The sequence below is a fragment of the Cololabis saira genome, chromosome 9 (genome assembly GCF_033807715.1).
Source record: "Cololabis saira isolate AMF1-May2022 chromosome 9, fColSai1.1, whole genome shotgun sequence".
NCBI classification, from domain to species: Eukaryota; Metazoa; Chordata; class Actinopteri; order Beloniformes; family Belonidae; genus Cololabis; species Cololabis saira.
Window position 1 is genome coordinate 654,457 of NC_084595.1, and position 72,089 is coordinate 726,545.

Here is a 72,089-nt window from a genome sequence, read left to right on the forward strand (position 1 = left end):
TGGGTGGTCTGTAAATTGTGATACATAAAATAGGAGGGGCACTAAAAACAAAGGCGTGGTACTCAAATGCAGTGTAGCTGAGTAGTATGATTTCTTTCATTATTAATACGTTTACAGTAATAGAGGCAGTACCAGCACCTTTTTTGCCCCTCCTAAAAGAAAATAAAAAGTTGAAATTAAGGGTAGAGGCCTCAGTGAGAAGGATGGGTGCGTCAGTTCCCAGCCAGGTTTCTGATAAAAAGAGACAATGTGTGGCCGGTGTGCAGTCATGCATTTGTTGCTGCCTGGATCAAGAGATAAAGATAAAGAGCACGATCTTACTTTCAGTTCAATCAGTCCAGCAGTTCCAGCCGTCCTGAATCCTCCACTTCATCATGCCTTGTAAGTCTAACAAATATTTGTTCTTAATTTCATTCCTGTATCTTTCTGTTTTATTTGAAGGGTTTTGTTGATCCTTTGTTAAAAGGGACTGTGTTCTGTTTTTATTTGGGGAATAAATGTTCCCTGAGTGATCCAGACCAGCGGTCCCAACCTGGTCCTGCATGTTTTACACTCAAACACCTGATTCTAATTCATTCATCATTAGCCAGTAATCAAGGTCTGAACAAGTCTGTTAACGACACAGTCGCTTGTATCAGGCTGTTCTGAAGCAGGAAACATCTAGAACATGCAGGACGGTGGAACCAGGACCTGGTTGGAGACCGCTGGTCTAGACTAAACTAAACTCTCACTGAACTAAAGTCATTAACTCTGAAGAGTTCAGAGACTAAACTAAAGTCATTAACTCTGAAGAGTTCAGAGACTAAACTAAACTCTCACTGAACTAAAGTCATTAACTCTGAAGAGTTCAGAGACCAAACTAAACTCTCACTGAACTAAAGTCATTAACTCTGAAGAGTTCAGAGACTAAACTAAACTCTCACTGAACTAAAGTCATTAACTCTGAAGAGTTCAGAGACTAAACTAAACTCTCACTGAACTAAAGTCATTAACTCTGAAGAGTTCAGAGACTAAACTAAACTCTCACTGAACTAAAGTCATTAACTCTGAAGAGTTCAGAGACTAAACTAAACTCTCACTGAACTAAAGTCATTAACTCTGAAGAGTTCAGAGGTGATTACTGTCAGAGATCACAAACCTGCATAAACTACAAATCTATTGGAAGTTCTGAACTCACTTCTGCTGTCTGGGGGTTTGTTTTCCTCTAGATAGATAGATAGATAGATGGATGGATGGATGGATGGATGGATGGATGGATGGATGGATGGATAGATGGATAGATGGATAGATGGATAGATAGATAGATAGATAGAAGACAAAAAAGGTTTCAATTCAATTCAATTTTATTTATATAGCGTCTAATACGACAGATGTTATCTCTAGACGCTTTCCAGAGAACCAGAACATGAACATAAACATAAAGCATAGAGCTCCCGAGGCTCCAGCCTACAAACATGCACAAAAGAGAATAAAGGGGGGCCGGCACAAGAAACTACAGGAACGATGGACAAAAACGATAGCTATGAGATACTTATAATAAATAAAAATGGTAATGGAGAAGATAGGAAGGGAAAAGGAGAGGAGAAGAAGGGTGAGAGGCACCGCCCAGCGGATCATGTCGGTCCCCCCTGCAGCATAAGCCTATAGCAGCATATCTACCACCAAGCTATATTTGAGACTAACTATTATAGTCTTGTTCTATAGCTGCAACTATGACTACTGACTCTAACACACTAGAGTTTACACTACCTAGAGATTTACCAACACCAGCTAGAGGTTTACTAAACACTAACTATAGGCTTTACTAAACAGAAAGGTTTTAAGTTTAGTTTTAAAGGTGGAGGTGGTGTCAGCCTCCTTAACCCAGATTGGAAGTTGGTTCCATAGTAATGGTGCCTGATAGCAGAACGCCCGCCCTCCAAATCTACATTTAGATACTCTAGGAACTACGAGTAAACCTGCACCCTGGGAGCGGAGAGCTCTGCCAGGAACATAAGGCACTATCAAATCTTGTAAATACTGCGGAGCTAAGCCGTTTTGGGCTTTATATGCAAGTAATAAAATTTTAAATTGGATTCTGAATTTTACGGGTAGCCAATGGAGCGACGCTAACACTGGAGAGACGTGGTCTCTCCTGCTAATTCCTGTCAGTACTCGTGCTGCTGCATTTTGGATCAGCTGGAGCCTATTCAGCAAATTACTTGGACATCCTGCTAACAACACATTACAGTAATCCAGTCTAGAAGATACAAACGCATGAACTAGTTTTTCTGCATCACTCTGCGAGAGGATTTTCCTAATTTTAGCAAAATTACGGAGATGGAAAAACGCTATTTTACAAACCTGATTGACATATGGTTTAAACGACAAATCCTGATCGAAAACAACACCAAGGTTTCTCACAGTTGCACTGGAAGCCATCGCAACACAATCTAATCCCTTCCTAAGATGCTCTGGACCAAGAATGATAACCTCTGTTTTATCTGAATTTAGAAGCAAGACATTTCTGGACATCCAGTCCTTGATGTCCCTAAGACATGCCTGAAGTTTAACTAACGGTTCTGTTTCATCCGGCTTCATAAACAAATAGAGCTGCGTATCATCAGCATAACAATGAAAGTGTATGCCGTGATTCTGGATTATACTTCCCAACGGCTGCATGTATAAACTGAACAAGATTGGCCCTAGCACTGAACCCTGCGGAACACCATAACAGACCCTTGATTGTTCTGAAGAAACCTCATGTACATGAACAAACTGGAACCTGTCAGATAGATATGATTTAAACCAACATAGAGCTGTCCCTTTAATCCCAACAACATGCTCTAACCTGTGCAGTAAAATGCCATGATCAACAGTGTCAAAAGCAGCACTGAGGTCCAGTAGAACCAATATGGACACTAATCCCTTATCTGAGGCCATAAGAAGGTCATTCGTGACTCGAACCAGTGCTGTCTCTGTGCTATGATGCATTCTGAACCCTGACTGAAAGACTTCAAACAGATCATTTCTATACAAATAGTCACATAACTGGCTTGAAACTGCCTTTTCCAGAATTTTAGATACAAATGGAAGGTTGGAAATTGGTCTATAATTAGCTAAGGTGTCTGGGTCAAGAGAAGGTTTTTTTAAGTAAAGGTTTAATTACTGCGACTTTGAAAACCTGTGGTACATATCCTAAGTTTAGGGATAGGTTGATTTGGTCCAGTATTGTGGTACCAATAAGAGAAAAAACATTTTTGAATAGTGGAGTCGGGATGGGGTCTAACATACATGTGGTAGACTTAGCTCTATTAACGAGTGAAGTCAGCTCAGGGAGGTCTATAGGATCAAAACAGTCTAGAGACAAGTCAGAGCGTAGGGAAGTCGCTAAAGCTGAAGAAACACCTACAATCGGCTGGTTGATTTCTTCTCTAATTCTCGTGATTTTACTGTTAAAGAAGCTCAAAAAGTCTTCACTACTGAGAGCTGCAGGAATGCACGGCTCAACAGAGTTGTGACTCTTTGTCAGCCTGGTTACAGTGCTGAACAGAAAACGTGGGTTACTTTTGTTATCCTCTATCAACGTTGAATAATAAGCTGTTCTGGCTTTGCGAATGGCTTTTTTATATACTATTAGAATATCTTTCCATTCACGATAAGAGTCTACAGACTTACAAGAGTACCACTTCCTTTCCATTTTACGCACGTTTTGTTTCAACATGCGAATATCTGAATTATACCAGGGAGTTAAGCTCCTGTGGCTAGAAACCCTCCTTTTCAAAGGAGCAACTTCATCTAAAGCTGAATGCAACAAATCAGCAGTGTTACTAGCAAGGAAATCAAGATCTGCAGAGGTAGAACCCAGGTCACTGGCCTCGACTACTTCACTATTTTCCACTGTCGTAAGATGAGCAATGGCCTCCCTAAATTTAGCAATAGCTTCATCAGACAAACATCTGCTAAAGTAATACCTCCTATTTTTAAGTTTATTATTTATTATTATGTTTATGTTTATGTTCATATTCTGGATCTCTGGAAAGCGTCTAGAGGCAACATCTGTTGTATTAGATGCTATATAAATAAAATTGAATTGAAATGAATTGAATTATTTTGCACTTCAACATCGACAATATTAAATTCAAACGTTATTAAGTAATGGTCGGATAAAAGGGAGTTTACAGACGACACCAACAGACCATCAGTTTCAACACCATAGGTGAGAACGAGATCGAGAGTATGATTAAAACAGTGCGTCGATTTATCCACTTTTTGTGAGATACCCATTGATTCTAGAAGAGAATTGAAAGCTAATTTAAGATTATCGCTTTCAACATCCATATGAATATTAAAGTCACCCACTATGATGAATTTATCTGTACTGATCAATAATCCAGATAGGAAATCTGAAAATTCAGACAAAAACTCTAGATAAGCACCAGCAGGGAGCCGGTACACTACCACTAACACAACTGGCTTCTCTGATTTCCAGCTCGGAAATTTCAGACTAAGCATGAGGCTTTCAAATGTATTATAATTGCACTTAGGTTCAGTTTTTGTTTGGAGACCGGAGTTATAAATTGCTGTGTCTCCTCCGCCTCGGCCCGTATTTCTAGGAATGTGATGAGTAAAGTAGCCGGGCGGAGTCAATTCATTCAAACTAACATACTCTTCCTCCCGTAACCATGTTTCTGTTAAGCAGAAAACATCACTCCTACTCTCTGTAATTATATCATTTACTAACAGAGACTTGGAGCTTAACGATCGTATATTTAGTAATCCGCATCTAATTTTTCGGTCTCTTATTGGTACCAAATGTGCATTGGTTTTAATTTTGACAAGATTATTTTGGTTAACGCCTCTATAACGCCGCACCTGGTGAACTTTTGGAGGGCGGGGAACTGCAACCACTTCTAATTTGCTAGGCACCTGGTTAGAGTTACCAATATCATGTAATCCTACAGTTTTAGAGTCGCTAATTAGTGCCACGGCCCCCGGCCAGAGGCACGACTCCTCCAAAGCTATGCAATAGCAAGGAGGAGTAGGCCTCTGGCCGGAGGCCAGAGGCACTATTGTTATTCTGCGGGTTTATTATTATTATTCATCTTCCGGACAACTTTCGGTTCGCTACTCCTCCTAGAGCTTTGAGAAAACGCGAAAAGTAAAAACGTAGAAACATGCGCCTTAATCGGGAATCGTGTGCTATGACTTTTATAAGCAATTGGCGTGCACGTTTTTGCGCAACGTGCACAAACGTGCGCGCTAAAACCCATCCGGAATGCATTGGGAGAACTTTGGGGCCTCACCACTCGCACACGGTTACTCGAAAAATTCTGAACCGAATTAGAAAGTTGTAGGCCCTGAATTTAACTACAGTCCTGTGGATTTTCAGAGCGATGGCACAAATAGTTTTTGCACGAAGTGCAAAAACATTTCCAAATTTCCCAAACTAATGGGGAGATCACGTCCCATGCATTCCTATGGCGCCATTCAAAGCGGATGGGAGAAAAAAGACGAAATTCACCTTTTTTCTCAGTCACGTATCTTTCTCATACTTGCAAGTAAAAATGTCATTCAAACTTCAAAACGGAGGAAAACTTCTCTTCTCTCTCTGAACCTGGAACTGTTTTTTCCTAAAATGTACACTTTTCAAGATATGAGCGCTCAAGCGAGGACTGGAAATCACTTTTTTGTCAAATCTTCAGTGCGGTTCGAATTCATTAGAGTGGAGAGACTTTCGAAAAATGATCATAATTTTTATTTGTAACTCGAGCTCACGGGCAAACCGTAAAAGCTAGAAAGATAATTTTTGGTCAGAATGTAGACATAGATGTTGAGTTTCAAATAATGTGACTTTGACAGGCGTTGTGTGCACAAAATTGGAACGGCAGGGCCAACAGACACGCCAAATCCTGTCTCTCTCTCCATTGACTCCCATTTTAAATGAAGTTTTCTTAAAAAAAATCTCACTTTTGTTTTCGAATTGCCGTTACTAACACGTTTTAAGGAATATCTGTATGAAAATAACATTTAGATAATCTGGTAGGTTCTCTGTTTCTCAAAATGTTTTCGTTTTTCTGCTAAGAGCTACGGTTTGATTACAAGGTGAAGTTATTTCAGGCTTGTCAAAACCAAAAATCTCTGTATATTCTCTGTATACAGTAGTAAGCTTTTTTTTAAGGTTTTGTTGCCCGGCAACCGGAGCTCAGCTGTTGACTGATTAGGCTGACCCAGAACTGGTCACATGACCCATTCAGTACATACTTCATAGTATAACCTGGAAAATGGAGAAATCTGAACCCTGACCTTCATCATCCTCTTACTCCTCCTCCTCCTCTTCCTCTTCTTCCTCCTCTTCCTCCTCTTCTTCCTCCTCCTCCTCCTCCTCCTCCTCCTCTTCCTCCTCCTCCTCCTCTTCCTTCCATCCCTCCATCATCCCTCCATCCATCCATCCATCCATCAATCATCCATCCATCATCCATCCCTCCATCCATCCATCCCTCCATCCATCCATCCCTCCATCCATCCATCATCCATCCATCATCCATCCATCCATCATCCATCCAGCCATCCATCCATCCATCCATCCATCCATCAATCATCCATCATCCATCCATCCATCATCCATCCATCCATCCATCCATCCATCCATCCATCCATCAATCATCCATCCATCCATCATCCATCCATCATCCATCCTTCCATCATCCATCCATCATCCATCCATCCATCATCCATCCATCATCCCTCCATCCTTCCATCATCCATCCATCCATCCATCATCCATCCATCCATCCATCCATCCATCCATCATCCATCATCCCTCCATCCATCCATCATCCATCCATCCATCCATCCATCCATCCATTATCAGTCCATCCATCCATCCATCCATCATCCATCCATCCATCATCCATCCATCCATCCATCCATCATCCATCATCCATCATCCATCATCCATCCATCCATCCAACCATCATCCCTCCATCCATCCATCATCCATCCATCCATCCATCATCCCTCCATCCATCCATCATACATCCATCCAACCATCATCCCTCCATCCATCCATCCATCATCCATCCATCCATCATACATCCATCCAACCAGCATCCCTCCATCCATCCATCATCCATCCATCCATCCATCATCCATCCATCCCTCCATCCATCCATCATCCATCATCCCTCCATCCATCATCCATCCATCATCCATCATCCATCCACCATCCATCCATCCATCCATCCATCATCCCTCCATCCATCCATCCATCCATCCATCCATCATCCATCCATCATCCATCCATCCATCCATCATCAGTCCATCCATCCATCCATCCATCCATCCATCATCCATCCATCCATCCATCCATCATCAGTCCATCCATCCATCCATCCATCCATCATCCATCCATCCATCCATCATCCATCCATCCATCCATCATCAGTCCATCCATCCCTCCATCCATCCATCATCCATCCATCATCCATCCATCCATCATCCATCCATCATCCATCCATCATCCATCCATCCATCCATCCATCATCCATCCATCCATCATCCATCCATCCATCCATCATCCATCCATCCATCATCCATCCATCATCCATCATCCATCCATCATCCATCCATCCATCATCCATCCATCCATCCATCCATCATCCATCCATCCATCATCCATCTATCATCCATCCATCCATCATCCATCCATCATCCATCCATCCATCCATCATCCATCCATCCATCCATCATCCATCAATCATCCATCCATCATCCATCCATCATCCATCCATCATCCATCCATCCCTCCATCCATCCATCATCCATCCATCATCCATCCATCCATCATCCCTCCATCATCCATCCATCCATCCATCCATCCATCATCCATCCATCATCCATCCATCATCCATCCATCCATCATCCATCCATCATCCATCCATCCATCCATCCATCATCCATCCATCCATCATCCATCCATCCATCATCCATCCATCATCCATCCATCCATCATCCATCCATCATCCATCCATCATCCATCCATCCATCATCCATCCATCATCCATCCATCCATCCACAGTATATACAGCATAATACAGTATACACTTCCGGGTCATGTGACCCAGAACTGGTCACATGACCCAGGGAATGCACATTAGCCCCACCCCTTCTTCTGATTGGCTGATACGTTAAAGTCCAATATCTTTTGAATGGTTTGACATACAGAGACATGGGTGGTGTCAAATGACTAAGTATGGAGTCCCTGACCCTCATTGGTGCTAATTAGCCCCGCCCCTTCTTCTGATTGGCTGATACGTTAAAGTCCAATATCTTTTGAATGGTTTGACATACAGAGACATGGGTGGTGTCAAATGACTAAGTATCGAGTCCCTGACCCTCATTGGTGCAAATTAGCCACGCCCCTTCTTCTGATTGGCTGATACGTTAAAGTCCAATATCTTTTGAACGGTTTGACATACAGAGACATGGGTGGTGTCAAATGACTAAGTATGGAGTCCCTGACCCTCATTGGTGCAAATTAGCCCCGCCCCTTCTTCTGATTGGCTGATACGTTAAAGTCCAATATCTTTTGAATGGTTTGACATACAGAGACATGGGTGGTGTCAAATGACTAAGTATCGAGTCCCTGACCCTCATTGGTGCAAATTAGCCCCGCCCCTTCTTCTGATTGGCTGATACGTTAAAGTCCAATATCTTTTGAATGGTTTGACATAGAGAGTCATGGGTGGTGTCATTGGACTCGGTATTGAGTCCTTCACCTTTATTGCTTGTAAAATGTACACAAATTTGCAGCAGCCCGCCGTGGCACTCTCAAAATTTCTGCAAGAAATTGTCTAGTTACATAATGCAATCCTACAGTTTTGTTGGCAGGCGTTGGTCCTCGGGAAGCAGCAGAGAAGTGTGTAAGACTGCAGCTCTGCATCCTGGCCTGGACCCTGCGTTGTCAGGGGGAGTGTCTAATAAAACTGGCCAAATTTCTAGAAATAAGAGCAGCACCATCCCAGGTGGGATGAATGCCGTCTCTTCTAATCAGACCGGGCTTTCCCCAGAACGTTTCCCAATTGTCAATAAAGGTTACATTGTTTTCTGAACACCACCGATACAACCAGCGACGGAGCGAGAGCATATGGCTAAACATGTCATCGCTGGTCAGATTGGGGAGGGGACCAGAGAAACCTGCGGAGTCCGACATGGTTTAGTGGGGGGGGCATTGATGGTCTCGCCTGCCCTTGCAAACTGGATGGTGCATCCCTCTGGGGCAGCTTGCAGGTTGTTTGCCTTTTGTCTGCAAGACTCTGCCACCTGGGCCAGCTTCTTAAAGACAGCATCGTGCAGCCATCTGTATCGCCCTGTATCGCGTTGACGGTGTCTCAGGGGGGGCAGAACCACAGGTGGAGGTTTTGGGGACAAGGTAGGGTGTTATACATAGCTCGGATTAGGAAGCTGATCCTGGCTAGGGGGATCTTCCACAGGTCAGGCCATGTCATCCGCCTGACCATTACGCCTTCCCATGATGACCGTTCCCCTTGCCCAACATGCATGTTCATTTATTATCAATTTGATCTCTTCTGTTCATACTGTAATATCTATGGATATATTTTATTGTGTTTTAATCATTTTCCTGCTGTACAACTCATTAACTTGTGTGAGTTGTGACTGGAAAGTCATGGAAGGAAAATAGGGATGATTTTCAGTTGCAGCTCGGTCGTATATTTTACAATAATAAATAAATGTGTCCGACTGTTAAATATAAGAGGGTTGGGTTCACATACAGACACAAAATTGTTGGTGAATTTACAAGGAAGAAAAATCCCAGAACAGTGACTGAAATTATTTGAAACTGAAAATAAAAAGAATTAATGATAATCATCATCATTTTAATAATTAGGGCCTTCGCACTTACATTGCGAAGGCCCTATTGTATCTGTAGGAATTTTTCTTTCTTTCTTTTTATTTTTCCGACGGAAGGAGGGCCTTTTTTCCCCCTAAACGTGCCCCGAAAGTCACCACATTTTTAACCAAGTTATATAGTGATATTTCATGGTTTGCATTAATGGGCGTGGCCTAACGGCTCAACAGCGCCCCCTAGAAAACTTTGACCTCAAGCCCCACAATACGGTTTGACGTACATGAACGAAAATCGGTACACACCTGTATGTCGCAACTTAAAGAAAAGTCTCTTGGCGCCGTGGCCGAAACCCAACAGGAAGTCAGCCATTTTGAACATTCTGAATTAATCGCGTAATTTTGGAGCAATTTATGCCATTCCTTCAGCCACTTCAGAGCCCGAACCGTAACGTGCACCCAGGTGTGTTATACATTATACATTTGTCTTTCAAAAGTGTTACCGTGGTGACGCTAGACGCCAAAAAGCACGCCCCCCTTCATCTGATTTGTCCATATTTGATAGTTCCCCAAAAGTCACCAAATTTTGCATGCAAGCCAGGCCTGGCGATAAATTTGATATTTCATGGTTTGCATTAATGGGCGTGGCCTAACGGCTCAACAGCGCCCCCTAGAAAACTTTTCTCTGCCATAACTTTTGAATGGTTTGACATAGAGAGTCGTGGGTGGTGTCATGGGACTCGGTATTGAGTCCTTGACCTTCATTGGCCTGAATTAGCCCCGCCCCTTCTTCTGATTGGTCGATATCTGATAGTTCCTACTTTCTGCCATAACTTTTGAATGGTTTGATATAGAGAGTCGTGGGTGTTTCATCCACTAAATGTCCAGGGGCCTCATCTATAAAGCTTGCTTGCACAGAAAAAGCGCCTGAAAGTTGCGGAAGCCGCCATCTACGCAAAGCCTCGGATCTAAAAAGAAAAAACTAACCGAAAACTATATAACAATTGCGTTCATAAGGATAAAGTTTAAAAAAAAATACAAATTAAAGAAATAGTCTCTTCTCCCCGTGTGTGTGTCTGCCTGTCATGCACGGGTACTTTCGCGCATGTTGTAAAGCCGGAATTATGGTTCTGTGTCACAGCAATGCAGAGCCTGCGCCGTAGGGTCCGGCGTAGGGTGTGAGTCGCCGCGAACCCTACGCCGTAGGCTCTGCGTTGGTTTGACGCGGAACCATAAATCAGCCCTGAGCAGCTCTGAGGAGAGACGGGAGAGGAGGAGGGGGAGCGTCCCGTCCCGTCTTCACATCGCCCGCCTTAGCACAGAGGGTCTGGATGGTTTGCAATCACAGGCTGAGCCTACCGTTAGTTTTTAAACTATAAAAACTATAAAAAGTGGGGGGGACAAATACATGATTTTGAAAAGTGGGGGGGGACATGTCCTCCCTGTCCCCAGTGGCACTCACGGGCAGCAACGGCGTGCTGCCACTCACTCGCTTTATTTTATTGTATACAAGTTATATACTTATTCTAACTTTTACTGTGACCACCAAATAATGTGGTTTTCCTGCCTCCATATCATCCACAACATCTTGATCTGAGTCTCCGTGAAAGTCAGTGTCACGGTGGCTGGACACCCTCTCATTCATCCTGACGCCCAAACAGGCTGCAGGAAGCCACTGCACATGCTCAGTAGGCTCATCCATATGCATTTATGGGCGTGTAGAGGGCGGGATATGAGGCGGATTAAGCTGCGCAACCTTCCAGCTGGACTGCTGGTCTGCGTGCACATGGTTTTATTGATCCGGATTTTTTTTTTGCGCACAGCATTTTCGGCTTTTGAGTGTACGTGCACTTTTAGTATGAATCCTACGCAGTCCATTTTAAATGAGGCCCCAGGTTTGAAGAATCTACATCAAGTCATACAAGCTTCCACTGCAGCCTGAACGTGCACAAGGGTGCGAGGGCCCGTTCATCGCTGCTTGCAGCTTTAATTCTTATGTTATTTGTACTTTTTTTTTTTATCAATAAATCTCAGAAAGAAAGGAAAAAAAATGTTTGTTGATCCCTTCCTTCCTTCCTGTTGATCCTTCCGACTGCATACAGCACATTGTCCAGTTTATGTCTTTATGGCTATGTGCAGTGAGGTATTTATCCATCTCAGAACAAAAGCAAGGACCTCTCTTTTGAGAGCAAGTTTCATGAACATGTGATAAATTGTCAATCAAACAGTGCTTTGTGGGTCCACGATCCTGAAACCCGTTAGTCGCATGGGTCATTAGCATGTTCACATTTTTATTTCAATTTTAATGTATTTTTATTCAAGGTGAAGCTGGATCATGGAGGTGTTGGTTATGAATGTATTAACAGGTTCTGTTGTCCAGCTTCACCCTTTTGTCATTGGGATGAACCAATTCCTGACAGCCAGGTTTGAAGTCGGGATCTCAGGATTTTAGACGGACACAAGCAGCTGTAAGGTTTGCCCCCACACACACTGCCCCCCACCCATGACCCTCTGCCAAAAAACACAAGTTTGTTTGTGGCTCAGAACAACTTCACGTAATGTGGACCAAAAAGGAAAATGGCGGACAACGTCACTTCACGTAAGACACCAAAGAGACATAGTGGATGTGCGCTTTTTAAAACTGTGGGGGGAGGTTTCCTCCACTCAGTGGTCACTGAAAGTATTGGAGGCCTGATGGTCGGGATGCTAACGTTCCTGAGAACCAGAGAGAGGTAGGGGGAGAGGAGACTCCAACGCAAACACAGGTGCAGATGCAAACACAGGTGCAGACGCAAACACAGGTGGAGACGCAGGTGCAGACGCAGGTGCAGACGCAAACACAGGTGGAGACGCAGGTGCAGACGCAGGTGCAGACGCAAACACAGGTGGAGACGCAGGTGCAGACGCAAACACAGGTGGAGACGCAGGTGCAGACGCAGGTGCAGACGCAAACACAGGTGGAGACGCAGGTGCAGATGCAGGTGCAGATGCAAACACAGGTCCAGATGCAGACGCAGATGCAGGAGTCAAAGTGTTTTAAACCGTTATTGACTAGATCCATCGTCACAATCTAAATGAACCGACAGGTTTAGGAGACGTTTGAAGGAGAAATGGGCGGTTCATGAAATCAGCTGGTTAGACTTTCATGGGGGGGTCGTTGAAGAAACCAGACGGAAACACAAATCTAAACGTTGTAATGTGAAACAAGTCAAGAAAACAGTTTTTGACACTATAATTTTATCAAGATCGAGCTCATGAGAATAAAATCTTGATTTTTCATGTTAATAAAGTTTTTTTTATATAAACTACTTTATATCTTGTGTTAATTTTCATGAAATACATTTTAGTATGTTTTTGAACCCTCCACACAGAGTTCACATATTTATTATTCTGTCTCCTAAAATGTCTCTTTCTGTGTCATATTAAGGTTTTTCAGAACAAAGTTATTTATTTTCCAGTTTTATTCATTCACTGGTTCTTAATTCAAACAAATTATATTGATCAATGACAAATACATCAACAGTAAAACATGTTGGGTTTATTGTATTGTTACGTAGATCTTATTCTTAATTGTTCGTAAACCACAAGTAATATAAACCCACAAACGTGAAACTTTGATGCAGGTTGAAGCTTCACTCGTGGATTCTGCAGGACATTTACACAAATGTGACAGAAACAAAGTTTTGGTCGGAACCGACTGAACTCCATGTTATAAAAACTGGTTTGGACTGAACTTTGCCCTCTGGCAGTAAAAATGTTAATCTTTAACTTTTCTAAATTGCTCCTGATTTCAGCAGATGAATCTGTGGTTCAGTTGGAGCAGCTGGTGAGTAAAACCTCCCTGATTAATTGCACAAACAAGTATTTTGTTAGAAGTTGTTTAAGAACCACTTAATGAAACGTTTTAAAGTTTGTTCTGTCATCAAAACGTCTTGGTTTAGTTTTTTGGAAAGTGTTTCCTCTTTCCTGGAAACACCAAAGTAACGAGAGAAACATTAGATGACAGAATAAGAAGGTTTGAGTGAATAATGTCATGATGATGAGTCTGGGTGTGCAGACGTCTGCAGCAGCGGAGTGGACTGGTACCGGTACCAGTACCAGTACCAGTGCTGGTACCTGTACCAGTGCTGGTACCTGTACCTGTACCAGTACCAGTACCTGTACCAGTACCAGTACCAGTACCAGTACCAGTACCAGTACCAGTGCTGGTACCTGTACCAGTACCAGTACCAGTACCAGTACCAGTACCAGTGCTGGTACCTGTACCAGTACCAGTACCAGTACCAGTACCAGTACCAGTACCAGTACCAGTGCTGGTACCTGTACCAGTACCAGTACCAGTACCAGTACCAGTACCAGTACCAGTGCTGGTACCTGTACCAGTACCAGTACCTGTACCAGTACCAGTACCAGTACGCGGTACCGACACCGTTTAATCCCCCTCATCAGGTACCGGGACCCGGCTCTCCCTGATAGTCTGAATCCTCCCCGACCTCTCCACACTCCACATCTCCTTTTGTTCAAATATAGTTCAGTAGTTCCGGTTTGATTGAGCTGTTTTTATTTCATATCTTTATTTTTCCTGTGATATTTTCCATCTTAACACCATGAAGGTTCAAGTTAATAAACGTGGCTCCGTGACGCGTTCAAGGAACCCTGGTTAAAGATGAATCCATTTATGAGCAAAACCATAAACTTCTGCAGGGACTTTATTCAACTTTGAACTTTTCCTCTGATTAATTTAGAAAATGTTTAACTTGAAATAAATCCTGCAGCAGGGAGTAGCTGCAGAAGTCGTTTACAGAAATGTTCAGGCTGATTTTAAGGTTTATGTATTCCAGTTACATCACATGTCCATCCGTCTGGAAAACACAGATTTATCATAAACAGACCAATGAACTTATTGTGGAGCCTTTTTGTCAGTCAAAGATGTAAATGAAAGAATTAAGAATGAGATTTAAGAAATAATATCAAACATATTTTAAATGTATAAACACAGATTTATGTTTATTCTGACTGAACTGAATTTGTTTAAGATAGTTTTGACTCGTCGTTACCTCAGAGTTGACGTTAACTCTGACTCGGGCAGTTTTTGAGTTGGATTTAAGTAAAACAACTTTGTGGTGCTTCATGAATCTGATTTGGGGGAGAGTCACGTGACCCCTGGTGGCGATGGAAGCGTAGTTACCCGGCTCCGCGCAAGCTGCCGTCTTTTTTCTTTCAAACTTAAGTTTTTGCATCACAAACTACTGTTAATGTCGGCTGGGAGTGAGTCCTCCACCTTGGCGAGCAACAAACGGCTGCACACGGATTCGCCACTGAAGGAGGAGAAAGACCTAAAAGTTCAGAGAGTGGGCGCAGGTGGCGTTAACATGGCGGACCTGGCTGCGCTGACAGCGGAGCTGCAACGCATGAGCAATAAGATGGATCTGCAAACCGAGCGGCTGGAAGATGCACTCTGCCGGGTCAAGACCGAAATATCTGGGGAAATTGGTCAGCTCAGTGAGTCTGTCGGTAAACTAAATGCCCAAGTAGATCTGCAAGCTAAAGAGATTAAATCGGTTAAGACTCAGGTCGGGCTGCTTCAGAAGGCTGCGAGTGATGACCACGGGAGGATCTCCGCTCTGGAGATAAAAGTTGAAACGCTCGCTCGTAAAGCTGTCGATATGGAAGATAGATCCCGACGCAATAATGTGAGACTAGTTGGTCTTGCTGAGGGCGCAGAGGGCTCGGATGCTGTCGGGTTCCTCAGAACCAACCTGCCGGTGTGGTTCCCATCATTGAAGGACAGGCTGATTGAAGTGGACCGAGCCCACCGTGTTTATGGTGCTGGGACCCAAAGCTCTGGACGCTCTCGTACTCTTATATTCAGACTGCTCAGGTGGCAGGACAGAGATGCTATTTTGACAGCGGCTAAGAAGAGGGGCCCCCCCATCAGACAAGACAACTCCAATCTTCTGTTTTTTGCGGACTACAGCGCGGCGACTACGGTGAGGAGGAAGACTTTCAGCTCGGTGATGAAGATAGCACACGACAAGGATCTTCGCCCCTTCCTCATTTACCCGGCGACCCTGAAGCTGAGACTCGGGACGGGACCGAAGCTTTTTGATGATGCGGCTTCAGCTATGGATTTCATTCAGCGACAGCCCTCGGCGGGTAGCGGCGCCGACACGGAGCGGAGGGAGAGAGCCCGTCGGAACCTGTTCACTACTGGGTCAGGATACGCAGCTTCCGAGCGCGGGCAGATTCAGGAGGCAGACGTTCAGGTGGAGGACATCACCGTGGATTAATGATCCTGCTCCTTCATCACTCCCACCCCTATATTATTTCATGGATGTCAGGTTGGTCTGGAAAAGTCCTGAGGTACCCCATTTAATGACTTGTTTAATGACTCACTTAGCCTACGTTTTGGCTCTCTTGGTGTGGATTTTTTATTTCTTGTAACGTTGAGCTGTGGTGATGCTGGGGTGACTTAGGCTTATATGTCACTGTGTGTTTGTGTGTGCATGTGGATATGTGTGGATGTATGTTTGTGTCTATGTGTGGGTATGTGTGTATATGTGTATATGTATACATGTATACATATGCTCTATGTGGTTAGTAATTCTTGCTCTGCACATTGCACTACTGTGTAGATGTATGTGCGGTGTTTAGGTGTATATGTAAACACACAGTGGACAACATTCTATTATTGGTTCAGACCACTTGTCATTTTACAGCCGTTATAGCCATTTTTTGTTCTTATTTCTATGGTATTAGACGGAAAACATATCTTTTTTTTTTCTCACTACTGACGGGCTCTTGCGCCGGCCCGGGAGCTGATAGCTTTCGTTGCGTTCATAGAGTCACGTACTTGGCGACTTTTATGTTCTTGCAGGCCTGCGGGATGCTCGCGCGGCCTGCCCGTGTTTGTACTTTTAGATTAAGGTTTCAGAGTTTTTTCTATGTTTTTTTAGTTGTTTATGCTTTCCTCCCCTTCCCCTCACGGACTGCACATCTCCAGGACTGGCGTCTCTGCCCCTCTCTGATATTTGGTTCTGCTTATTATGTAGAAGGCTTATATCTAGTTTACATGTCTGGTACTTTTTGCTCTGCATACTGTACGTGTGTCTTGACCTCCCTAAATTGCTCTCTCTCTGGCATGTGTGATGGCTGGTGATGCTGTTGGTATAATATGCTGGAATGTGAACGGCCTGAATGCCCCTCTTAAGAGAACACGTATATTAGACTTCCTCTGCCGTAAAAGAGTATCTATTGCGCTTATTCAAGAATCTCATCTTAAGATCGGTGACGTGCAGCGTTTTCAGAATGGGCGCTTTAAACTTATAGCACACTCCTGTGCTCAGACCAAGACAAAGGGGGTACTTATTTTAGTGGACAGGATACTATCTCTAACAATAGATCAGGTAGGAGATGATGGCCTCGGCCGCTTTGTCTATTGTAAAGTAAGAATAAATCACGCTAAGGTGGCTCTAGCTTCTATTTATGCCCCTAACACAGATGATGCAGTTTTCTTACAGGGCGTGAGTAGTACTCTGTTGGAATTGTGTGAAGGTTACCACCTGGTGGTGGGTGGTGACTACAACGCTGTCCTGGACCCCGCTCTAGACAGATCCTCGGCTGTCAGGGATGGCTCCCAGTCCACTTCACTTTTGAACACTTTTATGAAGGACCTGAATGTTGTTGATCTGTGGCGAATCCAGAATCCCAGCGCACGAGATTACACCTTTTACTCAAATAGGCACAAATCTTACTCCAGGATAGATTTTATATTTATGAGCCCCTCTTTAGTTCCTTCTGCGTCCTCTATTGACTTTCTACCTATTCTTTTGTCTGATCATGCCCCAGTGTTGGTGGGGATTAATCCTACTTCTCTTCCAGAGAAGGCCACTAGATGGCGACTTAATACCACATTGCTGACCAACCCTGCGTTTCTAACGTATATCAAGGCTGAGCTTGGCGCATTTCTTGAGACTAATAAGGATGGGTGTGATGACCCGCAGATCCTTTGGGAGGCGACTAAGTGCTCTCTCAGGGGCTCTTGCATCTCATTCTCCTCTCATCTGGCAAAAGAGCGGTCTAGGCGTTTTGAGCACCTGGAGAGGGAGATAACTTTATTGGAACATGCACAGAAGCAGCAGATCACAGATAGCCGGTCTGCCCAACTCGCCTCCCTCAGGGGTGAATTCCACGCTCTGTCTCTCTCGAGGGCTGAATTTATATTTCATTTCATTTCATTTTTATTTATTCCATATCATGGGAATAGTTCACATATGTTCCATTCCATGATGGAAAAGGGGCAAGAAGAAGAAAGCCTTATATGCCAAGCCCCTTTCTCAAAAAAAAATAAAACAATTCATATAAAGATGGTCTGTCCGTCTGTTCAACAATCAATACTTATATAATACCAAAAAAAAAGGAATAATGAAAAAACAAAAAAATAAGAAAACATACACACTAACTCACCAACAATATAAAAACAGAAACAACAAAATATATTTTACCCGTTACATTCATATTGTCTAATTGTATGGTCTTTGTAGAATTTTTTGAACTGGTGAATATTTCTACAATCTTTCAAATCAGCTGCCAAGGAGTTCCATAATTTTACACCACATACTGAAATACACATTTGTTTTAAAGTGGTGCGTGCAAACGGATGTTTAAAATCAAATTTCCTCCTATGGTTCTTATCTTCTGAACTAAAAACAAAAAAACGTTGTATATTTTCAGGCAATATTCTGCTTTTTGCCTTGAACATAACTAATAAAGTCTGTAACTCAATAATGTCTTTAAGTTTAATTAATCCTGCATTGATAAAGAGTCCATTGGTGTGTTCTCTTGCCTGCTTTTTATGTATGATCCGTACTGCTCTCTTCTGTAAAATAAACAAAGGCTTGATATTTGTTGTGTATGTATTCCCCCAAACTTCCACACAATAACTAAAATAAGGCAAAATAAGGGAGCAATACAAAATTCGCATTGTCTTGTAATCTAAAACATATTTCACTTTGTTCAAAACAAAAATATTCTTTGATACCTTAGTTTTAACATACTTTAACTGAGATTTCCATGTGAGGTTTTCATCAATAATTACACCCAAAAATCTAAACTGATACACTCTTTCAATATCAGATACATCGATACACAAAGACACCTTTTCATCCCCTTTCTGTTTAGAAAATACCATGAACTTAGTTTTTTTTAAATTAAGTGATAACTTATTCTTGTCAAACCATTTTTTCAAATTAACCATTTCTTTTTCAATGCTGTCCATCAACGTTTTCAAATTTTCTCCTGAACTAAAAAGATTTGTGTCATCCGCAAACAAAACAAATTGTAATAATTTTGATACCTCACATATGTCATTAACATATAAAATAAAGAGCTTAGGTCCAAGGACCGAACCTTGGGGAACACCACACTCAATTTTCCTGCACACAGAATCATTACCAGCAAACTGTACATACTGTTGTCTGTTCTCCAAATAACTGCACAGCCATTTCAAAACAACACCTCTCATCCCATACATTTGCAATTTAGAAACTAAAATATTGTGATCTATTGTGTCAAATGCTTTTTTTAAATCAAGAAATATTCCTACTGTGTATTTTTTACACTCAATTGCTGTTGTTATCTCTTCTACTATTTTCATTAATGCTAAGGATGTTGATCTGTTTGTTCGAAAACCAATACTGACTCTCACTCAGCAGTTTGTTCTTTTCCAGAAAACTATCAAGTTTTTTTACAAACACTTTTTCAAGCACTTTTGAAAATTGTGAAAGCAGAGACACTGGCCTATAGTTAGTTAAACTGTGTTTGTCTCCTGTTTTAAAAAGTGGAATATCCTTTGCAGTTTTCATTCTGTCAGGAAAAATACCTGTACGAAAAGAAAGATTGAAAATATAACTTAGAGGTTTGAGTATACAATCAATTGTTTTCTTCACTATAATCATGTCTAATCCATCACTATCGATTGATGTTTTATTCTTGAGTTTTTCTACTGTTGATCTTATTTCATTTTCACTCACTTCTCCCAGAAACATGGACTGTATCACTTTACTGTCCCCATTCCAACAACCTTTCAGTTGTGCTTCATTACTTTTATTAATTGTCTTTGCTAGGTTAGGGCCGACATTGACAAAGAAAGAATTGAATTCATTTGCCACCTCTTTTGTGTTTTTTATTATCTTATTTTTATCATTGATAAAATGATTAGGCAAGGGTCTTGGCGCAGAATTATTTCCAATGACATTATTTAATATTTTCCAAGTACCTTCGATATTGTTTTGATTTTCTTTTAACATTTTATTATAATATTCTTTCTTGGCTTGTCTCATTATCATTGTCAGCTTATTTTTATACACCTTATATCGCTTCTCAGATGTTTTTGTTTTATATTTAATGAAGTCTTTGTAAAGTTTATTTTTCTTTTTACATGCATTTTGTAATCCCTTTGTTATCCAGGGCTTTTCATTGTACTTACGTTTATGTTTGCATTGTATTATTGGACAATATGAATCATAAAGTGACAAATATATCTTTAAAAAGGCTTCATAAGCATCATTTACCTCTTCCACATAAACCCCTTTCCATTCTTCTCTCAACAGGTCAGTCCTTAATTTATGCATTACTTCATCAGTCCTAACTCTAACATGTCTACAGATATTTTCCTTCTTCTTCCTCTTTATTTGATGGTTATATGTTAGAAATACAGGTAAATGATCACTTATATCATTTATTATCAGTCCACTTTTAACATTATTCTCCATGATATTTACAAATATATTATCAATTAATGTTGCACAAGTCGAGGTTACTCTACTGGGCTTTGTTATCAATTGGTACAGTCCTTTACTATAAAATGAATCCAGAAAATCAGATGTAGTTTTGTGTTTAGATGCATTAAGTAAATCAATATTGAAGTCCCCACAAATCATATATGTTTTACATTCATTTAACCCAAACATTAATTCCTCCATACGGTCGTTAAACCGTTCTATATTTGATCCTGGTGATCTATATACACACGTGACAACAGTATTCCTGTTTTTTTCCATTTCAATCTCCACTGTTATGCATTCCATTAAATCATCCAATACTGTAGTCATTTGTTCAATTCGTCTGCACTTCAGGTCACTATCCACATATATGGCCACACCCCCTCCTCTCTTATTGACTCTATTAATATAATGTAACTCATAACCTTCCATAAAAAAATCAGTACCCTTCTCTTCATTCAACCATGTTTCAGATAAGGCTATCAACTTAAATTTACTTTTGCATGTCAGCAAAAAATCATTAATCTTGGTGAAATTAGTATAAAGACTTCGACAATTAAAATGAATCAATGAAAATATGTCGTTCATTGCAACCTCTTCATTAAATTGGTCATCAGAATAATATTTGCAATTGTCAGTAATGGTGTTGAAGACATGACTTTCGGGGTCAATCTCATATTCAAAATCATACATTTTAATCTCATTAAAATCGGAAAAAGATATTTTTTCTACATGTTCATCCGTCATGAGAATATTTAAATAACTGTATGTCTCTGAGGGGATGAGAATAATCCCTCCCAGAATATTAGTCTCAGTTTCAGACAGCTATCCATACCTCCTCAGACCTTCGGAGCTTCATGTCTATCCAGGTTCTCCAGTAGTGACTTTACGCCTGACATCAGCTCTCTTGCTGCTGCGTTGGTTCCGCTGCTTCTGTAGCGAGGTGTCTGCCAGCCCGCCGCGCGCAAAGTTGACTCCAAATCCATCTCCCCCATTGGAAGCTCCATGACAATGCCATAGTCACGCAGTCCTTCTGCCGCGGCCTGTGGGCTCTCAAACACCCTGCTTTTTCCATCACTCTCAAATATTTTTAATCTTGCAGGAAAAAGTATGCGTGACTTGATCTTTCTTTCTTGGAGCTGTTTTCTGACTCCTCTGTATTTTGCGCGTTCCATAAACACTTCAGATGTGAAGTCCTCGTCGAAGTAAATCCTGTTATCGTTGATCTTAATGATTTTCTTTGTCCAGGCAGCCTGAAGCACCTTCTGCCTTATGGTGTAGCTCTGGAAACAAACTATTATTGATCTGGGTCGGTCGCTGCGCCCAGCTTTTGGACCCGGTGCTCAGTGCGCTCTATCAATGTGGACTTCCCCGTCAACTTCAAGTTTTTCCCGTATTAGAGTTTTCACAAACTCGATCATGTTGACTCCCTCACATTTTTCAGGAACTGAATAAATCCTTAGATTATTCCTTCGGGCCTGGCTTTCAAGATCCTCACACTTTGCTTCCAATTGTTGCTGTTTGCGCAGATTGTGAATGAGCACTTTGGTCAGATTAATTTCATGATCCTCGTTTTGCGCAATTCTTGACTCTGCTTCATCCATTCTTTTCTTAAGATCTCCAACACAATCTTTTAGCTCATTGATGTCCTTGGTCAATGTTGCAAAATTTCCAGCAGTTTCTGTGCGGAATCCTTTGATTTCTTTAAGTATTTCTGTTAATCCCACCGCGCCTTCCTCCACTTCCTCGTCAGAGTGATTTTCCACAGGTGAATTGTTTGTGGCCAGTCTTGATTGTTGTCTCGTATCTCTGTTCTTTCCCATATTTCTCTCTTTTTTGCTGTAATAAAGTTCACTGTCCAAATGCTTTGAAGCAGTTTAAGTTTTCCTTTTGATGTGGTCTAGATTTTCCGAGTTTTTCCAAGAATTAAAGTTGGTTGTTTGTGCGTGCTCTGTCTCTCACTGCTTACCGGCAGCCATCTTTGCGCCCATCCCGCAATATATTTCACAGGACCAGACAAAAATACTATTTTGACGCTGAGGCGTAGTAGGTTGCTGGCACTTAGGCTAAGGGAGAGCGAGGGCAAGGCCTCCATCCCCGCCGTTAGGGATCCCGCTGGCACTATTCTCACTTCACCCCAGTCAGTGAACAACACATTTAGGTCATTTTATGCTGACTTGTACAAATCAGAAGTGACACATGATGCATCGCGCTGTGAGGCGTTCCTTAGTGTCTTACACTTGCCCAAGATCTCGCAGGCCGACAGAGGGCTCTTAGATTTGCCCCTAGACCTCGAAGAGCTTCATGGGGCCCTCAAGTCTCTACAGCGAGGGAAGTCACCTGGTCTCGACGGCCTCCCACCAGAGTTATACCTAGAGCTGTGGGAGGTGATAGGCCCCCTGATCCTAGACTCGTTTAACTATCTCCAGGGGGGAGTTCCATAGGGACCAGAAGGCTGCTCTCATCTCGCTTCTGTTAAAAAAAGGCAAGGATCCCCTGGAATGTGCGAGCTACAGACCAATCTCTCTGATCACCTGCGACCAGAAGCTCTTTGCGAAAGCTCTTGCCGTACGATTGGAGGCAGTCACAGATGCTCTCATTGGTCCAGACCAGACAGGTTTTATGAGGGGACGCCTCGCAGCTGACAACGTGCGCAGACTGCTCCACATTTTAGACTCAACTAACGACTCTCATGATTCCCGCGCCATTTTCTCGCTCGACGCGGAGAAAGCTTTTGACCATCTCGAATGGGGGTATATGTGGACAGTGCTAGAGCGCCTGGGTTTTGGGACCAATTTCGTAAATATGGTGAAGACTTTATATGGTGCACCGACGGCAGCGGTCCTTACAGGGAAAACCATCTCTCCCACATTCCAATTAGAGCGCTCGACCAGACAGGGGTGTCCTCTCTCACCCATCTTATTCTGTCTCGCTCTTGAGCCGTTAGCTCAGGCTGTCAGACAGAGTACTTCCATTTCCCCTATAATACTACAGGATCAACCCCACCACATTTCGTTATATGCCGACGACATTCTTCTCTATTTAGAAAATCTGAATGTCTCTATTCCTCAAGTATTGGACCTGTTTAGTGATTTTGGCAGCATGTCAGGGTATAGGATCAATTGGGGCAAATCGGCTCTAATGCCCCTTAACTCTGCTGCCAGGTCTACCCAATTGCCAGCACACATTTCAAGTAGCGATAATTTTGTATACCTTGGTATCAATATCTGGCCCACCCTGCCTCTAATTATTAAGAATAACTTTGAGCCCACCCTCTGTAAGATCAAGGCAGACATCCAGAGGTGGGGTGACCTTAAAATGTCACTGCAAGGTAGAACCAATATAATTAAAATGATTGTACTCCCAAGGATCAATTTTCTTTTCTCGATGCTCCCACTGTCCCCACCCCCCAAGTATTTTAATAACATCCACTCGATGGTCACTAAATTTTTATGGGCAGGTAAACGCTCTAGAATTCGGCTAACTACTCTACAACAGCCCAAGAAGTCGGGAGGGTTGGCGGTTCCGGACTTTAGGATGTATTACCTAGCCTTTCAGTTACAGGCCCTACGCAACTGGATCGACACTGACTCTAAGGTGCCCTGGAGGTTGATTGAGGCAGGGTTGGTCAGCCCTATCAGATTGCAAGACTTACTTTTCTCTGGTGTAGGACGTAGAAACTCTGTCTATAGATTTGGTTGTATTATCAATAATGCCTTAAAGGTGTGGAAAACTGCCGAGAAGCTCCTGGGGGATCCTATCCGATTCTGCTCCTCCACCCCCTTGTGGAACAATGTTAACTTAATGTCTGGCAACAAGCCATTTTCTAACAGCTCATGGAGCTCACAGGGCATACATGTTATAGGTGACCTGTATGACTGTGGTGGCCTGTTCACATTCCAGCAGCTGAAAGGTAAATTTGTATTACCAGCATCATCCTTTTTTGTTTACCTGCAGTTGCGGTCTGCCCTAAAAGCATATGGAGTACCCTGGCGATCCCCCCCCAAATCCCATCCCATGTTGCGCTGGATTGAACCTACTCAAAATTCACGTGGATGTGTTTCTAGAATATATCAACATCTACTAAATGCGGTTAAAAAAACACTCCCTGTGGAGTCTCTGTGGAGCCGGGAGCTCAAACAACTAGGTTATCAACCGAACTGGGATGTGATCTGGTCTAATCGGGATATGACCTCGCAAAATGTGGCTCATCAGCTCATTCAGTTCAAAGTTATTCATAGGGCCTATGCCACACCCTATAGGAGATACCAAATGAAATTGCAACCACATTATCACTGCCAATTCTGTGCCACTCCCACCCCGGGGTCATTTCTCCATATGTTTTGGGAATGTCCGGTAGTAGCTAACCTCTGGTCCCATGCTAATACCACTTTGTCTAACTTGCTGGATATTCAATATGTTCCTGACCCATGTCTGTGCCTTCTTAATGACGACTCAGCCTGCCCTCTCAGCCGGGTACAGAAAAGGATGCTCTTTGCAGGCTTCACAGCGGCTAAGAAAGCTATAGTGAAACACTGGTTTGAACATGATCTGCATTTAGCCGCTTTCTGGCTGGGAGCGCTACGGAACATTGTAAACTTGGAGCTCACAACAGCACGTTTGAACTCAAGAATACATTCATTCCAGATACAGAAGACTCTCATTTGAGTTTAACATATTTATTTTTCCGCATTTCTCCTCCTCTTTTTATTTTTTAACGACACATTGGGTTTTCTTTTCCACGTCTCTGTAGGAAAGTGGATCCAAAGATCTAAAGACTAAACTGGTTTAAAGACTAAACCAGAGGAAACTACTGACAACATGGACTTTAAGGATCTTTGTTAGAACATTACGTCTGGTTTTGGTCAATGAAAATGAAGACACTTTTTAGCAGAGTTTTCATATTGTAATCTACATTTTAGTCTAGTTTTATTCCTCTACGATATTGCGTTATATATTTAATTATCGTTATCGTCACATGACCAGCATTGTCGTTGCGTCTCGTTTTCCTCAGGTGATAAAGGTTCGTTGACGACGATATTTAGTCATTTTCGCTGACTAAAGTAACTTTATTCCCACGGTGCTTCCTCCACTTTCACATCTAAGGGTTCGTGTAGGTGTTTATGACGGATTCCCTCCTGACACGTTCTCCCCGTTTATCCGGGCTCGTTCAGTGTGGGATTTTAGCTGTTTTGACTCCGACATGCTCAAACATTTATTCCATGACGGTCTCTGACATGGGACTGTTTCCATAAACCAACAGTATGGAGCTAGAACAGTCTCATAATTGACAAATGCACAGGACAAGTTTTACAAATGCACAGACCGATTTGCAAATGCACACACCGTTTCACACGTGCACAGAACAATTCACACGTGCGTAGGACAAGATATACAAATGTATTTTTGATGCACACACAAATATAACCTGATTTACAAACGTTTTTTTGTCTGTGAGCTGCGCTGGATTTGTGTGTGACTTTATTTTTAACACAGAAGGATCTTAATCACTTTTCTAAGCGAACGGCGCTAACGCAGTTCAAACAGCAGGTGTATCCGCCCCTTTAATCTGATTGGTTTAGAGTAAGTCGTGTTTTATCCACTGCTCTGCGTCCCCCACGTGGGGTGCGCTCTTATGATTGGCTGAAACAAAGGAAGACATCTGATTGGTTGCAGATCCTTCCGTGTAAAAAAAAACATATTTGTGGATCGAGTCACGTCAGGGGAGTCTCAAAACTCACACACAAATCCAGCGCAGCTCACAGACAAAAAAAACGTTTGTAAATCAGGTTATATTTGTGTGTGCATCAAAAATACATTTGTGTATCTTGTCCTACGCACGTGTGAATTGTTCTGTGCACGTGTGAAACGGTGTGTGTATTTGCAAATCGGTCTGTGCATTTGTAAAACTTGTCCTGTGCATTTGTGAATTATGAGACTCTTCTAGCTCCATACAACAGTTTCATCAGCTCGATTTCCACCAGGGACACGTCCCCCCAACTTTACAGTTTGTTTCCACATTCGTAACTTAAGTCGTGGTTGCCAGAGATAGAGAGCCGACTGTTCCAAACGCAGGTCATCACTCCTGGTTTCCTTCAACCTTGATGCTTTTGTGTTTTGTTTAACGTAAAAAAGACGGATGAGCAGCAACTGGGGCAAAACACAGTTTGAGACAAGAAGAATCACAAAGTTACATGAACCCTTTCTAGACAACGTTATAAAAATAAATAAATTAGTGGAGCTGATTAAAGTAACTCCCATTACTGCAACTCTGATCACACACAACATACAAGTAAATTGTGATCATTTCTAATTTCCTCAAATGATTCCCTCAAGTCTCGGTCGATCGTCCTTCTATTCAATAATATGGAACTGGAAAAGTTTCTTCTCATAATTATTTTAGGACCGTGTTTTTTTGGTGGAATATATGAGTCCAGTTGAATTATTTGGTTGATTTTGTGTCACCCCCCCATAAACACTTCTCAAACCAAAGTTACAACTATATAAACTAAACACATGAAAGAAAATAAAATGGCCTACAAGTTTTTTATTATCTGTTCGTTTGTTTTAGATGTTTTCTTCATCTACATGCTGCGACAAGAACCTGCAGGATGGAAACAGGTTCTCAGAAGATTTTAGGAATCTGCAGTTGATCTCCAGCTGATCTCCAGCTGATCTCCAGTTGATCTGCTGTTGATCTCCAGCTGATCTCCAGTTGATCTCCAGTTGATCTCCAGTTGATCTTCTCCAGGTGCTTCAGCATCAACGTCAGGATGGCAGCGGCGGCTGAACCAGGTGAACCAGGTGAGCACATGAACCAGGTGAGCACATGAACCAGGTGAGCACATGAACCAGGTGAGCACATGGACCAGGTGAGCACATGGACCAGGTGAGCACATGAACCAGGTGAGCACATGAACCAGGTGAGCACATGAACCAGGTGAGCACATGAACCAGGTGAGCACATGAACCAGGTGAGCACATGGACCAGGTGAGCACATGAACCGGGTGAGCACATGAACCAGGTGAGCACATGAACCAGGTGAGCACATGAACCGGGTGAGCACATGAACCAGGTGAGCAGATGGACCAGGTGAGCACATGAACCGGGTGAGCACATGGACCGGGTGAGCACATGAACCGGGTGAGCACATGAACCGGGTGAGCACATGAACCAGGTGAGCAGATGGACCAGGTGAGCACATGAACCGGGTGAGCACATGGACCGGGTGAGCACATGAACCGGGTGAGCACATGAACCGGGTGAGCACATGAACCAGGTGAGCACACGAACCAGGTGAGCACTTGAACAGCAGTTGTTGGAAGTCCACGTGTTCTAGTCCGCACAGACAGAACCGGACTAACTCTTTGGGAGACGACGCCCTCAGGGCTCTGACTCCGCCCAACTCTGGTTAATCCAAAGTTAGGAAGAATGAGGGAACCTGGCTGCTCACCCGCCTCACCTCAGTTAGCACCAGCTAACCATCATGAAGCTAACTACTGTTACCGTTAAAGTTGCTTTCGTCAACAAAAATTATGACTAAATACCGTCCTATATCACCTGAGGGAAACGAGATGCAACGAAAATGCTGGTCATGTGACGATAACGATTTTTAAATATATAATGCAATATCGTCAACGAATAAAAAACGGCTTCCTGTTGGGTTTCGGCGATGGCGCCAAGAGACTTTTCTTTAAGTTGCAACATGATACAGATGTGTTTTTGTGCATGTACGTCAAACCGTATTGTGGGGCTTGAAGCACAAAGTTTTCTAGGGGGCGCTGTTGCGCCATTAGGCCACGCTCATTAATGCAAACCATTAAATATCAAATTTTTCGCCAGGCCTGGCTTGGTGCAAAATTTGGTGACTTTTGGTTGCTGCTTACCACAGAGTGCTAACGTGTAACCGTAACGTTAGCTTGATGATGGCAACGCCGCCTGCTAAGAAAGCCAAAGTTAGGGCATTCCAGCCCTTTTGGACAAAGGAGTTTGGTTTTGTGTCTCAGAAGGACCGTGGCGTGTGTATGTTGGAAATGTTTTTGTATTTTGTGTCATACCTTAATGTAACTTTGTTTTAGCCTACTGTTGATTATGGCACATTCATTGACAAGAAAATTTCACACCGGCACTCCATGTCAAAAAGGTTGCCGACCCCTGCTCTAGGAACTACGAGTAAACCTGCACTCTGAGAGCGGAGAGCTCTGCCAGGAACATAAGGCACTATCAGGTCTTGTAAATACTGCAGAGCTAAGCCGTTTTGGGCTTTATATGCAATCTTGCTATCTTTCTGACACTCAGTCTTTCTGCCACTCAGTCTTTCTGACACTCAGTGGGCGTAACCCGCTGTGAAGTCGCATTTGTGACGTCATACACATTCCCTCTATAGTTCTGATCCAGGTCCACAGGTTTCATGGGGGGTCTATCAAGGTCAGATTGTAGAATCACAATTGCATTTGGGTCAGGTGGGCTCCAGTAATTTTCCGTCTGCCTTAAAGGAGATCTATTATGGCATCTAATACAGAGTTGGTTGTGGACGTGGTTTCACGCATCGCTCCTGTCGTGACGTCACGACGGGAGCAGAATCTTATTGGCTCGTAGATCCACATCACACTGGATGGCTCATCCGGGCGGCTGTACAGACCCTCAAGAATTTGGTTGCTTTCCTCCTTCTCTGGGTTGGCAGGCTGAGGGGAGACCACTTTATATGTGTTAAAGCAAGAAAAAACCTGGTTTTCAGAATAGGTCCCCTTTAAGTCTCTCTGGTTCGTTTCCATGGCGACTCCAAACAGACGAATTTGTGGTCAATTCCCGCCAAACTGAATTTCCAACTTCTCCAAGGTCTGTTCCGTCCTGCCAGTGAGTTCCAAAACTGCAGCTAGCCTGCGATTCTATTCAAGAATCTCATCCAGTTTGGGATTTTGCTCCCCCAACGTTAAAGTCTGAGTGTTAGTCGCACAGCTTATCCCCTCAGCCACGTCAGGCAGCTCTGAAAGGACAGAATCTTCTTCCTTTTTTGCCGGATACACAATGGACTCCTGGAAACATTGGAGGTCTTGGAGGCGATCCTGTCTGCCGAGGACATTGAAGATGCTTCATAATTGGATTTATGATAGCAGGATTTCTGCTCATTGGAGTGGGGGGTTCCTGGTCTATCGACAAACGCGTAAGTCGTCGACAGCTGTTCTTGCCCTCTCAGAGCTGCCCGACGTGACTGAGGGGATCAGCTCTGCGACTAACACTCAGACTTTAACGTTGGGGGAGCAAAACCGTAAGCTGGATGTGATTCTTGAACAGAATCGCAGGCTGGCGGTGTCTTTGAGCTCATTGGCAAGATGGAGAAAACCTTGGAGAAGTTGGAAGCTCGGCTTGGCAGGAATTGATCACAAATTTGTCTGTTTGGAGTCGCCATTGATGAACCAGAGACTGAAGGCAGACGGAAAATTACTGAGGCTGCCTGTTCTTTGCAATACAATTGTTCATTCTATAATCTGACCTTGACAGAGCAGCTTGGCTGTCTGCTCTAGTCACAATCTCCCTGGTGGAATGAAAACAAGGGGCCCTGCCCCCACCAGCCGTCCCCTCTCCCAGGAACATCTGTGGACCTGTTGCAGAACTGACCGAGCCGTCTGATAACATCAAGGACATTGGCTGAGGAGCAGCTCTGAAGCGAAGTTCACGGACTTACCGCTCACGCACACACTTGCTGATAACCACACCTCCCTTATTCTCAACGCCTAAAGATCTGTGTGTTTTACAGGGAAAGCTCCGACGCTGCAGAAACGGACCAGCAGCTACGAACTCCTGCCTCCAGACAGTAAGTTCAACCCTTGTCTTGGAGTTTTGCCTCGGGTGAGAGTCGCGTCAGCGTTGGGTCAACCAAGCTTGAACCCGTCAGTTTATCAAATATTAGAATATGTTTGTGGAGGACGATGAAAAAAAACTCTGCGTGTGCAGATGTTTACAGATGCATTGTGTTCGTGTGTTGGCGTGTAGCTCCATCCACATCTGGAACAACGCCTGACTTTGTCAACGGTTGTGTTTGATTCCAGTGTCTGAGCTGAGGGTGGTTCTGCTGGGGAACAGCTGGTCTGAGAGGAGTTCTGTCGCCAACTTCATCCTGGGAGAAACCCGGTTCCACGCCGAGGAAGAGCCAGATCGGTGTGTGAGAGTCAGAGGACGGTTGGAGGACAGAGAACTGGTTCTCATCAACACTCCAGACCTGCTGGTTCTCCACATCTCTCAACGCAAGTTTACAGAGGTTATAGAAGACTGTGTGAAGCTCACTGCTCCTGGACCTCATGTGTTCCTGCTGGTTGTGGATGCTGAAGGTTTCACGGAGGAGCACAAGGGGAAGCTCTGCAGGGTCCTGCAGCTCTTCAGTGATCAGTCATTTGATCATTCACTGGTTCTGGTGTCCACACCTGGAGCACAGAGCTCCGGTTGCATAGAAAAGTGTCTGGATAAGGTCCACCTGAGAGAGATCATCGTGCAGTGCAGATGCCGACACATGTGGAAGAACAACCTCCAACGCTCAGAACTGTTGACTATGTTGACTCAAACCGTCCAGGACAGCGGAGAACATCTGAGCTGTGACGATGGAGACGATGGAGGTTTGACCATGAAGTCTGAACACAGAGGACCCTCTTTAAACCTGGTTCTGTGTGGGAAGAGAGGAGCAGGGAAAACCTCGGCAGCCAAGGCCATTTTAGGTCAGATAGACCTTCGTTCAGTCTCCAACTCACCAGAGTGTGTCCAGAATCAAGGAGAGGTGTTTGGACGTCGGGTTTCCCTGGTGGAGCTGCCTGCCTTGGGTGGAAAACCTCCAGGGGAAGTGATGGAGGAATCATTCAAGTGTGTCTCCCTGTGTGAACCTGAGGGCGTCCACGCCTTCGTCCTTGTCCTACCTGTGGGTCCACTCACCGATGACGACAAGAGGGAGCTGCAGACCATCCAGAACACCTTCAGGTCTCGAGTCAATGACTTCACCATGATTCTGTTCACCGTGGAGTCAGATCCCACCCATCCAGATGTCATTAACTTTGTGGAAAAGAGCAAAGACATCCAGGAGCTCCGCCAGAGCTGTGGAGGGAGATCTCACATCTTCAACATTAAGAGTAGGCAGCAGGTCCCAGAACTGCTGGATGCTGTTGAAAATATAAACCAACTCAAAAACTTCTGCAGTTACTCAGCAGAAACATTCATGAAGGCCCAAATAGAAAGAGTCGTACAAGAAGAGAGAGACATCACTGCACTGAGAGCTGAAGTAAAGAAGCTGGAAGAAGCACAGATGTGTAAGTAACGCTCACGGTAAACTCTCATCTCTCACTGCTCAGAAACACCTGGAACCCTGAGATAGAAACTGTTGACATTTCAAGCTAATATGTACTTTTTTATCATGTTGCAGATGATAAAGAGCAGCAGAGCTCAGACTGTCTCAGGATCGTTCTGATTGGGAAGACCGGCTGTGGAAAAAGCTCCTCTGCAAACACCATTTTAGGAAGAAAAGCGTTTAAAGCTGAATCAAACCCAACTTCAGTCACCAAACGCTGTCATAAAGAAGTGGGTGAAGTGGACGGTCGTGCTGTTGCTGTGGTCGACACTCCCGGTCTGTTTGACTCGACTCTGTCACATGACGAGGTCAACGAGGAAATCCTGAAGTGCATCAGTCTTGTGTCTCCAGGACCCCACGTCTTCCTGGTGGTGATGCAGATCGGCAGATTCACCCGCGAGGACAAGGAGACACTCAAACTCATCAGGGAAGCTTTTGAGAAGAATGCAGAACAGTTCACCATCATCCTTTTTACATATGGTGACACATTAGAACGGGAAGAAAAATCTGTTGAAGATTACATCAGAGGGGGCGATGATTCGTTTCAGAAGCTGATCAATGACTGTGGAGGAAGGTACCACGTGTTCAATAACACCGATAAACACAATCGTCAACAGGTCAGAGATCTGATAAGAAAGATTGATGAAATGTTGAAGAGAAACAAAGGAAACTGCTACACCAATGAGATGCTGCAAGAAACTGAAGCAGCGATAAAGAAGGAGAAGGAGAGAATCCTGCAGAAGAAGGTGGAAGAAATACGGAGAGAAAAGGAGGAACTCAAACGAAAACATGAAGAAGAAATGCAAGAAATGAAAAGAAAAATGGAAGAAGAGAGAGAAAAACTACAACAACAAACTGAGCTGAAACTCAAGGAAATGAAGGAAAATATAAATAAAGAGCTAGAAGAGAAAAAGAGGGAACAGCAAAAGAGGGAAGAGGACAGGAGGAAAAGGGAACGTAGTGACGAAGAACATCGCCAGAGTTTGAACAGACAGCTTGAAATGTTGAACAAACAAATTCAGTCAGAAAAAGAGGAAAAGAAAAGCGTTATCAGAGAGCTGGAACAGTCAGAAAAGAGGAGAAAGCATAAGGAGGATTTTGAGAAAGAACATAAAGAATGGTGGGAAAAACAAAAGAAAGAGGATGAAGAGAGACGACAGAAGGAGCAGAAACGACTGGAAGAACTTGAGGAACAATACAAGAAGGAAAAAGAAATGTATGAAAAGAAAATGAAGGAGGAGGAAAATATCAGAAGAGAAAATGAGGAAAAAGAAAAAAAACAATTAGAAGAAAAACTAGAAAATCTGCAGAAGAAGTTTGAAGACGAGTTCAGGAAGAGTTTTGAAGAGAAAAATGAATTTCAGGAAAAATATAAGAAGAAAGTGTCAGATCAGAAGGAAGCACACAAGAGGGAGGTGAAGGAAAGAAATGAAAAGTATGACCTCTTAAAGGCCCTCAAAGAAACGACCGAAAAACAAAAGAGGGAAACCCATCTAAGAGAAATCAATGAGTTGGTAAAGGCTGTTTCAAAGAAACGCAGAAATCTGACCAAATTCAAGGATTTACTGACGAAACATGAGAGGGAAATGAAAGAAGTAAAGGAGGAGGAAAAAGAGAAGCTGCAGGAAACTCATGAAAATGAAATGAGTGAAATGATAGAAAGGTTTCTTGATGAGATAAAGGGAAAACACGAGTGCAGCATTTCATGAGAGTTGGGAGAAAGATCTCTGCAGTGGTCACAAATATTCAAGACTCATACTTGGTTCAACTTCAAATGTGTCTAAAGTGAGAAAATCAACCTACGCTCCTCAGAATGAAAAATACATGGATGAAGGGGATTTTTAATTTACCTACATATATATGTATAAACAGACATACCTATGTATACATACCCCAAAGACTAAGAAATCTAGAATTAGGGAAGAATAATAAAAGATAAAAAGAAAATATATGCATATATAAATAAATGATAAACTGAAAAAAAGAAAAAAACATTTAAAAAAGGGAAAAATCTTTCTATTTGTTGTGGGTGAAATAATCAATCATCAATAAATGGCAGGCAGATTCTATGGAACTTTATTCCCTGGTCTTCAGTAAAAATCAGATTTTATTTAGCTCTAAATGTCTCGTAACACGAACCACCAGTCGATCTACGTTAACAAGCCTAGAGTGTGAAAAATATTACTCCAAAAGAATTGATAATTTAGGACATCTGCAGAACTTATGACCCAATGTTGCTGGTCCAAGCATCTTTCATCTATCACATCTATCACGTGAAGAATCTGCTGCAGGAAATATTCTATGAAATACAAATACAACAGAGTGAAGAAACAACAGACACGCCCAATCCCACAGATATTATAAAACACAAATTCCTGCATGAGGCAAGAAAACTGGCAACCAACGTTTATAATGCAAATGTAAAATGTTTGTACATATTTAAATTATTAGTTTTTTTTTCCTTTTGACTTAATTACAATGATTAAAAATAATGCAACACTGGGATCATTAGCATAAACAACACTGGTTCTTGTGTGTTTTCCGTGGCTGAATCATGTGTCAGAAGTCTCTTCTAAGGTAGAGTGGCTTTTAATCGGTGGCTTCGTCACCAGTTACCAAAATCTGTTGTTTTGGTAAAACTAGGACTTTTATTGCCCTGAGTCCAGTATGAAAACTTCAAGTACTTGCAGGTAAAGTAAGAAGTTTTCCTGCAAGACTTATAAGTTAATTGCTATAAATGTTCATTTGTTTTGGTTTTTTAAAGAGATTAATTATATTGTCCGTTCTATGCAAAACATTTGAATGATTGTTTATGTTATTTCTTTATAAAGCAGTTATCAAGTTTTTGTGATTTTGCATTTTTGATCAATTTCTTTGTTTATTTTTACTAACTTTATTTTGCAGATTTTATGTAGAAAGTCGTTCTGTGAGCGATAGCAGAGCTCAGTTGTATCTAGTTATAAGTGGGTATATTTATATCAGTGTATAAAGGTGTGAGGACGTATTATTATTATTGATGTTTATTGATATTTATACATTGATTTAGAAATTAAATACATTTTGATCATAATGAAATATAGTTTAGTGGGTAGGATTTAATAAATTTTTACTTCTTCCTACTCCTTTTCCAGCATGTTAATTATGGTGGATGCATGTTTTTATATTTATATTTTTGTTTTGTTTTCTTATTTACATTTATTTTTTATTGATTATTATTGTTTTGTTTTGTATTCACTTCTGTTTCATGTTCGAAATAAAAATTCAATTCAATTCAAGTGTCTGTCTGCTTTTCTTTTAAGCTATTGGAATAAAGTAATGCATTTCCAGCGTTTGTCCAGCAGATGGAGCCAGAGGAAGTTTCCCTCCTCTCCACATGGGGAGCTGGTCGTTACTTTAGTGTAATTTACCTTCTGTCCACCAGATGGAGCCAAAGCAAGTTTACCTTTAGTGTGTGTGTTGTATTTTTAGGCCGTATTGTTTTTATTAGTAACACACACACACACACACACACACACACACACACACACACACACACACACACACACACACACACACACACTTATAATTTATAATATAATATAATATATATATATATATATATATATATATATATATATATATATATATATATATATATATATATATATATATATATATATATATATAAAAAAATTAAATTAAAAAAAAAAAAATATATATATATATATATATATACATATATATATATATATATATATATATATATATATATATATATATATATACATATATATATATATATATATATATATATATATATATATATATATATATATATATATATATATATATATATATATATATATAATAATAATCCTACTATTATAATCCACAGAATATCCTAATATAATATCTTAATATAATAATCCTACTACTGTTAATAAATAATCCCGGAAGTCTGTTTTAGGTCCGCAGACTTTTATTTCGATGGACCGGAAGTGTGTTTAGGTCCTGGGACCTTTTATTCTGAAGGGACCGGAAGTGTGTTTCGGTCCTTGGACCTTTTATTTTGATGGACCGGAAGCTGGTTCCACGATCATGTGACTCTAATGTTGACAGAAGCGGTTTGTTTGGAGGAACCGAGACGGTTCTGGAGGATCTGACCCGGTTCTGATTGGGACCCTGACCCAGGCTCTGGTTCTGACCCAGGTCCAGGTCTCTGATCCAGGTCCAGGCTCTGGTCCTGACCCAGACCCGGTACCAGCGGGACCGGCGGGACCGGCATGGACATCCAGGACGAGCGGCGGCGGCTGCTGGACGGCGAGGCCGGAGAACCGAGCCCGGAACCGGGACTGGTGTCGGAGCGGGACGCCTACCTGAGGTACCGGACCGGGACCAGGTTCTGGTCTCTGTGGACCGGTCCGCGTCCAGAGAGACCAGAACCTGCGGTTCCGCAGGACCGTGAAACCACGTGACCTGCTCCCTGGTCACGTGGTTTCCCCGCCTGTTATTAAACTGTTCAGTTTGAACTAGAGTCTATAGAGAGATAGAACTCTGGTTTGAAGAACCAGTTCCACCAGTTTAGACTTTCAGAGTAAAGCACCAGTTCCACCAGTTTAGAGAGACTTCAGTCTGAATCCGTTCAGAGTTAATTAGTTGGAACTTAAGGAAAAGAAACGAGTTAAAATGAAAACGTGATTGAAATAAACTAAATAATAAACTAAATAATCCACTAAAATAAAATAAAAAATCAGAAATACCGCCAATGGGCGTGATGATCACGTGACCCGCTACTCTGTTTTAAACCGGCTATTTATATATATATATATATATATATATATATATATATATATATATATATATATATATATATATATATATATATATTCTGATAAAGTTCTTTATTTTCTGTAATGCAATTACAAAAACAAAAATGTCATACATTCTGGATTCATTTTTATTGACAAACTAAGCTACTTTCTTTTTAAACATCAAATAAAGCTCCCACTGTAATTTTTTTTTTTTTTACGAATTAAACATTTTCATAACAAATTAAACTATTTTACAAGTTCAAATGACGTTAAGAATATTTATCAAATAAAGACAGTCAGGAATGACAGTTCAAGTGCAGCCAGAAATATGTAAAATAAAAAATGAAAAAGACGACATTTTGACGACTGAACACACTAGAGGTCCAAATGTCTGCTGCTTAACTCTATTATTTTATACTACACAGGACTGTCTCAGAAAATTAGAATATGGTGATAAAGTTCTTTATTTTCTGTAAAGCAATTAAAAAAAAAAAAAAAAAAGTCATACATTCTGGATTAATTACAAACCAACTGAAATATTGCAAGCCTTTTATTATTTTAATATTGCTGATTATGGTTTACAGTTTAAGATTAAGATTCCCAGAATATTCACATTTTTTGAGATAGGATATTTGAGTTTTCTTAAGCTGTAAACCATGATCAGCAATATTAAAATAATAAAAGGCTTGTAATATTTCAGTTGATTTGTAATGAATCCAGAATGGATGACATTTTTGTTTTTTTAATTGTATTACAGAAAATCACAATATTCTAATTTTCTGAGACAGTCCTGTATAAAGTCACGTGACCCTCTAGTCTGTTCTGAAGCCTTATTTATTTAGTTATTATTTATTAGAAGTTATATACAAAGAACATCAGACAAGTGCTCCAATATATATGTAACAAAAAATATAGATATAAAATTCCAGTGAAATGAACAGAAGTAGGGAGAATGACACATAAACGAGTGAATAAATAAAATATGAAAAATGTAATGTAAATACAGTATTGATCTTTATAAAAGAACTTCTGATGTGTGTGTATATATATATATATATATATATATATATATATCTCAGTGGATGTTATACTTTGTTTAAGGGATTTAATGTACTCAGGTAAGCTCAGGTAAGAAACATTTAAAGTGGAGTTTTGGAGTATTTCCATTTGTGTAATTTTCCAAACAGGATCAACAGGTTTATAATAAAAGTGATTTTCTTCCTGGAAAAAATAAACATCTCAACTGACTCCTAACAGTCACTTGAGATGTTTCTCTTGATTTTAGACACTATTAATTGTTCAAATTGAGACCAAGGAATTAATTGTTTCTGGTTCCACGTTGCAAAAAGTGCAGTTATAGAAGAATTTACAAAAATATACATTTGTTGGATTTTTAGTGTGCAGGATTTTAATGTAAACCTATTTTATTTTATTGGAGATACAAAACTTATAAATCAAAGTCCAGGCCTTGTTTCTGCGTCTCCATCGGCCTGCGGGGTCAAAGGTCAGAGCAGAGAGTTTATGTAAAGCTGTAAACACTTGTTACATCAGTGATTGACAGCTGGCTCAGCCAATGGCTGGCCGGCATCACTTCCTCATCTGTTAGCATCACGCTACGCTAAATCAGGCGTCAGACAGTCAGCTGTCTGTCCTGCTCACTCCTGCATCACTGGTGCATTCTGGGTAAACGTAGACATGTCAGCTGTCTGTCCATCAAAATACCTCCAACAGGTCACGTGACCCGCTAGTCTGGTCTGAAGTCTGGGGAAATAAATGCCTGTAAAACATTTATATTCAATCAATTTTCATTCTGCAAAAAAGAGCCATAAGAATAATCAGTAGAAAACGATATAGAGATCCAACAAATCCATTATTCCTTCAGTTACAATTGTTGAAATTTCATGAACTAGTAGATTATATTATTCTTCAAATTATGTTTAAAGCTCATAAAAAAACTTTACCAATCAACATTCAGAAAAGATTATAAAAAAGAGAAAGCAAGTAAAACTTAAAAGGAACAGAGATTTAAAAAAAACCAAGATTCAGGACTAAACTGATGGAACATTGTGTTTCTGTGAAAGGAATCAGTTTATGGAACAATCTGAATAAAGAAAACAAAGAATCAAATCAAACATTACATTCAAAAGAACAATTAAAGCCTGTATGTTAAGTAAATATAACGAAAAATGTTGAGTTTGATTGACATACCCGTAGGCGGTGGTAATTTTATTTTAATGTTATTTTAATGTTATTTTAGTTGTTTTTATTCACTTAGTTGTTTTTTTTTAAATTATTATTATTTTTAATTTATGTTATTTGTGAAAGGGGCAGATCAGATAAGATTCTTCTTCTTTCTGCTCCCTTTCATTCATAAGTTAGAAACATTTGGGTTTGTGTTTGTATTAAATTGTTTTGTTTTTTGAATGAAATAAAGAATAAAATGAAAAATGAAATGAAAATGAACCGGTTATTTATATATATATATATATATATATATATATATATATATATATATATATATATATACGGTTAACATTCTGTAGAAAATAAAGAAATAAAAATCAGGAAAATTGTCACAGTGAAATAAAAAGGCACCAACTGCTGTAGCATCAAAAGTCTCCTGGTCGCTGTAACATTCCAGTAAATCCCAGTTCAGTGTTTGTTGTGAAACTAGAACTTTGTCATGTAGCCGTGTAAACAAACTCTTCCCAGTCTTTTATCTTATCGTTAGCTGATTAGCTCGTCTGGCAGGAAGCAGCTCCAGCTGTTTTATTTGAAGAGTTTAATGTGGTTAAAATGTCTCCCAGCAAGGTGAGCAACGGCCGGCTCTACCTGGCCACGCTGGCCTCCGTGCTCGGCCCGCTGAGCTTCGGCTTCGTGCTCGGCTACTCGTCCCCTGCCATACCGGAGCTGAGCCGGGAATCAGACCCACGACTGCGGCTCAGCGACCAGCAGGCCTCCTGGTTCGGGGTGAGAGACTCGCCCACACATCTGGATCAAACACTCGCCCCCACACACCTGGATCAAACACTCGCCCCCACACACCTGGATCAAACACTCGCCCACACACCTGGATCAAACACTCGCCCCCACACACCTGGATCAAACACTCGCCCCCACACACCTGGATCAAACACTCGCCCACACACCTGGATCAAACACTCGCCCACACACCTGGATCAAACACTCGCCCACACATCTGGATCAAACACTCACACCCACACATCTGGATCAAACACTCGCCCCCACACACCTGGATCAAACACTCGCCCACACACCTGGATCAAACACTCGCCCACACATCTGGATCAAACACTCACACCCACACATCTGGATCAAACACTCGCCCACACATCTGGATCAAACACTCACACCCACACACCTGGATCAAACACTCGCCCACACACCTGGATCAAACACTCGCCCACACATCTGGATCAAACACTCACACCCACACACCTGGATCAAACACTCTCACCCACACATCTGGATCAAACACTCGCCCACACACCTGGATCAAACACTCGCCCACACACCTGGATCAAACACTCGCCCACACACCTGGATCAAACACTCGCCCACACATCTGGATCAAACACTCACACCCACACATCTGGATCAAACACTCGCCCACACACCTGGATCAAACACTCGCCCACACACCTGGATCAAACACTCGCCCACACATCTGGATCAAACACTCACACCCACACATCTGGATCAAACACTCGCCCACACACCTGGATCAAACACTCACACCCACACATCTGGATCAAACACTCGCCCACACACCTGGATCAAACACTCGCCCACACACCTGGATCAAACACTCGCCCACACACCTGGATGAAACACTCGCCCACACACCTGGATCAAACACTCGCACCCACACATCTGGATCAAACACTCGCACCCACACACCTGGATCAAACACTCATACCCACACATCTGGATCAAACACTCGCCCACACATCTGGATCAAACACTCATACCCACACACCTGGATCAAACACTCGCCCACACACCTGGATCAAACACTCACCCACACATCTGGATCAAACACTCACCCACACACCTGGATCAAACACTCACCCACACACCTGGATCAAACACTCACCCACACACCTGGATCAAACACTCACCCACACACCTGGATCAAACACTCACACCCACACCTGGATCAAACACTCACCCACACATCTGGATCAAACACTCACACCCACACATCTGGATCAAACACCCACACATCTGGATCAAACACTCACACCCACACATCTGGATCAAACACCCACACACCTGGATCAAACACTCACCCACACACCTGGATCAAACACTCACCCACACACCTGGATCAAACACTCACACCCACACATCTGGATCAAACACTCATACCCACACATCTGGATCAAACACTCACACCCACACATCTGGATCAAACACTCATACCCACACATCTGGATCAAACACTCGCCCACACATCTGGATCAAACACTCATACCCACACACCTGGATCAAACACTCATACCCACACATCTGGATCAAACACTCACCCACACACCTGGATCAAACACTCACCCACACATCTGGATCAAACACTCACCCACACACCTGGATCAAACACTCACCCACACATCTGGATCAAACACTCACCCACACATCTGGATCAAACACTCACACCCACACCTGGATCAAACACTCTCACCCACACATCTGGATCAAACACTCACACCCACACACCTGGATCAAACACTCACACCCACACACCTGGATCAAACACTCACACCCACACATCTGTAACACATCTGTAAAACATCTGGAACACTCCTGGAACACAAAAAACATCTGTAACGCAACACACACCTGGAACACACCTGGAACAAACACTCGCACCAACACATCTGGAACACACCTGGAACACAAAAAACATCTGAAACACACCTGGAACACACCTGTAACACAAAAAACATCTGTAACGCAACACACACCTGTAACACACCTGGAACGCAACAAACATCTGTAACGTAACAAACATCTGTAGCGCAACAAACATCTGTAACGTAACAAACATCTGTAGCGCAACAAACATCTGTAACGTAACAAACATCTGTAACGTAACAAACATCTGTAACGCAACAAACATCTGTAACGCAACAAACATCTGTAACGTAACAAACATCTGTAACGTAACAAACATCTGTAACGTAACAAACATCTGTAGAGCAACAAACATCTGTAACGCAACAAACATCTGTAACGTAACAAACATCTGTAGCGCAACAAACATCTGTAACGCAACAAACATCTGTAACGCAACACACATATGGAACGCAACACACATATGGAACGCAACACACATCTGGAATGCAACACACATCTGTAACAACGTACATCAAGGTTAAACAGGACTACTACTGGACTATACTATAATAATAATGACTTTGATTTATTTAGCTCCTTCAAGGCACCCAGAGCTTTACAGAGATCATTATTCATTCATCCACATTCGCACTGTTGATGGTAGCTACGTTTGTAGCCACGGCTGCTACGTTTGTAGCCACGGCTGCTACATTTGTAGCCATGGCTGCTACGTTTGTAGCTACGGCTGCTACGTTTGTAGCTACGGCTGCTACGTTTGTAGCCACGGCTGCTACGTTTGTAGCCACGGCTGCTACGTTTGTAGCCACGGCTGCTACGTTTGTAGCCACGGCTGCTACGTTTGTAGCCACGGCTGCTACGTTTGTAGCCACGGCTGCTACGTTTGTAGCTACGGCTGCTACGTTTGTAGCCACGGCTGCTACGTTTGAAGCCACGGCTGCTACGTTTGTAGCCACGGCTGCTACGTTTGTAGCCACGGCTGCTACGTTTGTAGCCACGGCTGCTACGTTTGTAGCCACGGCTGCTACGTTTGTAGCCACGGCTGCTACGTTTGTAGCCACGGCTGCTACGTTTGTAGCCACGGCTGCTACGTTTGTAGCCACGGCTGCTACGTTTGTAGCCACGGCTGCTACGTTTGTAGCCACGGCTGCTACGTTTGTAGCCACGGCTGCTACGTTTGTAGCCACGGCTGCTACGTTTGTAGCTACGGCTGCTACGTTTGTAGCCACAGCTGCCCTGCAGACTGACGGAAGCGTGGCTGCCATATTGCGCCAAACTACCTCTCCGACCACCACCAACATTCACACACATTCACACGGGGCAGGTGGGTAAGGTGTCTTGCCCAAGGACACTACGCTATACTAGCAGCTGATTGGTCGATATTTGATAGTTCCTACTTTCTGCCATTACTTTAAACGGGTTGTGATAAAGACATGTGGGTGGTGTCATCGGACTCTGTATTGAGTCATTGACCTTCATTGGCCTGAATTAGCCCCGCCCCTTCTTCTGATTGGTTGATTGATTCTGATGTCCCGGTCCTGGTTCTGATCCCGGTCCTGGTTCTGATCCCGGTCCTGGTTCTGATCACGGTCCTGGTTCTGATCCCGGTCCTGGTTCTGATCCCGGTCCTGGTCTGGTTCTGATGTCCTGATCCCGGTTCTGTTCCAGTCCATCGTGACGGTGGGCGCGGCGCTGGGCGGGCTGCTGGGCGGCTGGTTGGTGGAGAAGGTGGGCAGGAAGCTGAGCCTGATGTTCTGCTCGCTGCCCTTCGTCTTCGGCTTCACCGTCATCATCGCGGCCCAGAACGTCTGGATGTTCTACGCCGGCCGGGTTCTGACGGGCCTGGCTAGCGGCGTCACGTCGCTGGTGGTCCCGGTGAGTAGCCCCGCCCCCTCTGTCTGTAGCCCCGCCTACGTCTGAGGCTCCGCCCCCTCCGGTCCAGCAAAAGCATAACCTGTTTAACCACTATAACTATACCAGGGGTCGGCAACCCAAAATGTTTTAGATCCATAAAACACAAAAAACAAATATGTCTGGAGCCGCAAAAAATGAAAACTCTTGTATCAGAATTAGAATGAAAGCTTTTATTGTGCACTTTGAGAAAAACGTGAAATGTTGAGATTAATGTTGAAGTATAATCTCGAGAAAAAAGTCAAAATTTTGAGAAAAAAGTCGAAATGTTGAGAAAAAGGAAAGGAAAAAGAGAAAAAAAAGAAAGGAAAAAAAGAAAAAAGGTCAAACATTTCTGAAAAAGCTCCAGGAGCCACTAGGGCGGCGTTAATGAGCCGCATGCAGCTCTAGATCTGCGGGTTGCTGATCCCTGAACTACCAGTACAGTAAGCATTACCAGTATAACCAGTATAACCAGTTTAACCATAGTAACCCAGTTCTGGTCCTGGTTCTGGTTCTGATGGTCCTGGTCCTGGTTCTGATCCCGGTCCTGGTTCTGGTTCTGGTTCTGGTTCTGATGGTTCTGGTCCTGGCTCTGGTTCTGATGGTTCTGGTCCTGGTTCTAATCCCGGTCCTGGTTCTAATCCCGGTCCTGGTTCTAATCCCGGTTCTGGTTCTGATCCAGATCTACATCTCTGAGGTGGCCCATGAGAAGGTCCGGGGTCTCCTGGGCTCCTGCGTCCAGCTGATGGTGGTGCTCGGCATCATGGGAGTTTACCTGGCAGGTACGTGACCTCTGACCTCACAGGAAGTAGCATTCACGGTTAAAAAGCTTTATTTAAAACATTAAAATAATATATAATAACAATAATAATAATAATAATAATAATACAGCTAATAACTCAGGTCCAGAGACAGATCCAACGTCCGAAAGTCCAGACTAAACAGAATAAAAGTAAACTTAAGTTTGGTACACTTTTGAGTAAATATCAGTAGTAGCATTAATTGGGACGTACTACTCAGAGACACACGTCACTTCCTGCCGTTGGGAGGGGAGTTGTTACCATGGTAACAGCAGCACTTCCTGCCGTTGGGAGGGGAGTTGTTACCATGGTAACAGCAGCACTTCCTGCCGTTGGGAGGGGGAGTTGTTACCATGGTAACAGCAGCACTTCCTGCCGTTGGGAGGGGAGTTGTTACCATGGTAACAGCAGCACTTCCTGCCGTTGGGAGGGGAGTTGTTACCATGGTAACAGCAGCACTTCCTGCCGTTGGGAGGGGAGTTGTTACCATGGTAACAGCAGCACTTCCTGCCGTTGGGAGGGGAGTTGTTACCATGGTAACAGCAGCACTTCCTGCCGTTGGGAGGGGGAGTTGTTACCATGGTAACAGCAGCAGTAGCCGCTCCGCTCTTTCCCGTTTATTCTGGCCCAAACAAGACGACATTATATAATATTATTAAATACGAACATTATAATATTAATATTATATAATAATATTATTACACTTAATATTACATTTATGACATATACGTATCACTTAGCAACCCAACACCGATGCATTGCATTGTGGGTAGTTTCTGCTCGGCTAGTGTCCATCAATCCATGAGTATGGATAGTACATACTAGTATGGATAGTACATACTACTGAGTATGGATAGTACATACTAGTATAGATAGTACATACTATTGAGTATGGATAGTACATACTAGTGAGTATGGATAGTACATACTAGTATGGATAGTACATACTATTGAGTATGGATAGTACATACTAGTGAGTATGGATAGTACGTACTAGTGAGTATGGATAGTACGTACTAGTGAGTATGGATAGTACATACTAGTGAGTATGGATAGTACATACTAGTGAGTATGGATAGTACATACTACTGAGTATGGATAGTACATACTACTGAGTATGGATAGTACATACTAGTGAGTATGGATAGTACATACTACTGAGTATGGATAGTACGTACTAGTGAGTATGGATAGTACATACTAGTGAGTATGGATAGTACATACTACTGAGTATGGATAGTACGTACTAGTGAGTATGGATAGTACATACTACTGATACGTACTAATGTTTCGGACGCACTAATAAATCTCACACACTCATTTTTCTACTGATTAGGATGAAAGGAGGGAATTTCAGACGCAGCTCCAGGTCTGAGGACAGGGTCCAGGTCCAGGTCCTGGTCCGGGGACAGGGTCCAGGTCCTGGTCCTGGTCCTGGTCCAGGTCCAGGTCTGAGGACAGGGTCCTGGTCCAGGTCTGAGGACAGGGTCCAGGTCCAGGTCCAGGTCCTGTTCCTGGTCCAGCTCCAGCTCCAGGTCCGGGGACAGGACTTCCTCCCTGGATAAAAACAGCGTTCACGGATGACGAGGCAGGAAATGCGGTTAGAGAATCAAACGGTTCCTTGTTGGATCAAATGGAGTCTGGACTCGTGACCCGTGTCTCTGTAATCTCATCAGCGCTGGTATTTCTGGAGTTACACCAAATATCTGACCCAGTCCAGGTTATTTATTATAACCTTATTTTATCTGTCCCTTTTTCCTTAGAAATCACATTTCAGTTAAAGCAGCACTATGTAACTTTTCCACCTTAATCTAATATTTCATCATCATCATCATCATCATTGTGATGGAACATCAACTTCCAACAGATTTAATGAACCTCTGTCATGGTCTGAGGGGTCTGTATCTCCTTCACTGGCACTATGTAACTTTGAGGAGCATGGGAGGAACCCTGCCACACTAAAAAACTACACATTTTTACGGCTTTGACTGCTTTATAGAGATGCACCGATCAGGATTTTGAGGGCCGATCACCGATCTCGAAAACCAGTATCGGCCGATCCCGATCACAGGGTGAAATCCATAAATTCGTCAATATTGTTGTCTCATGTACAACACTGACATTGTATTATTAGGTATAAAAATTAGGAGATTAGGTGTAAACTCTGTTTATAAAGAGTAAGTTTAGTTTAGTAGCTTCATCTTTCCTGTGGTAATAATTATGTGACCAACACAGACACAGCAGACATGTCTCTCTAAAAGTTGATACAAGTGTTAAACTATAAACCTTAGTTTTCCTGTGGAAAGAGGAATTAAATCTTAAAATAAAAATTAATTATGAATTATTAAGCTTTGTGAAAGCTTTAGCGATAGCATCAGCCGCGTGTGAGGAAACTCTTGAGTGAAGCAAAACTCTTCACACTAGGATCCACATGTCACTGTGAAGCGACTGACACGACTGTCGTCCTGCGTGAGGGTTTGGATGTAAATATTCTGGTAAAACTCCGACAGGATTTCATCAGTGAAATATTTATGACGCGGCAGCGCCACCGCGGATCCAAGCTGGAAACGTGTTTAAACCTGATGTTGCTACAACAGAAAGCGGCTGATGATCAAAGCATATTAAATTCATTACCTTACGATGTAGTTCTTTATTTTTATTCCTGTCGTTTATAAGTCTCTGTTACAGCTGAGTTAGTGCCGTTTTTTTACTCTCCCCTTTTTTCTGCTGCAGCAACTTTGAAAACTCAATATAATCCGTGTGAAGAACTTTCAAATGTCTTATCAGCTTCGTTATGTTGTGATTCTTTTGTAACATTCCTCCTCGTGGTATCTCCTTTGGACACACTTTGCAAACTGTAAATTTGTTGTCCTTTTCAGACGTTGTAAAACTCCCTCACCGGCGAGGCCGACGCCTCCTCAGGACAGCTCGGTCTGAGATGAGGGAACGCCCGCGCGGGCGGGGGTTTGTTGTTGTCATCAGATCGGCCGCTCTGAACTATTATTTTCTGATCTCCGATCAAAGCCGATAGGGCCGTTATCGGCCCGATCCCGATCAGGGGCCGATCGATCGGTGCATCTCTAGTGCTTTACGGCATACGTCACTTCCCCCTCCTTCCCCATTCGTAGTGGAGACCAAAGCTGGGTGGGGCGTGGAGCAGAGCTCAGCAGAAGCTGGTGTCATGGCCCAAGCAGCGGAAAAACCCAAGAAAATAATAGTTTTATCGGAGGAGGTGAAAAAAGAAAGCGGGAGAGAAACAAGCTAAATGCCCGGAGAAGAATAAACATTGGCCCGGCGTTCACTCGCTGGCGTGGTTTTGGTAATTCTAAAATTACTGACAATATCAACAACAGACACAGAATAATAAAAGTGATCATAAAATTGTGTAATTGGCAATGAGGAAGGTTTATAAAATAATAATACAATTGAATAGAATTACAGCACTAGAGGAAAGAATGCAATGCAAAGAAAATGTATAGAACATTTCTACTATTTTTCCTGAGAACTGTAAAATTGTGCAGGGCTGATCTGCAAAACATTCAGTTATTCACAGGTTATAAAGTATTTTTTTATTTTGTCAAGAATCAGGTTTATTAAGGCAGTTTAGAAAACTGTTTTTGACTTCGGATACACCGGCGGCGACACGTTGGTGTTGTGTGCCTGTTTTTCCAAGGGTAACACTGGGATATGGGGGAGGGGCCCCGGCACAGCACTTCCAGGTGATCGCCACGGCTTTGTGGGGAGAGAATGAATGAGAATGAGGGAGGTGGTTATCAGCAAGTGTGTGTGAGCGGTAAGTCCGTGAAACTTCGCCCATAGCTGCTCTCAGCCAATGTCCTTGATGTTATCAGTTCTGATCCAGGTCCACAGATGTTCCTGAGAGGGGAGGGCTAGTGGGGGCAGAGTCCCTTGTTTACATTCCACCAGAGAGATTGTGACTAGAGCGATCGGCCAAACCGCTCTGTCAAGGTCAGATTAAAGAATCAACAATTATATTGCAAACAGACAGACTCAGTAATTTTCCGTCTGCCTTTAGACTCTGGTTCATCAATGGCGACTCCAATCAGACGAATTTGTGATCAGTTCCCGCCAAGCAGAGCTTCCAACTTCTCCAAGGTTTTCTCCATCTTGCCAATGAGCTCAAAGACGCCGCCAGCCTGCGATTCTGTTCAAGAATCACATCCAGATTACGGCTTTGCTCCCCCAGCGTTAAAGTCTGAGTGTTGATCACCTTGCTTGATCCTTCAGTCACGTCCGGCAGCTCTGAAAGAGCCAGAACAGCTGTCGACGTCTTACGCTTTTGTTGGTAGACCAGGAATCCCCCTCCTCCTATCAGGAGAAATCCTGCTATCATAAATCCAATTATGAAGCATCTTCAACGTCCTCGACAGACAGAATCACCAAACACAACGGTTTCCAATGTTTCCAGGAATCCATTGTGTATCCAGCAAAAAATGTCCCATCGGGGCAGGAGGGCTCCCTTACCCCCTGACTTCTGGTCGCAAAAATGTGGTCAATTGTGCTGAGAGACCAGTTAATCAATTCCATGATTGTAGAATTTGGGAGGAGTGAAAATGAGAGACTCTGAAGACGAGACAGGACAAAAGCAGTAGCAGGGCAGATAGATAAGGGAGAGGAGCAGAAAAGCGTCTGCCTTCGCCGAGAGCCGGAAGAAGAGTAAGTTTGTTGGACTACTAATTTATGACGAAGTCCCTCTAAAAAACGTTTGTAATTTGGGGCGCATTATCTCTCTGAAACAGCACAGGGGGGCGGGGGAGACTTCACTAATAAAACCAAGTTGAACTTAGTGATTTTCAACATCGTCATATTATATTGTTTAGCCAAAAATAGATACATTACCTCTTCACTATCCATCCTGCAAACGACCGCTGAAAACAGAAAAGTAGTTTTGAAAGTCCGTCCCGTCTTCTCTCATCAAAACAAATGCAGCGACGGGACAGGAGTTTTCCGGCAGTACGCACTGGTGCTCATGGGAAATGTAGTTCTTTCTGGTAAAGCACTACCGCTTTTGTCCAAAGGAGCTGCCAAACTCAACAAAAGATGAAAGTTACATTGTGCTGCTTTAAAGTAATAATAAAAAAAAAAATTACAAACTACGCAATTTAAAAAAAAAAAAAAAAAAAAAAAAAAAAAAAACACTTTACAATGAACGTTATAAAAAAAAAAAAGCTGTCATGTTATTGATGAACTGATCAATGTTATTGATGAGCTGATCAATGTTATTGATGAACTATTCGTGTGTGGTGGTTCCTCCCCGTGTTCTGGTTCCTCAGGTCTGTTCCTGGACTGGCGCTGGCTAGCGGTCGTCTCCTCCATCCCCCCCACGCTGCTGCTGGTGGTTCTGACCCGTGTTCTGGTTCTGGTTCCCCAGGTTTGTTCCTGGACTGGCGCTGGCTAGCCGTGGTTAGCTCCATCCCCCCCACGCTGCTGCTGGTGGTCATGTGCTTCATGCCGGAGACGCCGCGGTTCCTGCTAGCGCAGGGGAAGAGACGCGAGGCCGAGGAGGCGCTGAGGTTCCTGAGGGGCCCGGACGCCCCGGTGGAGTGGGAGTGTTCCCGGATAGAGGAGTCCGGAGACCAGCAGGTGAGACCCGGGGGTCAGGGGCCACCCGGGGGTCAGGGGTCACGACCAGCAGGTGAGACCGGGGGGTCAGGGGTCACCCGGGGGTCAGGGGTCACCTGGGGGTCAGGGGCCACCTGGGGGTCAGGGGTCACGACCTGCAGGTGAGACCCGGGGGTCAGGGGTCACCCGGGGGTCAGGGGTCACCTGGGGGTCAGGGGCCACCTGGGGGTCAGGGGTCACCCGGGGGTCAGGGGTCACCCGGGGGTCAGGGGTCACCCGGGGGTCAGGGGTCACGACCAGCAGCTGAGCTAACACCTGGCGGTCTGTTGAGTCGCTTTTTGTAATAAACGTCCAAAATGTAATTTAATTTTGTAATAAACTGCTCCATTTTGTAATACATTTTGTTATTGCATTTTGAGAAGATTATTATAAAATGCACTTGCAACTTTTTTATTTTCTAGAAAATGTAATAACACGGTGCATTATGTAATAAAACCTATTATTGTTGTTTGTTTAACAATGAATTTATACAAGAGTGACTTTTGTTGTTTTTTATGAAATTTCCCTCAGAGCTTTGTAGCCCAATAAATCTATGTATAAAACTCCAAATATAACTTTAGTTTCCTATTTGAAGTTTGGAATTATATCGGCCAATAACAAATAAACTGCTTTAGAATAGTTATTACATAATGCACCATGTTATTACATTTTCTAGAGAATAAAAAAGTTGCAAGTGCATTTTGTAATAATCTTCTCAAAATGTAATAACTTATTACATAATGCGGCAAAAATGTATTACTAAATGCGGCTCAACAGGGTCAGGGGTCACCACCACCTGGGGGTCAGGGGTCACGACCTGCAGGTCAGCCCAAGTTTCAGTCGACTAAGTCTGAGCATTTTAGTCTTATTTTAGTCAGAATTGTCCGTTTTAGTCTCATTTTATTCGTCGACGATATTGCATTATATATTTAATCATCGTTATCGTCACATGACCAGCATTTTCGTTGCATCTCGTTTTCCTCAGGTGATAAAGGTTCATTAACGACGAGATTTAGTCATAATTTTCGTTGAGTTTAGTTGAGTTTAGTTTCGTATGTAACACAAGACGTTTAATTATAACAAACTAAAGACAGAGTATAATTGAAGTCTTTTGATTGACAGCCAGCACAGCCAACCAGCTGTGACCTTTGACATCTGAACCAAGACGGAACAGAACACAATCATTTATATTTATCCTTATAAGAGAACACATTTATCATGTTGCTGTTGCTAACAGACCATGCTAACAGGTGGTTGGTTAGACGCTTCCAGGTGGAAGTTTGTTGCCATGACAACATGGAGCTGTTTAGTCCAGTCAGAAGGGTGTGACATCACGGGGGGCGTGTCCGGGGGCGTGTCCAGCTCTTCTTCTGCAGGATAACCGTCTGTTCTCTCCGTCTCAGGGTTCCAGTTTCGGCCTGTCGGACCTGAGGGATCCCGGCGTGTACAAGCCGCTGCTGCTCGGCGTCATGCTCATGTTCTTCCAGCAGATGACGGGAATCAACGCCATCATGTTCTACGCGGAGAACATCTTTGAGCAGGCGCACTTCAAGGTACCGGCGCGGAACCGCGTGAAAACAGACCGTAGTACCGTACCGGCCCGAATACAAGACGACCCTGAATATAAGACGACTCTGATTACAAGACGACCCTGAATATAAGACGACCTGATTATAAGACGACCTGATTATAAGACGACCCTGAATACAAGACGACCCTGATTACAAGACGACCCCGATTACAAGACGACCCCGATTACAAGACGACCCCGATTACAAGACGACCTGATTATAAGACGACCCTGAATACAAGACGACCCCGATTACAAGACGACCCCGATTACGAGACGACCCCGATTACGAGACGACCCCTATTACGAGACGACCCCGATTACGAGACGACCCCGAATATAAGACGACCCCGAATATAAGACGACCCTGAATATAAGACGACCCCGATTACGAGACGACCCCGATTACGAGACGACCCCGATTACGAGACGACCCTGATTACGAGACGACCCTGATTACAAGACGACCCTGATTACAAGACGACCCTGATTACAAGACGACCCTGATTACAAGACGACCCTGATTATGAGACGACCCCGAATACGAGACGACCCCGATTACGAGACGACCCCGATTACAAGACGACCCCGATTACAAGACGACCTGATTACAAGACGACCCTGATTACAAGACGACCCCGATTACAAGACGACCCCGATTACAAGACGACCCTGAATATAAGACGACCCTGAATATAAGACGACCCTGATTATAAGACGACTCTGATTACAAGACGACCCCGATTACAAGACGACCCCGATTACAAGACGACCCTGAATATAAGACGACCCTGATTACAAGACGACCCTGATTATAAGACGACCCCGATTACAAGACGACCCCGATTACAAGACAACCCCGATTACAAGACGACCCTGAATACAAGACGACCCCGAATATAAGACGACCCTGATTACGAGACGACCCTGATTACGAGACGACCCTGATTATGAGACGACCCCGAATACGAGACGACCCCGATTACAAGACGACCCCGATTACAAGACGACCCCGATTATGAGACGACCCCGAATATGAGACGACCCCGATTACAAGACGACCCCGATTACAAGACGACCCCGATTACAAGACGACCCCGATTACAAGACGACCCTGAATATAAGACGACCCTGAATACAAGACGACCCCGATTACAAGACGACCCTGATTACAAGACGACCTGATTACAAGACGACCCCGATTACAAGACGACCCTGATTATGAGACGACCCTGATTATGAGACGACCCCGAATATAAGACGACCTGATTACAAGACGACCCTGATTACAAGACGACCCTGATTACGAGACGACCCCGAATATGAGACGACCCCGATTACAAGACGACCCCGATTACAAGACGACCCCGATTACAAGACGACCCCGATTACGAGACGACCCCGATTACGAGACGACCCCGATTACGAGACGACCCCGATTACAAGACGACCCCGATTATGAGACGACCCCGAATATAAGACGACCCCGAATATAAGACGACCCTGATTACGAGACGACCCTGATTACAAGACGACCCTGATTACAAGACGACCCTGATTATGAGACGACCCCGAATACGAGACGACCCCGATTACGAGACGACCCCGATTACAAGACGACCCCGATTACAAGACGACCTGATTACAAGACGACCCTGATTACAAGACGACCCCGATTACAAGACGACCCCGATTACAAGACGACCCTGAATATAAGACGACCCTGATTATAAGACGACTCTGATTACAAGACGACCCCGATTACAAGACGACCCCGATTACAAGACGACCCCGATTACAAGACGACCCCGATTACAAGACGACCCTGAATATAAGACGACCCCGATTACAAGACGACCCCGATTACAAGACGACCCCGATTACAAGACGACCCCGATTACAAGACGACCCCGATTACAAGACGACCCTGAATATAAGACGACCCTGATTACAAGACGACCCTGATTATAAGACGACCCCGAATATAAGACGACCCCGATTACAAGACGACCCTGAATACAAGACGACCCCGAATATAAGACGACCCTGATTACGAGACGACCCTGATTACGAGACGACCCTGATTACAAGACGACCCTGATTATGAGACGACCCCGAATACGAGACGACCCCGATTACGAGACGACCCCGATTACAAGACGACCCCGATTACAAGACGACCCCGATTACAAGACGACCCCGATTACAAGACGACCCTGAATATAAGACGACCCTGAATACAAGACGACCCCGATTACAAGACGACCTGATTACAAGACGACCCTGAATACAAGACGACCCCGATTACAAGACGACCTGATTACAAGACGACCCTGATTACAAGACGACCCCGATTACAAGACGACCCCGATTACAAGACGACCCCGATTACAAGACGACCCCGATTACAAGACGACCCCGATTACAAGACGACCCTGATTACAAGACGACCCTGATTATAAGACGACCCCGATTACAAGACGACCCCGATTACAAGACGACCCCGATTACAAGACGACCCCGATTACAAGACGACCCCGATTACAAGACGACCCCGATTACAAGACGACCCCGATTACAAGACGACCCCGATTACAAGACGACCCCGATTACAAGACGACCCCGATTACAAGACGACCCTGATTACAAGACGACCCTGATTATAAGACGACCCCCTGTTTCTTAAGACTCAAGTTTAAAAAAAGACTTTTTTTAACACCAAATTCAATTTTTACACAGAAAATGACAGTACATCTGAAACAAATGATTATAACAACATATTGGAGAGAAAAAGCCTGTTATTTTGCCTCATTCAACCATCATGTTGAAGTTTGCATCCTAACTTCTCCTCACCTGCCGATCTTCCACACACTTTTCTCCAGATTGGAGAAACTACGTTTCTACATTTTCTGTTATCTCTTCTCTTATTTTCTTCTCTTTTCTTTCTTACCACTATTTTTTATTTTTCCTCTTCGTGACAGGAGTTCATACGGAAGAGAATTAGGGCCAGGTAGGAGAAAAATAAAAATAATGTTTTAGAGGAGGAAGATTTTTTTTGTCATCATGCACTTGAGAAAAAAGACAAAATGTATTTCAACTTTATTCTTGAAATTTCGACTTAATTCACGAAGTTTCGACATTAATCTCGACATTTCGAAATTTCAATTTTGAGAAAAAAGTCAAAATGTATTTAAACTTTATTGTCATTGTAACAAGTGCAATGAAAGGTAGGGTGCAGGCCTTCAGTACAACAACAAACAGAGTGCAATATTAACAATAAATATATAAAACCATATGAAAACAACAATATAAAAACAATATACGTACAGAATGTTTGAGGCATTTATGGCTCTGACAGCGGTTGGGAAAAAACTGTATTGTATTCTCGCCATTTCGACTTTATTCACGAAATTTCGACTTTATTGACAAAACTTCGACTTTACTCTCGAAATTGTACTTCAACGTTAATTTCGACATTTCAACTTTTTCCTCAACATTTCAACTTTTTCCTCAACATTTCGACTTTTTTCTTGGAAATGTATTTCAACATTAATCTCAAGATTTCGAAATGTCAATTTTAAGAAAAAATTCAACTCTATTCTCCACATTTCGACTTTTCTCAATATTTTGATTTTTTTTTTTTCTTAAAAATTGTACTTGAACATTAATCTTGAAGAAGTGGGAACTTGCCTAACCCTGCTAGCGTGATGTGATGCTAACCGGAGTTTCCCCCCAGGACAGCGACCTGGCCTCGGTCATCGTGGGTCTGATCCAGGTCGTCTTCACGGCGCTGGCGGCGCTGGTGATGGACAAGGCCGGGAGGAAGGTGCTGCTGGTCGTCTCAGGTACCTGAACCCTCACATCTCTACCCTAACCCCAACCGCTAACCGCTAACCCCCAACCGCTAACCCCCAACCGCTAACCCCCAACCTCTAACCCCAACAACCAACCCTTAAACCCAACAACCGACCACTAACAACTAGCGCTGGGTGATATGGACCAAAAGTCATATCTCCATATTTTCTAGCTGAATGTTGATACTCCATATATATCCATATTTTTTCTGTTTTCTGTGCCATAATTGGGGTTTCCCCCAAAGCATTATAGCATAGCATCTCTGTTAGCATCTCTGTTAGCTTCATTTTTTCTGAGGCAAACCCTTAAAAAAACAGTCAGTTTTAATACAAAGCCTCGTGCCAAATGTCACACAGGTTCCTTTATTAACAGAGGTCTGCACAATATCAACATGTATAAAACAAATGAAATAAAAATAAACTGCCTGCATATATAGAATAAAAATGCTTCTTGAATAAAATAAAACAAATATCCCTTTCCTGCATAACAATTAAATTAAAATACACTGTGTAATTAATACAATGTAGACAGTAACAGGCAGACTTTTCCACTGAGGTTGACAGTTGTGCAAATAACAAAACATTTGTGCAAATCTCAAATAAAACATTCAAGTCAATTTGTCACAAAATAAGCTATATCAAAATCATAAAAAAAAAAAAAGATTTTCACTGCAGTGAGCACTGATGGTGATCCTCAATCAATCAATCAATAAATCAATCTCTGGCTCCGTGTTCTCCCTCCGTCTTCACGTTTCCTCCTCCAGGCGTCGCCATGGCGATCAGCACCACAACGTTCGGCGTCTACTTCTACCTGACGGCTAAACTCCACCCCGGCGCGGGGCTAGGCGCGGTTAGCGGCGACGCCGCCCCCGACCTGTCGTGGCTAGCGCTGGCTAGCATGGCCGTCTTCATCTCAGGTGAGCCCGCTAACTTCCTGTTTCACCAGACCAACATGTCCGCTAACTTCCTGTTTCACCAACGTGTCCGCTAACTTCCTGTTTCACCGACATGTCCGCTAACTTCCTGTTTCACCGACATATCCGCTAACTTCCTGTTTCACCGACATGTCCGCTAACTTCCTGTTTCACCAACGTGTCCGCTAACTTCCTGTTTCACCGACATATCCGCTAACTTCCTGTTTGACCAGACCAACATGTCCGCTAACTTCCTGTTTGGCCAACGTGTCCGCTAACTTCCTGTTTGGCCAACGTGTCCGCTAACTTCCTGTTTGGCCAACGTGTCCGCTAACTTCCTGTTTGACCAACGTGTCCGCTAACTTCCTGTTTGACCAACGTGTCCGCTAACTTCCTGTTTGACCAACGTGTCCGCTAACTTCCTGTTTGACCAACGTGTCCGCTAACTTCCTGTTTGACCAACGTGTCCGCTAACTTCCTGTTTGACCAACGTGTCCGCTAACTTCCTGTTTGACCAACGTGTCCGCTAACTTCCTGTTTGACCAACGTGTCCGCTAACTTCCTGTTTGACCAGACCAACGTGTCCGCTAACTTCCTGTTTGACCAACATGCTAACTTCCTGTTTGACCAACGTGTCCGCTAACTTCCTGTTTCACCAACATGCTAACTTCCTGTTTCACCAACGTGTCCGCTAACTTCCTGTTTCACCAACGTGTCCGCTAACTTCCTGTTTCACCAACGTGTCCGCTAACTTCCTGTTTCACCAACATGTCCGCTAACTTCCTGTTTCACCACACCAACATGTCGCTAACCGCTAGCTTGTCGTGCTAGGTTTCGCCATCGGGTGGGGACCAATCCCGTGGCTCATCATGTCGGAGATCTTCCCCGTCAGGGTGCGAGGCTTCGCCAGCGCCGCCGTGGTGCTAACCAACTGGAGCATGGCCTTCGTTGTCACCAAGACCTTCCAGGACATGGTGGTGAGTTCCAGAACCTTCCAGAACCTTCTCGCTTCAGGAATCCCGGTGTGTGATTGGACGCTGCCTCGGCGTCGCCGCTGCTCATTTGCAGAAAGTTCAGATTTTTGAACTTCAAATTGACGCTGTGGACCAATCCGACGCCTCTCGCAGCAGCTCTCATAGACAACGAATTAGTGAAGCACCGATTGTTCGGTAACCGAAATTGTTCGGCCGAAAATGTCAAAAAAACACTCTGTGTTCGGTGGAATAAGTGGGGAAAAAACTATTAATAACGGCGTTGTAATATAAGGAAATAGACTGGCCGCTCCGTAACGGTTGCACCACAAACAAATCGTTGGCCAACCAAAAAGTAACCACAATTTTACCAACATTCACCAGGAGGTGGAACCAAAACAACATAATGCTGGAAATTAAAACATTTTCAGTTTTTTATGTTTATCCTAAATCAAATTTATTTGATTTATGCAATGGTGAAAAAATTGGCAAAATAAATGAAAAACTGCGAAGAACCATGTTCGGTATTCGGCCAAGTGTTTATTATTATTTTCGGTTTCGGCCACGAATTTTCATTTCGGTGCATCATTACAATGAATGGTAGCAGCTCTCATAGACATGAATGGTAGCAGCTCTCATAGACATGAATGGTAGCAGCTCTCATAGACATGAATGGTAGCAGCTCTCATAGACATGAATGGTAGCAGCTCTCATAGACATGAATGGTAGCAGCTCTCATAGACAATGAGATTTTCATTATGCACTTCGAGAAAAAAGTCAAAATGTTGAGGAAAAAGTCTATTTCATGAAGAAAGTTGTTGAGAAAAAAGGCGAAATTTCGAGATAAATTTTGAAGTCCAATTTCGAGAAAAAAATCGAAACGTTGAGAAAAAGTCGAAATGTCGAGAAAATAGTTGAAATGTCGCGATTAATGTTGAAGTACAATTTCGAGAAAAAAAGTCAAAATTTCATGAATAAAGTAGAAATATTTAGAAAAAAGGCGAAATTTTGACTTTATTCTTGAAATTGTACTTCAACATTAATCTCGACATTTTGATTTTTTCTCGATATTTTGACTTTTTTCTCAATGAATGGTAGCAGCTCTCATAGACATGAATGGTAGCAGCTCTCATAGACATGAATGGTAGCAGCTCTCATAGACATGAATGGTAGCAGCTCTCATAGACATGAATGGTAGCAGCTCTCATAGACATGAATGGTAGCAGCTCTCATAGACATGAATGGGAGCAGCTCTCATAGACATGAATGGGAGCAGCTCTCATAGACATGAATGGGAGCAGCTCTCGTACACGATGAATGGCGACCAGACGCCTGTGAATCCGTGACACCTTCAATATTAGGAGAATAAAGTGGTAACATCACGTGTCTCTGTTCCTTCCAGAACCAGAATATTAGGAGAATAAAGTGGTAACATCACGTGTCTCTGTTCCTTCCAGAACCAGAATTTTAGGAGAATAAAGTGGTAACATCACGTGTCTCTGTTCCTTCCAGAACCAGAATATTAGGAGAATAAAGTGGTAACATCACGTGTCTCTGTTCCTTCCAGAACCAGAATATTAGGAGAATAAAGTGGTAACATCACGTGTCTCTGTTCCTTCCAGAACCAGAATATTAGGAGAATAAAGTGGTAACATCACGTGTCTCTGTTCCTCCCAGAACCAGAATATTAGGAGAATAAAGTGGTAACATCACGTGTCTCTGTTCCTCCAGAACCTCCTCTCCAGCGCCGGGACCTTCTGGCTTTTCTCCTCCATGTGCGTCGTCAACGTGGCCTTCACCGTCTTCTTCATCCCGGAGACCAAAGGACGGACGCTGGAGCAGATCGAGGCCCGGTTCAGGGGGACGGGCCCGTGAGGGGACCGGACCTGGACCTGGACCTGGACCTGGACCAGAACCGGGACCGGGACCAGAACCGGGTCTCTGGGCATTTTTAAACCCCTTCTCTGAGTCTGTGAAGCCGGTTGTCATGACGACGGTCCCTGTGAGACCACCGGGTCACCGAGGTCCGACCCGCCTGATCCGGTTCTGATGGACTAGAGAGAGAAACCGTCTCACGTTTTAATACTGTAGTTTTATGTTTTATGTTCCCTAGAACCGGACCTGGACCTGGACCTGGACCTGGTCCTGGACCTGGTCCTGGACCTGGTCCCAGAACCCAGTCATTTACGAGAATAAAGTCGTAATATTACGACTTTATTCTCATAATATTACGACTTTATTCTCATAAATTACGACTTTATTCTCGTAATTTTACGACTTTATTCTCATAAATTACGACTTTATTTTCGTAATATTACGACTTTATTCTCGTAATTTTACGACTTTATTCTTGTAATATTACGACTATTAAAGGTCCCAGAACCGGTTCTGGTTCTGACATCTTCGGGGAAGAAGCTCAAACGTTTTCTTTAATTTTTAGAATCAAAACTGACTTTAAGCTTTAAACGGTAAAAGAAATATTATAATATTTTGTAGTAATTTTCACTCAATTTATTATTCTAACTGGAATGTTTTGATCGTGTTTGACTTGTGCACATTTAATTTTAATTCCGTTTGAACGACGTTACTGTCTTTTCTGTTGTTTTTTACCTGTTTGTCTCCCAGTGAGAATAAACAACGGGTGGTGTTTGATTGATCAACGTTTCTAAACCTTCTTTGGCTCAAATGTACGACGAGTATTAGGGCCAAACTAAGACAAAAAAAATTGAAAAATTACAAAAATAAAGTCATAATATTATGAGAATAAAGTTGTAATATTACGAGAATAAAGTTGTAATATTACAACTTTATTCTCATAATATTATGACTTTATTTCCGTAAAATTACGACTTTATTTTAGTAATTTTACGACTTTATTCTCGTAATTTTACGACTTTATTCTCGTAATATTACGACTATTAAAGGTCCCAGAACCGGTTCTGGTTCTGACATCTTCGGGGAAGAAGCTCAAACGTTTTCTTTAACTTTTAGAATCAAAACTGACTTTAAGCTTTAAACGGTAAAAGAAAATTGGTGTGTTTTTATAATATTTTGTAATAATTTTCACTGGATTTATTATTTTAACTGGAATGTTTTGATCGTGTTTGACTTGTGCACATTTAATTTTAATTCCGTTTGAACGACGTTACTGTCTTTTCTGTTGTTTTTTACCTGTTCGTCTCCCAGTGAGAATAAACAACGGGTGGTGTTTGATTGATCAACGTTTCTAAACCTTCTTTGGCTCAAATGTACGACGAGTATTAGGGCCAAACTAAGACAAAAAGAGTTTGGAAAATTACAAGAATAAAGTCATAATATTATGAGAATAAAATCGTAATATTACGACTTTATTCCCGTAAAATTACGAGTTTATTCTCATAATATTATGACTTTATTCTCGTAATATTACGACTATTAAAGCTCCCAGAACCGGACCTGGTTCTGACATCTTCGGGGAAGAAGCTCAAACGTTTTCTTTAACTTTTAGAATCAAAACTGACAACTTTAAACTGTAAAAGAAAATTGGTGTGTTTTTATAATATTTTGTAATAATTGTCACTCGATTTATTATTTTAACTGGAATGTTTTGATCATGTTTGACTTGTGCACTTTTAATTTTAATTCAGTTTGTACGATATTATTCTCTTTTCTGTTGTTTTTTACGTCTTCGTCTCCCAGTGAGAATAAACAACGGTTTGATTGATTGATTGTTTGTTTCTAAACCTTCTTTGGCTCAAATGTCATCAGTGTTAATTATAACCACATCATGAGCAGGTCGTCAGAACAGACAGTTTCTTTTTTTTTATATTGAACACAATTTATAAACAAGAACACACATTTATAAAAAAACTGCTATTAGAGGAATTACAATATAAGAAAATAGAAGATATTTTGGGAGGTATCATGAACAAGAGACATATAAACAAACAAATAGCATCGACATTTCAGAAAGAGATTAAAATAAAAGATACTTTGACATATTAGCTAATAGCTACATTTTTTTATTTCTATTTTATTTTTATTTTCAATTTTTTTTTCTAATGTTTATTGTAAGGGCTTTGAGACTTGTTCTTCAGGTGAAAATGTGCTCTATAAATACAATTTATTATTATTATTATTATTAATCATTTTTTTGCAGTTATTTGACTTAATTTTTTTTATAGATACAAAACATTTGAAATCATTTAAAAAACATTGGAAAGATCATTTTTGTCCACTTACAGCAGTGTTTATGATATTTAGCCAGTAAGAGAATGACTTTAACCAAGAGAGACACTGATTTGTCAATTGTGTCTATGTAAAAAATAATATTAGCATTTTGTAATTTTGGAATGTCGTTCATTTTTCAACTTAGCCAATTTCTAATTTCACACCAAAAGGTTTGTGAGAAACATTAATCTCGACATTTCGACTTTTTTCTCGAAATTGTATAAAGTTGAGATTTTTCAACTTCAAATTGACGCTCTGGGAGCAACTCTCATAGACATGAATGGTAGCAGCTCTCATAGACATGAATGGTAGCAGCTCTCATAGACATGAATGGTAGCAGCTCTCATAGACATGAATGGTAGCAGCTCTCATAGACATGAATGGTAGCAGCTCTCATAGACAATGAATGGTAGCAGCTCTCATAGACATGAATGGGAGCAGCTCTCATAGACATGAATGGTAGCAGCTCTCATAGACATGAATGGTAGCAGCTCTCATAGACATGAATGGTAGCAGCTCTCATAGACATGAATGGTAGCAGCTCTCATAGACATGAATGGTAGCAGCTCTCATAGACATGAATGGTAGCAGCTCTCATAGACATGAATGGATGAATGGTAGTAGCTCTCAAGGCAGGGGTGCTGGAAAACTTCTGTCCTCATTGTCGCTGTTTCTGTTGTGTGTGTTGTTTTACCTGTCCTTGCCTTTGTCCCCAAGGGTGAGATTCCAGGATCCAGGGTGAGATTCCAGGATCCAGGGTGAGATTCCAGGATCCAGGGTGAGATTCCAGGATCCAGGGGGAGATTCCAGGATCCAGGGGGAGATTCCAGGCCTGAGTGATGGGGGTTGGGAATGGAAATGGGGACTAACTGGTACTACTGGTACTATAACTGATACTATAACTGGTACTACTGGTAATACTGGTACTATAACTGGTACTACAACTGGTACTATAACTGGTACTACAACTGGTATTATAACTGGTACTACTGGTACTATAACTGGTACTATAACTGGTACTACTGGTACTACTGGTACTATAACTGGTACTACAGGTAATACTGGTACTATAATTGGTACTATTACCAATCTTGTTACTTGTGTTTTTATACTGTGCTTTATAATTGTGAGGTTAATCAACCTTTTTGAAACTGATGCCTATCTCACCAGCCACGGGCCTGAAGATGACTAGCCCAAACTGACTGGCTACAACGAGCTGCAAAGAAGCGAGAGAGATGGAATGAACCTTTTCACTACTGAGTCATGCTGACATAATGACTGAAATTATGAATCCATTCATCACTGTTCTTGTACTGTTCTGTTTTCACTACCTGTATCATTCTGTGAAGTTTCCTAAGAACAAGAGGAGGGAAATGTGAGGTTAATCAACCTTTTTGAATTAAGTTTTGTTCTTATGAAAAACAGAATCGGGTCAGCTTGAAGAGCTGACTGTGTTTTAGACATGCTTATCACATGTTACCAGTTACAACAACCACTCCCTAAACTACTCAGGGGTTTGGGCTGGTCCACAACTGTCTCATGGTCAGTTGGATATTCTGTTCAAAACCCTCAACAGAAAGGATGTCTGTTTGCTCTGCAGAACATAGATTAGTTGTTCTTCAACTGAAATGTCCTGTTTATCTGTTTGTTTCCTCCCATTGTCCATCCACTGTCTACCATTGGTTGTCTTAACATAGCCCATGCCTGTCAGTTTTACCAATAAATACCTCCTGCAAAGAAGGAGCCAGCAAGCATTTGTCGAGAGCATCGAGAGGGCCATGTTGCTCTGCAAGCTCGGACTTTGCTTCCCTTCTGCAGAAGGCCTGAAAAATAATCTTTAACAGTCTCTGTGTCTTTCCTAAGTTATTAATTTATGTATGTTGATTTAGGAACCTAACAATAATAATGATAATAATTAATAAATAATAATACTCAGAAAGACCCGGAAATAAAGACCCGGAACCAGAAGTTTTTACCAAAAACCCTTGTGTCGTTTATTTTCACCGTGTTTCTTGAAAAAGCAAAATCTTCTACATCTTCACTTTATTTCTCTTATTTCTTTTTTAGAAAACGAAACAAAAAAAAAGAAAAAAAAGCAATTTAAACATTTAAAAATGACGACGCAGACAGAGCTCAAGCCCCGCCTCCTGAAGCAGAAGCCCCGCCCCCGGGCAGTAGCTCCGCCTCCTGCATTTCCAGAATATTCCGGAAAGAAAAGAGACATTTTGTGATTTCATGATTTCATGATTTCAGAACCGACAACCGGAAAAACATGATTAACTTCTTTAGAAGGTTCTGGAAACGGTGATTAGAACCTGGTCCTGGTCCAGACCTGGTCCTGGTCCAGACCTGGTCCTGGTCCAGACCTGGTCCTGGTCCTGGTCAAGACCTGGTCCTGGTCCAGACCTGGTCCAGACCTGGTCCTGGTCCAGATCCAGGTTTTTTGTCAGAAAACCACATTTACAAGAAAAGAAAAGGACAAATCTGTAAAAACAAAGAAAGTTCTGGGCGACTGACGATCCAGTTCTGTTCAGTTCCAGCTCTGGACCTGAACCGGGTCTCACTTCCCCCTCAGCAGCTCCAGCTGGTCCAGGACCAGGTCCAGACCTGACCCGGACCAGACCCGGGTCTGGACCAGGACCAGGACCGGGTCTCACTTCCCCCTCAGCAGCTCCAGCTGGTCCTGGTTCTGGTTCTGGACCAGTACCAGGTCTAGACCTGACCCGGGTCTCATTTCCTCAGCAGCTCCAGCTGGTCCTGGTACTCGGTGAAGAGTCTCTGGAACTGCAGGTTCTCCCCGATCACCGGCAGCAGCTCCTGCAGCAGGTCCCGCTTCAGCAGACCCTGGAACCAGAACCACAACATCAGAACCAGAACCGTTACAGTTAGAACCGTTACCGCGGAGACTAGTTAGACCTTGGAGAAGTTGGAAGCTCGGCTTGGCGGGAATTGATCACAAATTCGTCTGATAGGAGTCGCCATTGATGAATCAGAGACTGAAGGCAGACGGAAAATTACTGAGTCTGTCTGTTTGCAATATAATTGTTGATTCTATAATCTGACCTTGACAGGGCGGTTTGGCCGATCGCTCTGGTCACAATCTCCCTGGTGGAATGTAAACAAGTGACTCTGCCCCCACTAGCCCTTCCCTCTCAGGAACATCTGTGGACCTGTTTCAAAACTGACCGAGCCGTCTGATCTCCTTGGTAACGGAGGTGTGTCGTCCCCGTGGTAACGGAGGTGTGTCGCCGTGGTAACGGAGGTGTGTTGCCGCCATGGTAACGGAGGTGTGTTGCCGCCGTGGTAACGGAGGTGTGTTGTCGCCGTGGTAACGGAGGTGTGTTGTCGCCGTGGTAACGGAGGTGTGTTGTCGCCGTGGTAACGGAGGTGTGTTGTCGCCGTGGTAACGGAGGTGTGTTGTCGCCGTGGTAACGGAGGTGTGTTGTCGCCGTGGTAACGGAGGTGTGTTGTCGCCGTGGTAACAGAGGTGTGTTCCCGTGGTAACAGAGGTGTGTTGTCGCCGTGGTTAACGGAGGTGTGTTGTCGCCGTGGTAACGGAGGTGTGTTGCCGTGGTAACGGAGGTGTGTTGCCGCCGTGGTTAACGGAGGTGTGTTGCCGTGGTAACGGAGGTGTGTTGCCGTGGTAACGGAGGTGTGTTGCCGTGGTAACGGAGGTGTGTTGCCGTGGTAACGGAGGTGTGTTGCCGTGGTAACGGAGGTGTGTTGCCGTGGTAACGGAGGTGTGTTGCCGTGGTAACGGAGGTGTGTTGCCGTGGTAACAGTCTCCTACCAGCGTGGTTGGCTCCCAGGATGAAGCTGCTGATTTGTGGACGGGACCAAGAAGCTCCTTACAGAGAAAACGCAGACGCTGTTCCGACCCTGGAGGGAAATATAGAAATATATAAATATACAAGTACAAATATACCAACCCTGGAGAGAAATATATAAATATACATGTAGAGATATACACACATGTACTAGCCCCCCCAGGGCCCCCCCCTCACCTTCGTGCACCAGGAAGCGGGCGTACACCAGCAGCCAGTACCGGTACTCGGCGGGCGACTGCAGCGCTAGGCTAGCTGCTAGCTGGTTCTCCAGGAATGCTAACGTCATGCTCTGTTGCAGCTGGTGGGGGACGGACGACAGACGGGAGGCTAGCCGGCCCGCGCTAGGAGAGAGAGGACTAGTTAGTACTGGTTAACTACTAGTTAGTGATAATTAACCACTAGTTAGTGTTAGTTAACCTCTAGTTAGTGTTAGTTAACCTCTAGTTAGTGTTAGTTAACCTCTAGTTAGTGCTGGTTAACGACTAGTTAGTGATAACCTCTAGTTAGTGCTAGTTAACCTCTAGTTAGTGTTTAGTAAACCTCTAGTTAGTGTTAACCTCTAATTAGTGTTAGTTAACCTCCAGTTAGTGCTTGTTAACCTCTAGTTAGTGCTAGTTAACTTCTAGTTAGTGTTTAGTAAACCTCTAGTTAGTGTTAACCTCTAATTAGTGTTAGTTAACCTCCAGTTAGTGCTGGATAACCTCTAGTTAGAGCGAGTTAACGTCTAGTTAGTGCTGGTTAACATCTAGTTAGTGCTAGTTAACCTCCAGTTAGTGCTGGTTGACCTCTAGTTAGTGCTGGTTAACCTCTAGTTAGTGCTAGTTAACCTCTAGTTAGTGCTAGTTAACCTCTAGTTAGTGCTGGTTAACCTCTAGTTAGTGCTGGTTAACCTCCAGTTAGTGCTGGATAACCTCTAGTTAGAGCGAGTTAACGTCTAGTTAGTGCTGGTTAACATCTAGTTAGTGCTAGTTAACCTCCAGTTAGTGCTGGTTGACCTCTAGTTAGTGCTGGTTAACCTCTAGTTAGTGCTAGTTAACCTCTAGTTAGTGCTAGTTAACCTCTAGTTATTGATGGTCAACCTATAGTTAGTGCTAGTTAACCTCTAGTTAACATCTAGTTAGTGCTATTTAACCTCTAGTTAGTGCTGGTTAACCTCTAGGTAGTGCTGGTTAACCTCTAGTTAGTGCTGGTTAACCTATAGTTAGTGCAGGTTAACCTCTAGTTAAGCTCTAGTTAGTTCTGGTAGTCATTTAGTGTTAGTAAACTAGTTAGTGTTTAGTAAACCTGTAGTTAGTGCTGGTTAACCTCTAGTTAACCTCTAGTTAGTACTTATAAACCTCTAGTTAGTGCTAGTTAACCTCTAGTCAGTACTAGTAAACCTCTAGTTAGTGTTTATTAACCTCTAGTTAGTGCTAGTTAACCTCTAGTCAGTACTAATAAACCTCTAGTCAGTGCTAGTAAACCTCTAGTTAGTGTTTTTTAACCTCTAGTTAGTGCTAGTTAACCTCTAGTTAATCTGTAGTTAGTGCTGGTTAACCTCTAGTTAGTGTTGGTTAACGTCTAGGTAACCTCCAGTTAGTGCTAGTTAACCTCTAGTTAACCTCTAGTTAGTGTTGGTTAACCTCTAGTTAGTGCTGTTTAACCTCTAGTTAACCTTTAGTTAGTGCTAGTTAACCTTTAGTTAGTTCTAGTTAAGCTCTAGTTCGTGCTAGTTAACCTCTAGTTAGTTCTGGTAGTCCTTTAGTTAGTGTTAGTAAATTAGTTAGTGTTTAGTAAACCTGTAGTTAGTGTTAGTTAACCTCTAGTTAACCTCTTGTTAGTGCTGGTTAACCTCTAGTTAGTGTTAGTTAATCTCTAGTTAACCTCTTGTTAGTGCTGGTTAACCTCTAGTTAGTGTTAGCTAACCTCTAGTTAGTGTTAGTTAACCTCTAGTTAGTGCTAATAAACCTCTAGTTAACCGTTACCATGACTACCTACTTGAGATGGCGGCCCTGCATGACGGCCAGCGGGCCCGAGATCACAGGTGCATCATGGGAAGGCAGGCAGCTCCTGAAGTCGGCGCCCTGGACCAGCGAGTCGGCCCTGTCGGCCACCAGAGTCCTGGAGAGAGAGAGAATTATTATTATTATTATTATTAATATTAATTACAACAAACCAGAGTCCTGGAGAGAGAGAGAATTATTATTATTATTATTATTATTAATTACAACAAACCAGAGTCCTGGACACAAACAGAGAGTTACAATAAACCCATAATGCACAGGCTTCTGTTGCCACGGCAACAAGCCCCATAGGAACAAACGCACAGGCTTCTGTTGCCACGGTAACAAGCCCCATAGGAACAAACGCATAGGTCTCTGTTGCCACGGTAACAAGCCCCATAGGAACAAACGCACAGGCTTCTGTTGCCACGGTAACAAGCCCCATAGGAACAAACGCATAGGTTTCTGTTGCCACGGTAACAAGCCCCATAGGAACAAACGCATAGGTTTCTGTTGCCACGGTAACAAGCCCCACAGGAACAAACGCATAGGTCTCTGTTGCCACGGTAATAAGCCCCATAGGATAGCATGGGACAGTTTGGCTTCAATATCTCTAAAGCTGTAAACGACAGCGTAATGAAACCTCAGTTTGTCGTCGTCCACATCGTCTCGAGTCTTTTAACGTCGGATCGATGTCTGTGCGATATCGTGTTGTCGAGCAACAAGCGTCCAGATTTCCGTTAGCTTGAAAATTAGAATAGTTAAGGAGCATGAGGCAGGATTTATGAAAAAAATTGGTAAACGTTTTAAGTTTTCTAGTAATAATGTCAGATGAAGCGTTCCAAACCAAAAAGAATGATTCCTCTAGTGTATCTCTCCTTTGCCTTGAACAGGCTGTTGCTGCAAAATGTGCTGCAATTCGGTCCCGAATTTCCCGCGCTGTCCTGCGGATGTGACGTCACATGACGCTGCATGCTCGTTCTCCCCGTTCTCCCGTGCCGGCTTCACTGTTGGCTGCAGTACCCCCAACGGCCGTCGTGGTGAAGGGTGGCGCTAGAGAGTCTCATTTCTTAAAATGAGCCTCAAGCTCCTTTAATAAATATCTCCAAAAGCATAATACAACGGTTTGTCGTACAGACATCATTTCAACATTCAAAAATCCAGGACGTGTTGAACTACAACATATTTTAGTCTCGTCATGCTAGCTGTTACGGTTTCTGAGATATACATATACATACATACATACATACATATATATATACATACATATATATATATATATATATACATACATATATACATACATACACATACATATATATATATACATACATATATATATACATACACATACATATATATATATACATACATATATATATACATACACATACATATATATATACATATATACACATATATATATACATATATATACATATATATACATATATATATACATATATATATATATATATATATATATATATATATATATATATATATATATATATATATATATATATACATATATACATATAACTATGCTCATTTTGATGCTAACGGAACTGAGACCAGCAGAGACCGGTTCAGACCGGTTCTCGTCCTCACCATGTCTCCAGAGACGAGCTGAAGCAGAAGGATTTTCCGTTGGACAAACCGATGACGGGGACGCCGTGCTGAGTCAGCAGAGACTGGGACACGCTGACGTCACCACCTGAGGAGAGACCAGGTACTAGTTAGTACTGGTTAACCAGGTACTAGTTAGTAATAGTTTACCAGGTACTAGTTAGTAATAGTTTACCAGGTACTAGTTAGTAATAGTTTACCCGCTACTAGTTAGTACAAGTTAACCCACTACTAGTTAGTACTGGATAACCCACTACTAGTTAGTACTAGTTAACCCACTACTAGTTAGTACTAGTTAACCCGCTACTAGTTAGTACTGGATAACCACTACTCGTTAGTACTAGTTACCCCACTACTAGTTAGTACTGGTTAACCCACTACTAGTTAGTACTAGTTAACCAACTACTAGATAGTGCTAGTAAACCCACTACTAGTTAGTACCGGATAACCCACTACTAGTTAGTAATATTTAACCCGCTACTAGTTAGTACTAGTTACCCACTACTAGTTAGTACTAGTTAACCCACTACTAGTTAGTGCTGGGTAACCAACTACTAGTTAGTACTAGTTAACCACTACTAGTTGGTGCTAGTAAACCCACTACTAGTTGGTGCTAGTAAACCTCTAGTTAGTGCTAGTAAACATCAAGTTAGTGCTGGTTAACCTCTAGTTAATGTTTAGTAAACCTCTAGTTAGTGCTAGTAAACCACTAGTTAGTACTAGTTAACCAACTACTAGATAGTGCTAGTAAACCCACTACTAGTTAGTGCTAGTAAACCTCTAGTTAGTGCTAGTTAACCTCTAGTTAGTGCTAGTAAACCTCTAGTTAGTGCTGGTTAACCTCTAGTTAGTGCTAGTTAACCTCTAGTTAGTGCTAGTTAACCTCTAGTTAGTGCTAGTAAACCTCTAGTTCGTGCTAGTAAACCTCTAGTTAGTGTTAGTAAACCTCTAGTTAGTGTTTAAACCTCTAGTTAGTGTTTAAACCTCTAGTTAGTGTTTAAACCTCTAGTTAGTGTTTAAACCTCTAGTTAGTGTTAATAAACCTCTAGTCAGTGCTAGTTAACCTCTAGTTAGTGTTTAAACCTCTAGTTAGTGTTAGTTAACCTCTAGTTAGTGTTAGTTAATGTGACAGTCTGACCCCCCCTGTCACTGTTACATGGCCAGAGCAACAGGCCAGAGTAATGGGACGCTGTGCCTTTAAGAGGAGATGCAAGGCTGAACACTAATGTGACACTAATGAGGCCTATTTGGGCCATACCAACTGGAGGATAGTCTGGATCACAGAGGGATACTGGACTTCTATGAAGAGGAATCATATGGATCATGGAGGGATTCTGGACTTTCATGGAGGAATACTGGATGTTATAGAAAAGACTGAGTACAATGAAAATGACATGAAATGAACAATTCTACAGTGCTGTTGTGAATGAACTATTCTGACACCCCTCTCCATGTGGGCCTGTCAATGTGGGTGGAGCCAGGGCATCTTTAAAAGACAGACAGAGATGGCAGCTCACTGTCAAGAGTGAACTGCTGTCTGTGCTGGTGTCCGGGCGTGTCTTTGTTCTCTGAGGAGGTGATTATTTGAATGCATTGTGTTTGTTTGATCTAGATCTTTTCATTTGGTTAAATGATTTTTGTTTATTTAAAAGGCCTGATTTATGAAATGAAAAGCTAAGACTAAGAGCTAATGAATATAATGTGCTATTTAATACTTATAATCAATACGTATATATAAATAGATAATAATTTAATATAATATAAATATATTATGTATTTAAAATGAGTGATTATAAATAGCTTAAAATGAATTTGATTTACATTATGTACAGTATACAGTATAGTATGAAGTTAAAATGGTTTTTATGTTATATTTTCAGATTTTGGTCCTCTTTTGTATTGTTCACATGCTATCACTTGGGGGGAATAAAACTATTGTAAACCTTGCCCACTTGCGTGCCTTGCCATCTTTATGTTTTAAACCCATACCTGAGCCAGGGGTCTGACATTTGGTGGCAGTGGTGGGATGGCAGGCCGCAAGGGTTATTCATACAAACCGGGCAGAGGTAGAGCTCGTAGTGGTTTACGATCCCAAGTGGTAGATGTGACAATGCAAGAGGGGACTGAGGATGGGGCCATCGGAGGTGCCATGGCGTTGGCGTTCGACGAGGAGGCCACTGCGGAGGACGTCAAGTGGAACAAGGAGGCGGAGGAGGACGTCGAGTGGAACACGGAGGTGGAGGAGGAAGCTGCACATTCTGTGGATATAGGAAGTGCTAGGAGCAAGATCAGAAGAGGACATGGAAGGGTTAGGCCGTCTGAGGAGCCACCGTGGCCAGGTGAACCGTCACTGGCTAGCATGTTCAAAGACTTTCTGCTAGGGCAGCAACAAAGAGAAGCTGTCCTTGTTCGTGAGCTCCAGCAGCTGAAATCCGCAATTACAGCGCCTAGCGCTACGCAAGCACCCTCCCAACCGGCCCATGTGGGTGAAGCTGGCCACAATGCTAACCCTACAACTAGCCATGCTCTCCGTGTGCCATCGCCCGCACCCAGGGCCCGGCTGCCACTTAACACTTCGACCGCAGAGTATCCATCTCTTAACACTTCGCCCGCCGAGCATCCATCTTCGCTGCCAATAGCTTTTTCGCAGCCTGTAGCCCACAGCGACCTGCCCATGCGTCAAGGCCCAAAGATGTTTCCTTTTCAACAAGGTGAAGACATTGAGAACTTTCTTGTTCGCTTTGAGCGTATTGCTCGCACTTGGGGCTGGCCGCCAGCTGAATGGGCCTGCAGGCTTGTTCCTCTTTTAACAGGGAAAGCCCTTGATGCCTACTCCTCAATGGAGGAGGATGCTTCCAACATCTATTCTAACCTTAAAGAAGCCCTCCTTGCCAAGTTTGACATCTCTCCCGAGACATACAGACTTCAGTTTCGTTCAACTCTTATTCCCCCTGGTGAATCTCCTAAGGAGACTTACACCCGACTTAAAGGTCTCTACCGCAGATGGGTTAAGCCCGAGCAGCGGTCCAAAGGTGACATTGCAGAGGTTTTCATTCTTGAGCAGTTCCTTCGTATGGTGCCTATTGACTTGAAAACTTGGATCAAAGAACATGAGCCAGATGATGGGCTTACTGCAGCCAAACTTGCTGGGCAGTATCTCAACGCCCGTAAAGGCCTGAGGCCGCCGAGACAACAG

At 42.8% G+C, this 72,089-nt stretch overlaps 3 protein-coding genes across 4 annotated transcripts in view; 2 read left to right on the forward strand and 1 right to left on the reverse strand.

Annotated features, from left to right (window-relative positions):
- Positions 1-352: 352 nt before the first annotated feature.
- On the forward strand, positions 353-35,133 carry LOC133451336 (golgin subfamily A member 6-like protein 22). The gene is made up of 5 exons (XM_061730305.1): positions 353-381; positions 27,199-27,431; positions 30,386-30,442; positions 30,678-31,919; positions 32,033-35,133. The coding sequence occupies exons 2-5, from the start codon at positions 27,401-27,403 to the stop codon at positions 33,664-33,666; spliced, it is 2,964 nt and encodes a 987-aa protein (XP_061586289.1). The 5' UTR covers positions 353-381; positions 27,199-27,400; the 3' UTR covers positions 33,667-35,133.
- An 891-nt stretch (positions 35,134-36,024) lies between these two features.
- On the forward strand, positions 36,025-60,529 carry slc2a8 (solute carrier family 2 member 8). 2 transcript variants are annotated; one of them, XM_061730307.1, is made up of 11 exons: positions 36,025-36,317; positions 39,555-39,717; positions 43,291-43,497; positions 44,198-44,297; positions 49,610-49,646; positions 49,745-49,919; positions 51,341-51,490; positions 55,244-55,352; positions 56,126-56,278; positions 57,107-57,252; positions 58,978-60,529. In XM_061730307.1, exons 1-11 carry the CDS (start codon positions 36,220-36,222, stop codon positions 59,119-59,121), a joined length of 1,482 nt encoding a protein of 493 aa, XP_061586291.1. In that variant the 5' UTR covers positions 36,025-36,219; the 3' UTR covers positions 59,122-60,529. The 2 variants fall into 2 exon arrangements, with proteins under 2 accessions (XP_061586291.1, XP_061586290.1); XM_061730306.1 differs by lacking the exon at positions 49,610-49,646 and having other exon boundaries at positions 49,708-49,919.
- Positions 60,530-63,434: 2,905 nt separating this feature from the next.
- LOC133451339 (protein HIRA) overlaps positions 63,435-72,089 on the reverse strand; it is a 42,690-nt gene continuing 34,035 nt past the window's right edge. The window contains 5 exon segments of the mRNA XM_061730308.1: positions 63,435-64,299; positions 65,246-65,334; positions 65,460-65,623; positions 67,260-67,382; positions 68,876-68,981. Of these exon segments, the coding sequence (XP_061586292.1) occupies positions 64,186-64,299; positions 65,246-65,334; positions 65,460-65,623; positions 67,260-67,382; positions 68,876-68,981 (596 nt within the window). The 3' untranslated portion in view covers positions 63,435-64,185.

Coding starts and splice junctions, on each gene's coding strand:
- LOC133451336 (XM_061730305.1), top strand. CDS start 27,401: ATGGCAGCGGCGGCTGAACCAGGTGAACCAG. Junction 30,443..30,677: donor CGAACTCCTGCCTCCAGACA/GTAAGTTCAACC, acceptor GTTTGATTCCAG/TGTCTGAGCTGAGGGTGGTT. Junction 31,920..32,032: donor GCTGGAAGAAGCACAGATGT/GTAAGTAACGCT, acceptor ATCATGTTGCAG/ATGATAAAGAGCAGCAGAGC.
- slc2a8 (XM_061730307.1), top strand. CDS start 36,220: ATGGACATCCAGGACGAGCGGCGGCGGCTGCTGGACGGCGAGGCCGGA. Junction 39,718..43,290: donor AGCAGGCCTCCTGGTTCGGG/GTGAGAGACTCG, acceptor GTTCTGTTCCAG/TCCATCGTGACGGTGGGCGC. Junction 44,298..49,609: donor CATGGGAGTTTACCTGGCAG/GTACGTGACCTC, acceptor CTGGTTCCTCAG/GTCTGTTCCTGGACTGGCGC.